Raw genomic sequence first — 69,497 nt, forward strand, 5'->3', positions numbered from 1 at the left:
TGGAACTCTACCCCAGGGCTAGCTGCAGCTCCCACCCACCTGCTGTGTGACCTCAGGCAAAGTACTGACCTCTCTGATCTTCCCTCTCGGCATCTGAAATGCTGCAAAGATAACAGTGCCTCGCTTATGGGGGGGCTGGCGGGGCTCACGAAGCAATGTTTGCAAGGCCCCAGCCTGACACAGGGTTTAGACATCTGGGCTCTGGAAGCTGGAGTGACTTTTCCCTTTTCCTTCTTCCAAGGAACCTGTCAGCCATGGGGACCCTGGACTGGGCGTGCGGGGCATCCCAGCCCATGGCCACAGACACACCCTCATCCTCCTCATGCCAGCCTCCCCTCGTCAGGCCCCTGAGCCGCCCTTCGGAGGCTCGGATTCCTCTCAGATGTTGACCAGCGAACGGGCGGGGGCCGGCAGGCAGCCAGACGGGCAGGGGCTACCTGGCCGGGGCCACAGGCTCCACCCGCCTGCCGGGGCCAGGGCCAGCTTCCCCACAGCCGGAGCCTCACCAGCACGGAATCCAGACAGACGCTGGAACCCACCAGCCAAGGCCTCTCTTCCCCAGGGCTCCGTGGAAACACGAGATTTTGCAATAATAAAGGTGGCTTTGCGAGGCCAAGCCAAACAATTTACAACATTCAGAGAGGCCGCTGAGCAGAATCAAAGAAGCCTAGAATTCTGACCCCAGCCTCGGGGCCTGAGCTGTCAAAGCCCAGACAACCTGCCTCCCCAGGCCTGGGCTGAACCCACAAGAAGCCAGCACTGGGCTGAGCCTGCCAGCGCCTTACACAGTCTGAAGTGGAGGGGCCCAGCCAGAGCAGGTGGGGGAACCGAGGCCTGGGAGGCAGAGCCAGGATGTGCTCCAGTTCCAGGGAGGGCAAGAGCCTGGGCCCAGGGCAGGAGCAGACGCAGGTTCAAATCCAAGCTCTGCCACTTCCCAGCTGTGTGACCCTGGGCAAGTCACTTGACCTCCGTGGGCCAGTTTTGTCAGAGCGATGCATGGAAGCAACTCCCAGGGTGGTTGTGAGGTTCAGGAAGCCCATCCAAGTGACACGGTGAGGCCCAGAATACCCAGTCAGTGGAGACCCCGCCTTGCTCCAGTTAAATAGACTTTTACTGAGCAGGTACTACACGCTCGGCCCAGGCAGCGGAGACAGAGGAGGCTCACTTCCTGCCCCCGGTAGCTGTTAAATTAATTCAAGAGAAAAGGTAGGTGTTCACTCAGAGGTCAGGTGACTTGTCCAGGGCCCTGCAGCGGCCACGGTGAGACTCCTGCTCTGGCCTAGGCAGCCTTGCCCTGGGGATTTAAAACAACCAGCCTTTAGAGCAAAACCGCCACCCCAGTCCCCTGAGACAGAGGCACCTGAGAAGGGGCTGCCAGGGCAGTCAGAAGAGCCCTCTCCGAGAGTCCCCAGACTTCTGCCCCTGCCTGCCTCTCCGGAGTGGCCGTGACCTCTCTGGGCCCCCTCCCTGCAGCTCTGAGCCGAGGGCAGCTCCCCGCACCCCCAGCCCCCCACGTTTTTCCCAGGCGTTCGCAGGTGTGGAGGGCGCAGGACTGAAGGGGCGGAGCATGCCGATTATCTAGGTTACCGTCATTGCTGTTATTACGCTGGGCCTGCCGTGGGGAGCGCTGGGCGGTGTGGAAATGCGACCTCTGGCTTGGGGTGCCCGGCTCAACCCGCCAATCTGCATCACATTAATGCTCATCATCTGCGCGCTGGGTGGGAGACGCAGCTGTGACGGGCCACGAGCCTGCGAGGACCGCCAGCTGCAGCGGGATCCTAACCCGGATCGGCACGGGGCAGGGCTGCTGTCACCGCCCCGATAAGCCGATGCCAGGAGGTCCGCGTTGGGGGTGAGGGCCCCAGGGGCAGACCCAGCTGGGGGTCCGAGGTGTGGGTGGGGGTCTCCCCCTAACAGAATCTGTCTGCCTTCCCTCAAGCTGCGACTCTGGTGAGCTCGAGGTGGAAGCCTCCGGAGGAGAGAACCACCTTGCCCAAGGCCACCAGCTGGCACATGGGAGCCAAAGTTCAAGCCTAGGGCACGTGGTGGCGAAGCCGGGGCTCCCTCCTTCAGCAGGTCTTCCCACAGCCCTGGGGCTGGGGATGCGGTGTGTCCCCTCCCTTCACGCTGTCTCACCTGTGGAGCCTGTAACGACAGCCTGGGGAAGAGTGCCTGCCTCCTAGGCTGTCCTAACTTCATACACACACGCGCTGAGACATGGACTCCAGAGTCCGGCGTGACCGGAGAGGACGTAGTACCAGTGCCAGCGGAAAGAGGAGGAAACTGAGGCTCAAGGAGGCCAAGGATGCACTGAGTCCCTGGGGACTTGGTTTTTCAGCTTTGGGAAGTACAGGTGGGTGTCCCCCTGACCCCTCCTGGTTCCCGCTGCGCCTTTGAGGCAGACAGTGCCCCACCCCGCCACAGGGGTTCCTGACGCATGGACAGCAGCAGACTCTGAGCCTCAGGGCCAGGACAGGCAGGGCTGCCGGGGTGGCCTCCCGGAGCCCCCAAGTCTCCCTGTCTGCCCGGGAGCCGTGCCTGTGGCTAGAATCAGCTGCCCAAGCATGTAGCAGGGTCCTGCTGCTAGCTTTCTCCAGGCTGACGGAGCCTGTGTCACATGGCGGCATGTCCCCGATACCCACACAAGTCGCTCTAGCAGGTGTATCCCAAGAAGGAGAAACACCCAAGGGCATGCAGACCGCGAGGACCCATCGCTTGTGTCTGACGAGGGACCTGCTCCCTGAACACACCGCCCACGGCCTCTGTGGGCGGGGCCAACCGTGGGGGTGGGGGTGGGGAAGCAGGCATCAGCCCCCGGAGGGCCTTGAATGCCAAACCAGCATCTCCGACTTCTTCTGAAGGCATGACCGTGGCAGGCATGCAGGCAGCAGGGTGGCCAGGGCAGGGCTGTGCTGTGCAAAGACCACGTGGGGCTCTGCTCGGGAGGGATGGGCTGCAAGGATCTTCACATCCTAAAACAGTAAGTGACTGGCATGAGCATGTTGGTTTTCTGTTGTTACATGAGTAAGCAGCTTAGAGCAGTGGCCATTCGTTACGACCGTTCTGTAGGTCAGAAGTCTGGGGGCTCGGCGGGTCCTCTGGCAGCAGCCAAACTGGGCTTCGGGGCCTCTCTGGAGCCTTAAGGGTCGCAGCGTGCAGTTTCTGGTGGTTGCAGGACTGGGGTCCCCATCTCGTGCTGGGTGTTGGTCGGGGGCTGCTGTCACCTCCTTGCCCTGTGACCCGCCCCCCCCCCCCCTGCTGCCACCTGGAGAGAACGCTCTGCTTTTAAAGGTCTCCTGTGACCAGGTTAGGGGCGAAGGATAATCCCTCTTAGGGTCGACTGATTAATAATCCTAATTACATCCACAGAACCCCTTCTGCCACTCACCGTAATCCCCAGGGGGCACCGCGGGGAGGGGCGGGGTCTGCACGTGCCCTTCTGAAGCCCTTCTGAAGCCCTGTCCCCTCTCGGCTCCAAGGGCCGTCCCTGGCCCTGCCGGGCCTCCTGCCAGGGCCAGAATAGAAACCGTGTTCACACCTTGTGGCCCCAGGGAGGTGGGCCGGGGAGGGGGATGCTCTGTGAAGGCCCCGGGCTCTGCATCTGGCCCCGGGAGAGGCTTCCTGGACCCAGCGACCCGCTCATCACGTCTCACCTCCCAACCCTCCAGAACTGACTGAAAATCCGTGACCACAGCAGGGGCTTCGGCGTCCTGAGCAGCTGCTACGTGCCTGGCGCCGGGCATGATGACCCGCAGCTTGGAGGGGGGCAGACAGGCTGTGAGCACCGCCCGGGCCGCCGCGGGGTCAGGGTGCAAGCTCAGTGCTCTGGCCCAGAGCCAGAGTCCCCAGTCACTGACTGCCCTGCCCCCCACGTGGCCTGTCCCTGGGAGGTAGGACTTCACTGTGACCTGCGGCTCAGGCGGGGGAGAGATGTGGTGGTGCCCTCGTGGGCCTCACACCTGGGAGGGGTCGGGCTGCTGGCCAGCTCCTGTCGCCCTCCAGGGGCCCTCGGTGCCGTCTCCCCAGCTCAGGGCCTCTCTCCCTGGGGTGAACAAAGGGCCGGAGTGGCGGCTGCAGTGCAGGCACTTCATCCCCTTTGGGTTGGGAAGGAAACAGGCTCCAGAGGTGAGCGGTGCGCCCACCACCCACCCGCTCCCTAGGAGTGACCAGCTGGCCGGCGGTCAGGCCGCAGGCCCTTGGGCCACGTCCTCAGTGGGTGCCTTTGGTGGGGATTTTCAAAACCTCTCCAAGCCTGGTTCCTTCTGTCTTGAATTTGGGAATAAGGGCTCAGAGTTGGAACCCTAAGATCTTAAAGAGGGAGGAGGTGGGACTTGAGGGTCCTTGGGAGGGTGGGTGGCCCCCTGAAGACGGGGAAGGGGAGACAGTGACGTGGTGGCTGGAGGTCAGCTGTGTGACCCCCTGCCCTTTGCCCACCCCAGGGTCCCAGCCTTTCAGCGCCTCCCTCCCTCCCTCCCTCAGAGGCCCTGGGGCCTGGACGGCCATGGAACGCCTCGAGCCCCCACCTTCTAATTAAACGGCAGTGATTTTGACGTGGCAGGTGATCTTCTCGGGAAGCCTGGCTTTAAATTTAGCTCCCTCCCCAGACAGCCCTTTGAAAAGGCTGCTCTTCACCGACAGCGAGAGCGTCTGAGTCATCGGCCAGGCTGCCCGCCCGCCTCCCAACGGGGGGAGCCGCGCTGATCGCGGGGGCGCAGTCCGCCCGAAGGCAGAGAGATAGTAAATAGGGGAGGATTAGAGGCGACGGTGGACGGGGAGCCGAGCATGGTAATGGTTCTCACGGCGGTCCGCGTAATTACCCACGCCCCTATCACCGCCCCCTCTCCTCGGGCCCAGCCCGGCGTGGAGACAACAAACGTGTGCTGACGGCCCCAGCGCCGCCCTGTCCTGTCCACAGACGCGCCCAGCGTGGGGGGCTGAGGATGCTCCCCACCCCGAGCCACCCCCTGTCCTGCTCTCTGGAACCTGGGGATGTTTCCTGTACGGCAAGAAAACAAAAGGAGCTTTGCGGGTTGATGAAGCCAAGGCTCTCCAGCTGGGAGAATTCCCTGGATTATCCGAGGTGCCCTCAATGCGTCACAGCTGTCCCCCTGAGAGGGAGCAGATGGGACAGAGAGACTGGAAGGTGCTGGCCTTGAAGGCTGGAGTGACACGGCCACAAGCCAAGGACGCCTGCGCCACCAGGACCTGGAGGAATTCTCCCCTCAAACCCCCGAGGAGGGGGCCCTGCTGGCATGTGACCTCAGTCCGGGGAAAATGATTTGGGGGGACTCTGTAAGGCGATGCATGTGTGTCTTAAGCCACTGTGTCCCTTTGTGCACAGGGGGTGGGAGCGGCAAATGAACCTGCCCACGGTCACAGCTGGCAAGGGGCCCGGCCGCGGTTAAACCCCGAAGCCCATGCTTTCTCCTGCCCACCCCCCCGAAAGAACAGAGAGAACCGAAGGGAACCCGGTGCCGATCAAATACCTACTAAGTGCCAGGCGTGCATTTAGTTCGGGATAATCGGCAGGACAGTTCCCCATTTGATACAGTCTCTCATCTAATCCTGGCGGTGGCCCTTGGAGGCAGGTGGAATCGTTCCCATTTTGCAGACGAGGAGACACAAAGCAGCTGTGTCCAGGTGCGGGGCGGACTGCAGGGCGGGTGCAGGTGCGGGCAGCCGGCCCGGCACACAGCAGGTGCATAACGGAGGGCCGGGGAGCCCGTGAGGGGCCACCCGCTGCCGAACGGGCTTGAGGCTGGGGCTCGGGGCACCTGGCTGCAGAGGCGGCTGGGAAGGCAGGCTGGGCGGGGTGCGGGCGATTGTGTTTCAGCCCGTAGGCAATGGGTGTTGGTGGAGGTTTAACACCCCACCTGTCACCCACCCAGGCAGCAATCTCCCGTCTCATCTCTGGGTGTCCAGGGCTACAGCCGAGTCCAGGACAGACACAGAGCCCTGCTCAGTGATGTGAGGGGGGCAGGGGGTGTGGGGCTCTCCTGAGGGACGAGGCTTTTAACACACCCTGAATGCACACACACAGGCTCACAGATTTCTCACACATGGGGACACACACCCATACCATTTATACACATGTGCGTGTGTGCCCCCCACAACATACCACATATACACACGTGTGCATGTGCCACACACATACCATTTGTACACATGTGCGTGTGTGCCCACACACAATATACAATATATACACAAGTGTGCATGTGCCACAAACACGCATATCATATATACAAGCACCGCACACACCTGCACCTTATATACACATGTGCACATGTGCACCACACACCCACACTGTATATACACACATGTGCATTGCCACACCATGCACACACATGTGCACCACAGTACATATGTGTGTACTGCATGCGCGCATCTCACATGCCACATATACACAATGCATGTGTGCGTTGCACATACCCATACCTTGTATACACATGTGCCGCATGTACCCATACCATATATACAAATGTGCATGTGCCACACACACTGCACACACTACACAGACTTGTGAATGACCCCAGAACCAGCCTCTGTCAGCAGGGAGCTCAGAGGACGGTGGCCTCTCAACCCAAGCCCCACCCCCTAGAGCACAAGGACCTCTGTCCTCTGTCTTAACCTCTCTGATCCTCTGGTCCCACCATAACATGGGATGATCATGTATGGCCCCCACCTGGGGATGGTACGCAGGTGCTGGGACAGGTGCTTCACATGACCTGTTTCATTTAAGTCCTGGCGACAGCCAGTGAGGAAGGCGCTGCTGTGACCTTCATGTTAGGGAAGAACACTGGCACTTGGGGAGGTCTGGGCCACGCTGAAGGCCACATGGCTAGTTGGGGACAAAGTACCGCCTTGCTCCAAAATCCACAACCCCAGCTACTGGACACCACAGCTGCAGCCTGGACCTCACTCTGCTAAGGGGCCCATGGGCCCCTCTGCCCCTGGTTGAAGATGGTTCCCACGGTGCCCAGGTCTGGTCCCTCAGGGTAGACTCGATGTCCCGCCAGAGCACCTGTTCAAACCACTCCCATTGCAGGAGGAGCAGCGTGGATCCCTGGGTTGCAGGTGCAGGCTTCTGCAGAGGGCACCCTGGCACTGTTTCACCCCACCCTCCAGTTGGGTGTCTCAGGCACCCATCTGGACCCCAGAGCCGTCAGCGTTGGGATCTTGAAGGTGAAAGGTCCGTCCTGGAAGGCTCGTCTGGGTGGGGATGAAGGTGGCCCAGCAAAGGGCTGGGGTCTGGGGGTGAGTCCCAGGCCGGAAAGCCAGGGGGACCTGAGCTGGAGTCCTGGTTCTGCTCCTCACCGGCCGGGTGGCTCAGGGCAGGTGCCCTCACCTCACTGCGCCCCAGTCACCCCCTCTGTAAAGTGGGGAGACCCCACCCAGTGCTGTGGCGAGAAATAAATAAAATAAAGTGTATAAAGGGCTGAGCCCAGCTCCTGGTGAAATGAAGCCCGGTCCAACGCAGGGAGAGATCCATGGAATCCGGGGTGGGGGGAGGGGGAGGGGGGCGGATCTGACCTGCCTCCAGGGCATTCAATCCTACTCTCCCTCCCCAAACACCCACCCCTCTGTGGGGTCCTTGAAGACTGCAATGTGCCCCCCATGACCTTTACCACTGGACGTCACTGGGCCAGGGCCAGAAGGTGGGGAAACAAGCTAACTGGGGCTGGCTCACTGGCGTGAGGCCACACAGTCTTGTTCTGCAGGTGAGGGGTGAAATGAGGGCCCCACGGAATAGGGGGCTCCTGGGAGGAAAAGTGAAGAGGAGGCCCAAGCAGTGGTCTCCACTGCTGTCCGAGGAGATGCGCTTTTCCCTAGGAAAGGGGACAGAGGGCCTTGCCTGATGAGGATTCTCCCACCCCAGGCTGACCCTGACATTGACCTTTGCAGGGACCGGCTGGCTAGGAGTTGGTGGGTTAACCACCCTGGGGGGCGGGGTTGGGGAGGCGCGCTGCGCCGAGAGAGGGCGGTTTGTCCCGGGGCAGGATGCAGGGCGGCAGGGAGAGCCCCGGGGGCCAGCCTGGCCCAGGGCTGGGAAGCAGTCAGGAGGGAGGCAGGTGAGCGGTGGTGGGCCCGGGGGACAGAGAAACAGAGGCGGTGCGGGGAGAGGAGGAGAGAGAGAAGGAAGGGAAGGAGGGAGCGAGGTAGGAAGAAGGAACAAAGGAGAGGGGAAGGAACGGCAAAGGGGGGAAAAGAGGGAGGAGAGGAGGAAAAGTAGGAAGGACGGCGTGAGAGAGGCCAGGCCGGCGGGGAAGACGCGGAGAAGGGTGAACGGCGGCGGGAGCGAGGGGCGAGATGGCTCAGCAAACACGGAGAGAAGCACAAAGCGGGAGACGCGCGCGAGGGGAAGAGGAGAGATTGCGAAAGGAAAAACTGAGAGGAGGAGGGGGAGAGGGGGAGAGGGGGAGAGAGAGAGGCAGAGGCAGAGGCAGAGGGGGAGAGAGAGACCGCCGCGGGCGCAGGAGAGGGGGAGCGCGGCGCGGCCGGCGGGAGCCACGAGCTCAGAGAGGGGGCAGCAGAGAGGGCGCGAGCGAGCGGGCGACCAGCGGCAAAGAGTGAAGTGGCGGCGGCGGCGGCGAGCGCAGGGCCCCGCGAGCATGAACGCGGCGGCGGCGGGCGCAGCGCGGGGCGCGGGGCCGGCGCGGGCCGCCCAGTAGCCGCGGGCGGGCGAAGGGGCACGTGGCCGGCGGCCGGACCACCAGCCGGAGCCCCAGCCCCGCGCCGTGCCCCGCGAGCCTAGGAGCGGGCACCTTCCCCGAGCCGGCCCGGAGCCCCCGAGTCCCCGGGTCCCCGCAGCCCCCGGAGTCCGGACAACTGTTGCGGCAGAGGCGGCACCGCGGGGGCGTGGGCGGCCCGGACCCCAGCAGGCGGCTCAGCCCCGCAGGCGCGGCTCCCGGCTGCGGAGCGACGAGCGAGGCGGCGGGCACGAGGTGAGCCGCGCCCCGGGCTTGCTGGGCGGGGGCGCGCCGGGCCGGGGTCCCCGAGCTCCGGGGAAGCGGCCGGGGGGCGGAGCTCCTGGCGGAGGAGGGTCCCGGCGAGTTGGGGGCGGCGTTTTCGGCGCCTCGGCTCCTGAGAAGGGGTGCGGACGCCCGGGGCGGGCGGGGTGGGCGCACTCGGGGAGGCCGGTTCGGTGCGTTGGAGGTCCGGGGTGCTTTGAAAAGGGGCCGGGGACGCCCAGAGGGAGAAGCTGGGGGCAGGAGCCGTGTCGGGAAGACGATGCCCTGGCATTGGGGTCCGCACCAGGGATCACTGGGGTCGAAGTCGCTGAACCCTGAAAAGGACGGGGCCCGGGTTGGAGGAGCAGTCCCGGGCGCATTGTGTCAGGACGCGGCTGCCGGGGCTGGAATTCGCGTCCCAGGCGGGACCGGAGTCCGAGGACCGAGTCAGAGAGCGCAGCAAGCTGGGAGACCCGTGCGCGCCGGGAGCCCCGAGCGCACCGGACAGGGCTCCGGAGCCACGCTGGAGACCCGGCCGGTTCCGGGGGTCCCAGCTGGGCGGCGCGGGCGACCAGGAAGGCCCCTCCAAGTGCGTGCCCCTCGCTCCACGCCCGCCGTGTGGTCCCAGCGGAGCCGCCGCCGCCGTCTCCCGGGGCCGACTCAATATTGATCCCTCGCCTGGGGCCGGGTGGCGGGGAGGCGGCCTCGGAAGCTCATTAGCACCAGCGGTTGCCATGGTAACGAGACCCCAAGCGTCTTCAGGTTATATTCTAATTATTATTATCGTTATTAGTATTAGTGTTTGTTACTTAGCCAGAGGACGCAAGAAAGGAGGGAAAAAAGCCAGCGCGTCCTGGCGCCTCTGTCATGTCTTCGGAAAGAGCCAGTGCCAGTTGCTCGGCCGCCGGGCCTTGGGGGGGGGGGGGGAGGTCGGGTTCTCGGTGTGGGCTGCCCCGCGGCACCCCTGGGGCGGTGGGGCCGGGAAGGGGAGTTATATAATCTGCCGTGGGAGTGTGTCTGTGAGCCTCTGTTCTGCCCTGCCGCTCTCGGCCTCTCTGATCCCTTGGCTTAGTGATGGCTTCTGCCCAAGAAAGCCCAGACAGGGATGCGAAGAGCAGCCAGTGCCTTCTCTCCCCTGGCTGTGTGACCTTGAACAAGGAGCTGGACCTCTCTGAGCCTCTGCTGCCCCGTCTGTAAAGTAGCGTGGGCTCCATGCCCACTTCAGGAGGGCGCCGCGAGGTCACTCTGAGGAAGCCCTGTAAGGTCCATGTGCTGCTGGCTGGGTGACCCCCGCAGCTGCCTGCCCTTCTCTGGGCCTCAGTTTCCTCAGTCACTGGTGTCCTGTGACTTTTACTCTGGCCGTGACTGACATACTGTGCAGCCAGCCAGCTGGGCTTGGTTCAGACCCAGGCGAGGGGAGTTCCTCCGTCTTCCCTTGTCCCTGCACCTGTCCGATGGCCAGAGTACAGCCAGGAAGCAGGCAGCCCGGCAGGAACCCCAGGCCGTTCACCTGTGGGTAGGCTGTGTGGTTTGGTTGGAAATGTCACTCAAAACCAGTCAGAATAACCCTTGAGTCCTGGTGTCAGGCCAGGATGGCCCCACGATGGTCAGGGGTGCCCAGACTTGGGGGGTGCCCCCCACGCCCCCGGATGTGTGAATGCTCAGGACAAGCACCTCTCCGGAAGCAGCCCACCTCTCCAAAGCGGAGTATGGAGCAAGAGGTGGCCAGAAAGTTCCATGCCACTGGGCTGGGCAGCGCTGCCCCTCGCGGCTCAGGCTGAGTCCCAGGTGGGGGCTCTGCACGATCCTTTCATGTCACCAGTGTCCTGAGCGGCTGGCTCTGTCTCAGGCATCTGGGAGGAACTGCCATGCCTTCCTGGGAAGCTGAGGGGAAGCCGTTTGTCTCGGAGCCGTGTGTGTGTTGGAGTGTGAGGATGTCTGGTGTGTTTGTGTGTGAACATGTGTGTGCCCCCCTCCCACCCTCTCAGGCCACACAGCCCGGAGCTCCTTAGGCAACTGGACAGGACAAGAGGGTGCGAGTGGGGCCCGTGCTGATCAGACCTCTGTGAGTGAGAGAGAACGGGCGTGAGGCCTGCCCAGGGACATCAGGAGACTGTCGAGAGCCACCGCCTCCGTCACCCACTCTCCATCCGTCCGTCTGTCCGTCCACGCTTCCATCCGTTCCTTCACTCCCCTTCCGCCAGCTCGGCAGGCCCCCATGTCTGCCGCCGAAGGCATTATTAGCTCTGCCCATGGCAGCTCTTGAGAAAACTGCCCCCAACAAGTCTGTGCGGTTGGAGCTATGTCTGGGGCGGCCAAGGTGGTGGGGTGTAGGTGGGCAGCGTCTGCCCCCGAAAGCCTGAGGAGGGTGGGCATGAACCCACCAGATGGGAGGGACCAGGGGTGCTCACAGCGGAGACCCTGTGGGCAAAGATGCAAATATGCTGGGTGGACGGAGGGAGAGAGGGACCTGGGGGAAGTGGGTGTGGCAGGGCTGGGGAGCAGTGCCAGGGCGAGGGAGCTGGAGGCCTCCACCATGGGGCGCGGCGGGGGGCGGGGTGCTCAGACAGCAGAGACGGCCTGGAGGGCAGGTGGATGGTCAGGGTTGGAGCTGGGACGCTTACCCCACCTTGGGGTGGGGGGTGCGCAGAGCCCGTGGGTGGGGTCGTTTGGACTGAAGGAATCTGGTTTCCAACTCTAGGACCAGCAGTCAAACCCCAGCCAGCCTCCCTCCCTTCCTGCCACACTGTGGGCGGGGCCTGCCTCAGGGCCTGGTCCTTGGCTTCTGGTGGTGGTGGTGGGGGGAGGCAGCAAGGGGACACAGATCCGGGTGCTTTGTCGTCTGTGTCTATTAGGTCCCGTCCCTGACATGTGCACAAGGTCACACCTGCATGGCCACAGGATTGCACCTGCCGGTGAAAGCCCATTCCCACCTGCTCCCCGCCCTCACCACCCCCCGTGTGCCAGGCATGGTGCTGAACAAGCGCTGAGCCCCCTCATCTCGTGGGTCCTCACGCCACCCCTGTAAGTTGGTGATCATTGATTCTGTTGTACAGATGAGAATATAGGCTCAGGGAGGTTAAGAACCACCCCGCTAGGGCCTCGCTCCTAACCACTGTCCCGCACTGCCTGGAGCCCGGCCAGCACCTGATGGCTCTCGTGCTGGTTCTTTAGACACAGGGCAGGGAGCTGCGACAGGTCAGGATCTCCGAGGCTCGCATGCTAGTCCGTGTTCTGTCTGTGAACTCTGGACGGGGCCAGAGTATGGCCCGTCTACACTCAGATGCGATGGCCCCTCTTCTCCGGATGCCCACCCCCTCTGTTAATTCAGCCTCTGTTGCTCTTGCTCCTGCCCAGCCGAGTCCCCCAGAAGAGTTGTATTGATTTGAGAATCAACCCAGAACCCATCCCCAGAGAGGCTTTTCCCAGCCTAGCTGCTCTTTCTAGAAGTCACTGAAATGATAGCCAGCCCCTTGGAGCCACGGGCCTGCTTCCTAAACATGCTTCTGCGCGGTGGGGCCCTGACACTGTAGAACCAGGGAACGTGAGCAGGGTGACCTGAGGCCCTGCCCCCACCCAACCCACGGGGACACCATGTGGCCCTCACTGTTGCCGTGGCTGTCACCCTGCACAGGCCTGGCAGGGAGCAAGTCCGTCTCCTCCCTCTCTCCTTCCTTCTTCCAGCGCTTGTGTTCCTTGACCTCTTCGCCCCGTGTGAGCCCCTTGGGGAGATAAAGGAGACCCCAAGGCCCCTCAGACCTTGCCTGGACATGACGAGGACTTGGCATATGTTTGTTTGATGGCTGACGGGGCGCCTTGGCCCTGTTATTGTCCCCCCTCCCACACGCCAGCTTGGCCCTTTTGGGATAAGCCCCTCCCTCCTCTTCTCCTTGGCTCTGGCCAGATTGGACACTTGCAGCTGGGGGTGGCGGGTGGCCGTGGGGGGCTTCTCTCAGCTTCCTGACTTCGCCACTCATTGACAAAGAACTTGCCCTCTGGGCCTGGGGTTCCCTGGTCAGCAGCACGGGGACATGAGCACTGTGGTGAGGAAGCCATTGGCAGGGTCTTGGGCATGGGAGTCCTCACTCTGCATAGCTTATAGTCGGGGGGCGGGGGGTGGCAGTCAAGACAAGGGTGCCCGCATGTCGGAGGCCGTGTGCTGTGCTGTGATGGAGGGAAGCCCAGACTGGCTGCTGCATGGCCCGCAAGGGAGCTTGAAGCTTGTCTGCTCGCCTGTGGACAGATGGGGACACTGAGGCCCAGAGCACGCTGGTGACGTGCTCGAGGTCACAGTGAACAGGGCGCCCTGGAAGGATGTTCACAACAGGATGCAGACCTGACAGGTCTGGTCCAGAGGCCTCTGAGGCCACAGCCTAGAGTAGGGACAGGGCTGCAAACATTCCTTGGATGATGGCATTTTCACTAAAAGCCCCAAGGCTCTCCCTTCAGAAACAAGCCTTCAGAATCTCCCTTCCCTTGAGCCTCCAAGTGGAAAAGCAGAAGCCAGATGAAATGCAAATGCCTCGCGTCCACATTTCCCCCGTCAGATATGAATGGAGTGGTCCCTGGGCACATCCCGACGGCCGCCCCCTCCTCCCGCCTGGGGCGCGCTCTGCCCTCACCGCCCATCTGCCCGCACGCACGGCCACCTCCGCAGATGCACACGAATGTGCCTCCAGAAATTAAGAAATAATGCACGAGTTTCCCAAATTACACTCATTTAACACTGAATTAAGTTCTGGAAGCTCTAACAGAGCGCTGGGAGGGGAAAAGAAATTTTTTTTTTTTTTGGTTCACACGTCCCTGGAAAATGAGACGAACCGTGATCTTTTAAAACCCAGTACGTAATCTGATTATTCCTCGTTGGCAAGCCCCGGCGGCATACCCGCGGAGACAGCGCTCCGGCTCTCCTGGGCTGTGGGATTTGCATGGGGAAATCAGGCTGGGAAAGTTTGTCTCCTGCGCCAGAGCCCAAGCTCCTGGTCGCATAATGGGCTCAGAATAAAGTGCCTCTTTCTTAGATATTGGCACAAATTAAAAATAAAAGCAAATTTCTTCCATTCTCAGTGCGAGCATTTCCTCCCCGGCTCCCTGAGCGGGTTGCAGAAACCACGGTGATTTGCTTTCACTTTGGGCTCCTTCCGTTCCTCCGGAGAACCTTCTGTGTGCAGCTGGATTGACAGAGGCACGGAAAAATGCATCTAGCTTTCATCCACATTTCCAGAGCACCTACCCTGTGCCCGACACAGTGCTGGGTCCAGGAGAGATGATTAAAAGAGGACCCCCCCCCCCGCCCCAACACACACACACAGTGGGGCTTGCAGTGTATTTATTACAGGCAGGAGCACAGAAGGAAACCAGACGTCTGTGAGACCCCACCCTGCCTGAATGGTCCGGGAGGGCTTCCTGGAGGAGGTAACTTTTGACTTGGGTCCTGAAGGGTGGGTAGCAGTATGCCAGGCAGAAGGGGCAGAGGACACTTTAAGAACAGGAGCAACTTGAGCAAAATCTTGAACTGGGTTTCAGACAGGCATGGCCTCCCAGTGGCATTTTCCAATGTTATTGTTTGCAGTTTTCTTTGTTCCAAAACCCTTTCATATCCATTACCTTCCACACCCTCAGGCAACCCCAGGGGAAAGCGAGGTGGCCAGGCCACAACCAAACAGGGCTCTGGATCACAGCCTAAGGGTGAGGGGCAAGTGCTAAGCTATTATATGGACGTTCTGAAAAACAAAGCACAACCCTGACACCCTGGTCCACAGTGCTCCCTTCCTCCTTCCTTCTGAGCTTTTCTCCTCCTCCTTGGGTGCTAACTCTGAGCCTTGGCCTCTGCATCCAGGAAGTGGGAGGATGGAGCCTCTCTGCCCATTTGCGGGAACCCTAGTGTCATCCCAGAGCCGCAGAGGCCCGGCCAGTGGCCGTCAGCCTTCAGCCAAGTGAGTCCAGCAGGACTCCCGCCCCCCCAGGCTCGCTTCGGAGGGACTTCGTTGTTTAGATTCTGCAGGGAGCAGGTCATCTGGGTGTAACTGTCCACAATCTGATCCCTGGGACCAAGAGGCCTTTGGGGAACGAGCAGAACCTCTGCGCTGAGGCCTATCGTCAGGGCAACGGGCCGGGCTGGAGGCGGGCTCCTGGCACCAGTCCCCAGAGCGCAGCCTGGAATCGGCCAGGCGGTGCTCGGGGCTCCATGCGGGAAAGTCTCCCCTCTGCTCGTTCCTGACTCTGAGACCCTGGGCAAGTCACATAACCTCTGAGCCTCAGTTTCCTCATCTGCCAAACGGGTTATTGTGCGGACCAGGCGAGATGCACTTGCTGAAGACGCTTAGTTAGCCCACAATGGGCATTCAAAACCACATTGGTGATGTATATCCCCGCTTTATCACCGTTAACAGCAACTTCGGGCTTACTCCCTTAACATCGTTCCTGCCCCTCTGGGAGGCAGCCAGGCGGGACCCGAGCCCGACCCTCCCAAACCCCAGAGCAGGGTGGCTGTTGACTGAATGAGGAAATGAAGTGAGTGAGCCACAGACCGCGCAGGGCGGGGGGGGGGGGCCCTGCTCAGCAAGGGGCGGCCTGGGACCTGGTGCGAGGGGAGTCCGCCGCAGCGCAACCTCCCCTGCCCGGGCTTCACGTCCCTGCTCCGCCTCCTGCCTGTGGCCACGGTTGGGCGGCTCATTTGACTCTCAGCTCCAGTGTCCTCATTTTCGAAATAGGGCTGATAAGGCTGATGTTAAAGTGACGGACAAGGGTGATGGTGAGGATTAGCCATAAGGCATGTAGCATTCCAGGCTTCTGGGTCAGTTACAGTGACACCCACCCTTTATGACCCCTGAGTTCTGGAGGGACTGTCAGGGTTTGAATCCCAGCCTCCACCACTCATAGCTGTGTTACCTTGGGCAAGTTACTTCACCTCTCTGAGCCTCAGTTTCTTTACTTAAAAACGGGGATAGCACCCACCTCACAGGGGTCTTACGAGAGTTAAATGAGCTGTTCTAGGAAGGTGCTTGGTGCAGGGACTGGCACACCGTCCGTGCTCAGTAAATGTTACCGATGCAATGATCACCACGGCTACACTGAATAACACGCACCCAGGAGACCGGAAGCCGTGGGGCATCTCTCTGTCCCTGAAGCGAGGAGGCCGCCTCATTCCTGATTTAGCTGTGCAGCCAGCACCTAGCCCCGGTGTCTGTGGACACGTCTGTGAATGAAGGGATGGACAGAGGGATGGGTGGGTGGGTGGGTGGATGGTTAGGTGGATGGTAGATGGACGAGCGAGTGAACGGATGATTTTGTGAAGAAATGTCACACGTCTAAGATCAGGGCAGCTCAGGAAGGAAGCAGGGGACCGCGGCAGAGGCTTGCCTTTCAGGGCCCTGAGCAGTGAGGCAGAAGAGTCTTGTAGCCAGATACAATCTCTCTCCTCTGAAGGAACATGTGTTGCCCCCATTTAAGGGGACTGGAGATGGTGGCTTGAGTCTGGGGGCCCAGGCCACTTGCTGTCCTCGACAGTTCTGTTCTGCAGCTGGGCAGAGCTGTGGCTTCTTCTGTGTGCCTCTGAACCGCGGGTTTCTCCGTAACGGGGACAATGCGGTCTCCCTCTGCGGGCTGCCGGGATGTGCCAAGCAAATGCATTGGGGTCTCGTCGCTCATTTGGAAAGCTACAGGAGTCTCCCTTTGCCTGGATTTCACTCTGTGGTTTCTGTTCCCGTAGTCAACCACAATCCGAAATATTAAATGGGACGTTCCAGAAATAAGCAGTTTATGAGTTTTAAACTGTGTGCCTTCTGAGGAGCAAGATAGGATCTCCGTCCCCCCGGGCGGTGAGTCGTCCCTTTGTCCGGTGTGAGCACGCTGCGGATGCTCCGCGCCCGTGAGTCCTGCGGCCGCCTCTCCATTGTCCGGTGGGCTGCCGTGGGGTGGCCGTGCGTGTGTCCACGTCGCCCTTGGTCCCCTGTTACGACTGCCCTGTCTTGCTGGCAGTCGGCGGTGTTACTCTCTTACTCAGCCTAATCTGTGAGTGAACATCACCATGGGCACGTATGTGGGAAAAAGCACAGTATGTACGGGGGTCAGTGCCATCTGCGGCCCCAGGCGTGCACAGGGGATCTTGGAATGCGTCCCCTGAGGATAGGGGCCGTGACCGTACTGTCACAGTCTGGGCAGGTGTTTGGGTTCCGCAGGGTGGGTGACCGCTTGCACAGGGTTGTGGGGCGGGCAGCCTGTTGACTATCTGATTCCGGCCTGGGGGCCCGAGGCAAGGGGTCAGGGAAGGGTGGGAAGGAGGGACCACCCGCCGGTGGGTGGGCTCAGGCCCGCTAGAGCCACAGAGCAGCCCCAGGGACGGGAGCTGTGTGCCCAGGACCCCCAGGAACCGGACTGCTGGGGAGACCCCCACCCTGCCCTTGCTGGAGCTCTGTCCTGGGTGCTAGCAGACGCGCTGGCTCACTCCCCGGAGCTCGCCGTGAGCAGGGGCACGTCCCCTTCCAACGGAGGCTCCGAGAAGGGGTGTGGCTTCCCCGCAGCACCCAGCTACTAGACAGCAGAGCCAGGGAGGAACTGCCGTGGGATTGCCCCTGCATTGTCTGCGCCCAGAGGTCAAGGGCAGCCAGGTCTTGTACATCCAAAGTCTGGGTTCTCTGCTGCTCCTCAGAAGGGGCCCAGTGTAAGACAGGAGTGGGTAAGCCACTTTAGGGGTGCATGTCATGTGATTACTCACCCCTGAGACGGCCCCCAAGGCCCGCAGCAGCAAGCCCGCCGTCTGTGGGAAGAGGGGGCTCAGCATCCTTTGCTGCCCTAGGTGGGAGTCCTGCGCGGGGGACTATGTATGTGTGGGTTGTAACGAGGGCAGGGGAGCCCTTCTGCCCGGGGTGAAGGGCTGGGGCATCAGGGAGGCCTTTCCAGAGAGGGTGGCACCCAGGAGGTGGAGGCTGAGTTGGCCGGGTGGACGAGGAAGGGATGGGGCCACTGAGGCACAGGGAATGAGACAATGGAGCCCAGAGGAAGGAGTGTGTGGGAAAGGTCTGGCACCTTGGCACGGCTGTCCCCGGCATCTGTGGAAAGCTGAGCCGGCGGGGCTGTAGAGCCGGCCCTGGACAGATCCCCAAGGTCTCCAGGGAGTCAGGGAGTCTGCACTTCCCTCTGCAGACCACGGGTGGCAGGTATGTGGCGTGAGGGCCGGGACTGGCCGCTGCTGGGTCGGGGGCGGACGTCGCTCATCAATCCATCACCGCACACGTGGCCGGGTGCCCTGGCCCAGCCGCCCCAGGCAGCCCCAAGCAGTCAGTCCTGCAGGTGCGCGAGATGACACCCGTTTGCCCCGCTGCTGGGGTCCACAGGGACAATGGCGGTCCTCTGTGACCATCGAGGGTGCATGGCTCAGCCCGGCAAGCAGAGCACTTTTCTGATGGGAGAGGAAGGCAGGCTGCAGCCTCTACCCACTCAGGCTGCAGGTTCCCGTGTGGCCCAGGGCCCAGCACCGGGCGAGTTCGTCCCTCAAGGGACAGCAAAGCCTTCTCTTTCAGAGAAGCGCCGCCTGGGAATGCAGACCTCACACCCCGGCCCCTCCTGCGGCGAGTCCCTGTCTGTCTCCTGCAGGTCCCCGTGTGCAGCTAGGGCCTGGCCGAAGAGCGGGGTCCCTGGGTCGGGCCAGAGCCTGGCAGAATTCTGGGCAGGACTCGAGAGAGACTAGGAGACTTTTCTCCTGAAATTCAAACAATTGGACAATCTGTTCTGGATCGATTTAGAAGCGGTGAAGTGAAGGAAAAAAAACCCCAGCAAATACAGTGTGAAAGCTATTTTCTCTCCCTCGCAGCTGGGAAGAGGGATGAGCTGGAGTTTATTTACAGACTGCCCAAGGCCGTGGCCGGGGCTCTCACCTTCTTGCTGCCCTAATGCACTCAGCCTTCCAGTCCTGCCCCTCCTCCTCCTCCTCCTCCATGCCCAATGCTGGGCCAGCAGCCTGGGACCTCAGAGGGGCATGGGCCTGGCCCCCCACCCCCACCCCCCGAGAGAGCCACCAGCCTGCAGAGGCCTCAGATGGGGACGGAGCCAAGGTAGCCATCCTGAGGGAGGTCTCTCCTCTTCAGACTGGGGGGGTAGGAGACATGGTGGACCGTCCTTCTCTCCATGCCAAGGACAAGTGTATTTGTCTAGTTCTGTCTTATGCCCTCGGTGTCTAGAATTGGGACTGGCATGTATTAGGTCAGCCAAGAAGTTTGTTTATTTTTTTCCGTACGATGGCTCCAGTAGTGCTTAGTCGTCTTTAACTTCATTTGACACAATTTTATTAGATTGTGTGGAGACCACGGTCACGTCAGCGTGCATTTAAGAAGCCTTATCAAGGTAGGTAAGTTTTTGTGCCGTCACGTTACTGTTGAAGATGGAAGAAGATACACAAGATTTTCAGCGTATTCTGCTTTATTACTTCAAGAAAGTTAAAAATGCAACTGAAAGGCAAAAAAGAATTCGTGCTGTGTACAGAGAAGGTGCTGGGGCTGATCAAACGTGTCAGAGTGGTTTGCGGAGTTTCTTGGTCCTATGGACATTTTGGCCAAATAATTCTTGGCTGTGGGGCTGTCTTATGCACTGGAAGATGGTTAGCAGCAGCCCTGGCCTCTGCCCACTAGAGGCCAATAGTGGGCGACAGCTGACATACTCAAAGTATCCAATCAATCAAGTTATTGGTGAAAATAAAAATACATCTTATTTTATGGAAAAAAACCTAAACAGGCTTTTTGGCCAGCCCAATAGCAGGGCTCAGGAAATGTTTCCTGCTGAATGGAGGGTGAGCGGTGGAGAGGAAGGGAGGTCGGGGCAGGAAGGAGACTCTGAGGCTTTGAGTGAGGCGACTGCTCATGGTCACACGTCTGTTAGTGGTGGCGGTGGGGCTGGGACCAGATCTGCCACCCCAAGACTGGACATCCCCCGCTGCACCTGTCACTGCGGCCCGGCGTCCACTTGAGACATGCAGGGGCCGCCCACGCCCACGACCCCGCTCTCCTTCCTCGGTGCAGCCCAGCCCACTCGTCCTGACACAGCGCCTACATTTGGTTTTTCATGACTTGAGCCAAATGCTGATAATTTAAAATAAGCATGGTCCGTGTGAGGCCTGAGCGGTACAGGGGGAGGCTCAGGGGTGCAGATCCGCCCCCCACCCCGCCCGCCCGCCCCAGCTTTCCACCATGTGACCTTTCCCCAGGGGGAAGGGGCTTGGGTCAGGGAGGCTGCCGTGATTTGAGTTCCCACAGCCAAGGGCACGAACTGCCAGACCCCCTGAGTGTGGGGGAGAGGTGAGAATGGGGGTCAGCCAACTGCAAAGAAATGTCTCTTCTTTCTCCCCGCCGGACACTGGGAGAGGGCGCATGCCAACCGGATTAGTTGGGGGAAGTGGCAGCTCCCCCCTCCCACCACCTCCTCCCCAAATGCCCAACGCCAAGCGCCCGAGGCCCAGAAAGAGCCTGGACTTGGACAGCAGACCAGCTTGGGCCCAGGTTCCATAGCTCAGCAGCTGTGTGACCTTGGGCAGGTGACGTACCTCTCTGAGCCTCATTTCCTCAGTCTGCAAACTGAGAACAGTGGCCCGTCTTCTTCTGAAAACGGAAGGAGACAGTCCTCATCAGATGCCCAGCCCGGGGCTGGCATGGGTGGCCCACAGGTCACCCTCTTGCCCCTGTTTCTCCAGCATGGAAGGCCTGTGACTACGTCCGGTTTGGGTGCTGCCTCTGCAGGCTGGAGCCTGTGGGCTCCCGTTCAGGGCAGGCCCCCCAGCTGACCGCCTGCAGCCCAGCATGTCCCAGGGCTCACCCTCAGCCACGCTGGAGGGTGTGGATGACACAGGGCGTGGGCGGCGTGCCATATGGAGGGGACCCTGCAGTAAGAATCGAGAGACCTGTGTGCCAGCATGTGAGTGGTGTGGCCCCAGACACGACAGCCTCTCTGAGCCTCCGCCCTCCGCTGAGGGCCTCTCCTCGGGGTCACCGCGACTCATCTGGGGGAACCCCGGCCACGTGGCCTAGCCTCTCAGGGCCTCGCCCTGGAGCGCAGGGGCCCACCCAGCCTCACATGGATGCTGTGAGGATTACGTGAGACGACCCACGGGAAACCCGGGGCCGTGCTGGGTGGGCGGTAGGTGGCCGGCACACGGGGCTTCCCGCTCCTCGCCCAACCCAGCCCGGCGGTGGCCCTGTGCTGGGCACGGGTCTTGCCCTGTCCCCTCGCTGAATTGGCCCTCTGCATCCCAGTTCTGATGGGGCTTCCGGTAGGGCTCTCATAAATGCCCTGTGATGTTCCCTCCGCTCCCCAGGAAATGTTGCGCCCACATTCTCTAAAGCAGCCCGCTAATTAGACCTCCGTAATGCCATTCATCTGGGAGGCGGCCCGTGCTGTGAGATCAAGCAGTTTCTCCCCGTGATAAGCGCGGTACATCTTCAAAGAGCTGAGAGCCTGACACGGAGGGCGGGGGACTCGCGCTCGGCCCTCCCAGCGCCAGGCTCGTCCTGAGTGACCAAGGCCAGGTGGACCTCCCTGTCTGCGGGCGGGGTCTGCGTTCTGCCCCCGGCTCCTGTTTCCCCGAGCGTCTCCACCAGGACGGCTGCAGAGCCCACCTGAAAGCGGGCATCAGTGGACAGGCAAACACATTTATTAGCGAGTCTTTTCTTTCCAGGGCGCAAACTCAGAATCAGAAGGGGTCTCCAATGTGGTGCGGCAGAAGTGGGGTTAGACAGAGGAGGGGCTTGCTGGGGCTGGCTGTGCTGGGGAGGAGCCCCCAGGCTGGGAAGAAGGGGAGCAGACACGAAGGGAAGGGCTGGGGGCGCGGCTGACGCCAGAGCCCAGCTCTTAGCTGTGGCCTTGGGCTTGAGGGCTGCACCTCCCTTGGGTCTCTGGGACTGGACTGAGGGCTCAGAGAGTGTTTCTGAAGGGGCCTGTGTGACAGAGGGTCTCTCTCTCCTGGCCTCGCCCCTCACACCCACCAGGCAGCTGAACATTCACTCACTCTTCCTTGGAGTGCGGCCGCACTTGGCAGCAAAGCCAAATGGGGGACCCCAGGCTGGGGACAGCTGAGAAGTTCAGTTTGGGATGCAACAAATTTGGGGTGCTGGGGGCCTCAGAAGGGGAGATGAGCAGGATGAAGCTGCTGTCTGCCCAGGCCTGGGCCCTGTGAGCTGGTGGGGGTGAGCAAGGGTTTGCAGGTGCTCGGGAGATGGCCTGGAGCCCCTTCCTGCCACCTTTGGAATTGTCCCGTTTCCCTTGCCGTCCAGCCACCACCACCAGGGAGCCCTCTTAGGTGCGCAGCGCCTGGCGCACTGCAGGCCCGTGGGGCCACCCCGCAGGGCGGCTGACACATTTGAGACGGGCGTCTGGCCCTGGCCTGGCCCTCGGCAGTTGCTGGCCTACCTCCCACTCAGCAGCTTTGGCGCCAATGATGGAGAGTGTGGGCGGGAGGCTCATGAACCCCCAGAAGTGGAGCTGGGTCCAGGAGTGACGCGTGAACGAGGGCCCTCCAGGCCAGCTGTGGGGCTGAACACTGTGTAGTGGTGTCGGCGCGGCCTCCAGGCAGGCAGGGCTGCGTTGGGATTCCAGCCTTTGTCACAGGTGGATAAAGGGATTCCCATGCACAGGCTAACCACACGGAGAGAAAACATAGCTGCGCTGTTACAGGTCATGCGTGCTCAAGGTATGGCCCACAGGAGGCTCACTTCTGAAGAGTAGCTTAAAAACGGGGAGGCAGCCCCGGCTCAGAGAGGCAAAGGCACTTGCCCTGGGCCACACAGCCAAGAAGTGGCAGAGCCAGGACTGGAGCCGGAGAGGTCAGGCTGCAGGCTCAGAGCCCTGGCCTCCGGGTCTGTGCAGGCCCCAGGCAGGAGGGGACGCCCGTGTGCTGCAGGACAGCCTGTCCCATATGGGTGGCACTGCCTGCACCCTGCCCTCGCTTTGTGTCTCTTGGTCCCTCTGCCGGGAGCACCCCGCCTTCCTTCAGGAGTCCAAGGCCAGCCCCTGGTGTGGGTTCGGTCCTAGTCCCCCCACAGACTGGCTGGGTGACCCGGGACAAGTGACTTCTACTCTGGGCCTCCGATTCCTCGTGAGGCTAGAGAAGGGGCACCCTGGCCTGGCGCCTCAGTGCTCCGTGTGCCGCAGGCAGAACATGCGTGTCTTCTAGGGACCAGAGGGCGGTCTGTCTCCGGCCCAGCTCAGGGCAGGCCGGTGTTCAGCGATGGGAAGGAGGCAGAGGGAGCCGACTCCCTGGGGCCTGGCTTTAAATGCCGCCCGTGGTGGGCGTGACAGAGGGACTGAGACACACGCAGGCCCGGGTGAGGGACAGGGCGGCAGGCCGGGGGTGGGCGCCCAGGACACGGGAGGTGTGGCTGCAGAGGCCGGCGGGCCCCTGGCCCTGTCCAGATGGTCGCAGACGCCACCGGTGTGTTTCTAAGTGGCCACTGGAAGGGGCAGCCCTCCCGGGCAGAGGTCCCCTGCTGCTGGGTGCGGATGGCCCCAAGGGGGCCTGGGGGGACAGGCAGGAGGGCCAGCCCCGCTGTGGAGTCAGGCGGACACTGCCGTCCCCCCATCCTGGGCTCCCTGTGTCTCGGTCCCCTCCCTCAGGGGGCTGATGTGGGACCGAAGGAGCTCGGGGCCTGGCACGGAGGAGGCTCACGCGGGGGGCGGCGCTGGCCCACACTTGGCCCCCAAGCGGAGGACCCCGGGAGGAAGCCACCCACATACAGAAGCTTTAGCCCAGGCGTGGCTCCCAGGCTCCAACTCAGCCCCTCCCGCGCTGTGCGTGCTCACGGGAAGCGGCCTCGGTTTGCTTACCTGTGAAACGGGGCTCTTCATGGGGCGCGGAGGTGCTTTGACGGGAACCCAGCTGAGCCTCAGGCCCCGGGCCGAGCTGGGCTCCCCCCCCCCGCCCCCCGCCCCAACACAGGGCCTGGCTCTGTCGAGCACTCCAGCCCCCTCCCCGCCCCAGAGAAACAAGCTGAGGTCCTTTCAGCACAGGCTTCCGCCACGGAGAACCCCTTTGCCTCTACGAGGCCCACCTGAGCCTCCCTCCGCTCATCGGGGTTTAGGGCTGGAGCGGTGCCGGCAGCCACAGGTGGGCAGGGCGCAGTGCCCCCTGGAAGTTCCCCGATTCGCACCATGACGGGCACGCGTTCCTTCCGGAGCAAACCCTCAGAGCCCGGCCATGAGCCCAGCTCCCTGCCCTGGTCGAGCGCCCGCTCTGGGAAGGAGCCAGGCAGCGCCACGGGGTGGCCCTTGGCCACCGAAGACGGGGAGAGCCCCAGGGAAGGCGGTGCCAGAGGAGGGGGAGAGCGGGCTCCGGGCGGAGAGGCTGTGAGCCCCGGGGGCGCAGAGATGCTGGCGCTGGGCCACCCGCTCGAGTCCCTGCGCCACCACTTACTGCTGTGTGACTCCGGGCCACTTACTGAGCGTCTCTGTGCCTCAGTCACCTCCTGTCACAGAGGGTGAGTGGGGATAGGTCAGATCCTTGGGACAAGCTCTGTGCTTCATGGACAACCCAGGAGGGAGGCCAGGGCCTGGGGGGAGGAGCGTGAGGGCCCCCCTAGACCAGCGCCAGCTCCCCTCTGCCCCCGCCCCTCCTACGGTCCCCTGCAAGCTCCTCGCCAGTTAAGCCACCCTGCCCTGGTGACCGCTGCCGTGGCCACTGCCCCGTGGCCCCTCCCTTCCAGCTTTCGGGGTGGCCGTCTCATCTTGTGGGCACCCCCGGCTGGCCAGGCAGAGGGCAGGGCGGACAGACCCCTCCTAGCTCTGTCTCCCCTTTGCTTTTGCATGGGCTGGGCTCAATGGGGGCCTGCTCCTGCCCCCCGCAACCAGGCCCCCACACCCCTGGTCTTGATGCGGCCTGCTCACCTGTCAGTTCTCAGCTTCCTCAGGGGCACTGCCACCCAGACCAGGATGCCCGGAGTCACGGCACACGGGTACTTGATTGGCCTCAGGAGGGTGGGACGGTCTCTCAGCCCGCCAGTGAGAAGTCCTCAGTCCCCAGTCGGCGTGGAATGAATGAATGAGGGAATGAATGAATGCCTCCCTCCCCTCCTGGGCCCCTGCCAGCACCCCTTCCAGGTGGGTGTCTTCCCCCGTGTACCGGTGGGAAGCGGGCTCAGCGCTCTCCCCTGGGAAGGAGGGTCCCGGGCCGGGGCCCCTCACACGGAGGGGCAGGAATAGAGGCCCGCGGGCCGGCCGGGGCCGGGCCCCTGCAGCAGGCCCCTGCCTGTCTGTCTCTGGGTTGATTCATTCTTCATGTGGGGTTTTTGCGTTTCTCCTGGGGAAAGGTGCCGCTGGGACTTCCAGGCTTGTTTCGTCTCCACGGTGCAGCCACATAGCTCGGGAGGGCGGAGCGAGGCAGAGGGGCCACTGAGTGCTGGTGCAGCTCCTACTCTTGGGGCAGCATTTATTCAGCACCTACTGTGTGCAGAGCATGGTGGGGGGAAGGACACAGAGGCCCAGAGTCACCCCCTTGAGGGGCTTGTTCCAGACAGAGAGGCAGCTAACAGCGGGGGGACAGAAAGCCTGGGCATGGCAGGAAAGGAGCGCCGGCGCAGGCAGCCGAGGGGTCCACACGTGGCGTCACTCGCTATGGGCGCAGAGGGGCCTCTCGGGTCCCTCACTGGTCAGCAGCAGGCAGCTCCGGGGAAGCGTCGTTCAGGGAGCACAGGCCGCACTTCTGGTCCTTCCCATCCTCCTTCAGTTCCCCAGCAAGGTGGGGGCCTGGTTCCCATGTCACAGATGAGGAAACCGAGGCCCGTGCGCTTGTGTGCCCATGTCACCCCGCTAGTGAGCGGCAGAGCTTGGGTGCCAGGCTGGGCCCGGATGGGTCTCACGCCCTGACGCCACTGCCTAGAAAGGCTTCATCGTCTTTGAACAAAGGGTGCTCTGCATTTTTCATTTCGCTTCCGACGCTGCAAATGACGCCACCAGTCCTCAGTCCAAGCTTTTTCCAGTTTACAGGGGACAGACGCTGCCCAGAGAGGCCCCGTGCCGAGCGTGCAATGCTAAACCGGACACAGGGAAGGTGGACGGGCAGGGACCCCAGCTGCGTGCAGGGTCAGGGAAGGCCTCTTGGGGGACACAGGCTCTGGGAGATGTGTCTGAATCTGCCAGGTGAAGAAGGGACGGCACAGCACGGGGCGGGTGGCGGGGGGGGGGGATGTCACGGGGAAGGGGCTGGAGGGTGGCCAGTGTGGCCAGAGGGGCCAGGACCCTCGCAGGAGTCTGGTCTGCACCCCGATGCCCCATGGGAAGGCCTTGACGGGCTTTAACCAGGGGCTGATGCGAGGGGATTTGCCTTTTGAAAGCCTCCGTTTCAGGTGTGGGTGGGCTGCAGGGGACAGGAATCCAGGGAGACCCCAGGGAGCTTGACGGTTCCGGGAGGGGGAAATTGAGGCATCAGGAGGGGCAGGCCTGGCCTAAAGGCTGCAGGAATGGGGACAACATGGGACCTCAGGGCCTGCAGGAGGTACCGTGAGAGGACGTGGGGGAGGGGTTGACGCCAGCAGGGCTCTGTTCACGGTGGCCGTCACTGCCGGCCGGGCAGCCCAGAGCCCCGGCTGCCCATAATGGATGTGTCACTCTCCGGCCTGTGTCTGTCCTCTGTGCATGTGCTCGGCCACCTTGGGGGACAGTGACAGTGCATCCTGCCTTCCTGCCACCTCCGCTTCCTCCTGCAGGCTGGTGGGGTCAGGAGGACACACTCTGGTCTTGCCTCACGCAGGTGTTCTGCCTCTGAAGTGTCTATTCCTGGACTTCAGGTTTCAGAGGGAGATTTTATAACCGCTAAGTGGATGCTGTCCTGAAAACAGACGGGCACAGACTGGGGATGAGGCCTGCACCGCCGGGGAAGGGCCCTGGGAACTGGGGACCATGCTGGAGGTTAAACCTCGCCACTGCTACTGTGTGCACTCACACACGTGTGCACGTATGTACGCTCATCCGTCAGTGTCTAGCGGCACAGGCGCAGGGCACGTGGTTTGAACCCTGGCTCTGCCCCTCACCCTCCACCCGCACCCTGGGGAGGTGATCGTGCAGCCTGGGGTTTGGGGAGAGGTGAGGGGCTGGGCCTGGGGGGAGGGGCGCCCCACAGCCAAGAGCTGCTGTCTCCCCACTGCTGGTCTCGGTACCTGTCTGTGGGGCACCAGCTGCCCGCAGGCCTGTGTGTGAGGCCCCGGAGGGCCCCGCCCTCGCTCATTCCTAATTCACATACCCACGCTACTGCCTGCGATCAGGAGAAGAAGGCCCAAGCCTGCGAGGGGAGGCTGTCCCGAGCAGGGTGTCCAAACAGCGGGTCCCGCAGGGCTGAGCTAGAGGAGCAAAGCGAACAGCGGCAGCCGGGGGGCGCTCTGGAGTGCGTGTGGACTTGAACTCGGAGCCACCCAGACTCCTAAAGAGGCAGACGGGTGGTCAGAAAGCTGGCCCTGAGGAGCACCTGGGACCTGGATTGGGCAGAGACAGCACTCGCCACGGGCACCCACCGGGCGCCAGCCTGTCCCGAGCGCTTTGATACATTACTTCATTCCATGGTCCCGGTGAATTAGATACTATTTTTGTCCCCATTTTAGCCAAGGACACTGAGGGGACTTGTCCCAGGTCACACGGGATGTGGTTCCAAAAGGTGGAGCCAGGACTTGGGCCCATCCTCCAGGGCAGAGGCGCTGTGCTTGGCCACACCCAGGGTTGGGGGGGCGGGTATGGTGGGCTGAGGAGGTGTGGGCCCCATGCTGAGAATCTCCAGGTGCTGGGCCAGGGGCCAGACTTCAGGCCTGGGTGTCCATGGTGCCCCCTCCTGCACCACAACACCCCCCACCCCTCGCCCTGCCCCGGCCGCTGTCCGTCCCCCGCCTAGCCAGCCGGACCAAAACAGATCTGTCGTTCCCGCTGGGATTTAATTCATCTTCCCCAGCTCTGCGTCTCTTCATATGCCCTCCTTCCTCTCCTCTCTGGCCTCGCCAAATGCGGTGTTTAAAAATAATCCTCAAATCTGGGAACAGCAGTCCCCGGCTGACCCCGGGCCTGACCGCAGAGATGCGTGCCCGACTCGTGATTGTGGATCAGTCAGAGTCCCCCTCGTCCAGAACATTCCTACAGCTCTTTGAGTTTTATTGCTGGCCACGGGCGAACATCATGGGCCGTTGACCAATTTCCAAAGAAATAGAACCTGGACGATAAATCTAATCTGTCTGTGGTACACGTGCTTTCTCGTGGGCCTCGGGAGGCACTGCCAACTCCAGTGTGGGCGGGGAGAAGAGGTTTGGGGGCTGGGTCGGCCTTCTGCCCGGGCCGCTGGGTGGCGGTGTGACGTTGGGCAGGTCCCTTCACTTCTCTGAGCCTCAGTTTCCCTCTTCACAAGATGAGGGTCAATGATCCACCTCACTGGCTGATGGGGATTACCTGAGGTCACACGGTGAAAAGACAGAGTCCAGCATGCGTGAAGAGCTCAGCCAGCGAAAGCCAGACCCTGGACAGGGGCCCCTGAGGCTGTACGACCCAGCCTGCACACCCAGTGCTGCTGGAGTAGCTCCCTGCAGATGTCACCTATGGGTGTCCAAGTCCCAGAGCCCAGGTCCCCCTCTGCTGACCCACGGAAGGGCGGAGGTGATGGCTTTGGCCTTGTGAGTGTCAGCACCATTGATCACGTGATCGCTGAGGCCAGCGCTCTCCTGGAAATCTAACGGGATCCCAGTCACCGGCCACTGAGCCACGGAGTCTGTGACCCAGATAGGGATAGGGCACTGTTTTATGTAACTTTGCAGGGGGTGGGCTTTTCTTCCCTACAGACTCAGCCTCCAGTTCTGGTGCCAGAGCTGCTCTGGAGGCCTGGACATGTAGGACAGGACCCCCTGAACGCAGAGACTCCTCATTCCGACCTTGGCCAAGCAGCCCTAGGAGTGGCCAGGGAGACTGAGCAGACCACAAGGAGTGTGGTCAGGGGTCAGACGTAGCCACAGTGTGTCGTGGGGGGGCATACCTGCAGGGTGCAGGACCCGGACGCCCACAAGCCAGAGAAACCCTCACTACAGGTCCTGAGGCCACTGTTCAGTTCCTCGGACAGCCCCAAGGGCCAGGGCTGATGTCCCCTGGCTGGGATTCTCCCCCAGTCTGTGGGACTTTGCAGTCTGAGCCCTGTGACTATAATCCTCAGCTGGCCAGGCCCTGTCCCAGGACCCTCCTGGGCTGATAGAGTAGGGCATGGGAACCAGTCACTCAAGGTATTTACTGGTGGGCATCCTCACCCAGTGCACCACTCCTTCCAGTCCCTGGAGCCTGCTCAGACCCCTTTCAACTGTCACTGGTCAGTGAATAGATGTTGAGAGAATCAATGAACAAACACATGGATTAATACATTAATGTAAGAGATGGAATAGGATAGTTTTCAGTGGAGACACAAACTTCTTCCAGCTGATAGAATCAAGGCAAGCTTCCTGGAGGAGGTGGCATTGGAGCAGCTTCTAAGGTGGTGCAGGATATGGATTGATAGGAATGAGGGGAGGGCACCCCAGGTGTGAATGACAGCCCCCCCTCCCCCATATATTAAGGGCTTTGTAAGGAGTGGGAGCAGCAGGAGAGAGGGCTGGGCACATGGTATTTACTGAATCAACCTACCAGCTCTCGAACTTGAGCCTCAGCTCCAAAAGTGGGGCAGCCCCACCTGCAGGGGCCCGGAGACTCATCTCTGCCCCCAGCGGGCCTTGGCTCCCCACCTGTGGACTAAATGGGCCACGTGGCGGGGGGACCTCCCAGAGGGCCTGTCCCCTCCCCGCCCCCACAGCGCGGTTTCCAGGGCTGATCCCTAGGTTCCCCAGTAGAAATCCTCTCCTAAGCACTTTGAAACGCTTTAATCTCTTTCATCCTCCCCGAGGGCCCTGAGGGAGGCCAGGAGGACACCCCGGCTCAGAGCAATTAAGCATCTTGCAGCGGGTGGAGCAGAGCAGGCTCTGGTGGGAGCGGAGAGGCCCACAGGAGAGATGGGGGGGGTCCTTCCCCAGGGGGACACAGTGTCACTAGGAGCAAGCATCGTGGTAAGGCATTTCAGGTTTGTTCTTGGGTCTCGCCACCCTGTGTTTTAAAAATTCTGGCTCAGACTTCAGGAGAAGGGCTCCTGCTACCCTCGTGCCACCCCACTGCCCGCTGCCAGGGTGAGGAGACCCAGGACCCGGGAGCAGCGCCAGGGCCGATCCTGACCCTCCTGGGACTGGCCTTGAGCCTGGCCCTGTGCCCTTGCTGCGGAGTCTCCAGCCTCAGTCTGCTCGGTGGCTTCCTGCCCTGCAGCCCCTGAGAGGATGCGGAGCTGCCTGGGGCCTGGCTGGGGCCCCTGCCCTCTCCCTGCGCAGGCTGCTGGCATTGGGAGTGAGGACAGGCCAGCTTGTTGGTGGCCCCTGGAGCCCAGCCCTGGGCCCGGCTAGAGCTGGCGCCCCAGGACAGTCTGGGCAGTCAGTGGCCACTCATGGGCTGCGTGTGGCCCTGATCCGTGTCCTTTTCCAGAACCATGTTCTCTGGCAGCAAATTTCACTGTGTGTGCACATCTCTGGGACCTGGAGGGCCTCTCCTAGGGGGCACAGGGCAGCACCCACCTCAGGGCTGGGTGGAGGGGGTCAGGGAGCTCGCAGGAACCTGCTGGGCAGATGCAGGACCGCCTGGCCAGGAGGGCCCCAGGGTCTCCATCAAGGCGGATGCCGGCTCTCCAGGGGTCCACCATCTCCCGTCACTTCCTGCTCCCAGGTGAGTGGGTGAGAACGCTCCACCCTTCCTGGGGCGGCCGGAACAGAGCGCTGCTGGCTGGGGGCTCACGTGACAGAAATGTGCTCTCCCAGCCAGGAGGCCAGAATCCGAGGCCAAGGTATCCTCAGGGCCGGCTCCTTGCGGTGCTCGGGGGGAGACTGTCCAGGCCTCTCCCCTGGTTTCGGGTCTTCGTGGACATTCCTTGGGGTTCTCTGGCTTGTAGGCTCATCACCCCCCTCCGTCTCCCCCTTCGCATGGCTTCTCCCTGTGTGTGCATCTACGTCCATATTTCCTCTTTGTAAGGACACCTGTCCTGTTGGGTCAGAGCCCACCCTCCTCCAGTGTGACCTCGTCTTAGCTAATTCCACCTTCAGCAGCCGTCGTTCCAGTGAGGGCCCATTCTGAGTTACTGGGGTTAGGACTTCGGCATGGATTTTGGGAGAACAAAATTCATACACCATAACAAGGTGCCCTTAGGGCCTCATTTGGTCCAGAATCTGGCATATAGTAGGTGCTCAGCAAATTCATCCCATTCTGCCTCTCTACCCGCCCCCGACTGGCTTTCCAGTGCTTCTACCTCAGGGCCTTTGCGCAGCTGCAGCCTGGCCTGCAACTGTCTCCCAAAGAGCCACACGGCTGGTTCTGGCCTCGCTTACATCTGCTCAGCTGTCCCCTCCGCAGTGAGGCCGCCCAAACATCCCATGTTAGCGCTCTGCACCCCCACCCCAGCCCCCACGCACACACTTGGTTTATTTCCCCTCTTAGCTATTTTTACTGCGGTAGAATACACATAACATAAACGTTGCCATTTTAGCTCCTTTTAGGAGCCCAGTTCAGTGGCATTAAGTCCATTCACACTGCTGTGCAACCATCGTCCCCATCAACCCCGGAACGTCCCGTCTTCCCACCCAAATGGAGACGGTTCCCATCAAACATAAACTCCCCCTCCTGCAGCCCCAGCCCCTGGCAGCCCCCGTCCTACTTCCTGTGTCTCTGAAGCTGACTCCTCCAGGGACCTCCTGTAGGCGGAACCACACTGTGTCAGTCCTGTCGTGCCGGCTCATTTCACGTCCTCCGGGTTCCTCTGCTGCCACATGGGTCGGGATTTCCTTCCTTCTTAAGGCTGAGTAACATTCCATTGCATGAATGGGCCACATTTTCATCTTCCCGGTCACCCGTGCCCGGACACTGCACTGTTTCTACCTGTCAGTTCCTGTGACTCGGGCTGCCGTGAACACGGTGGACAAGTGTCCGTTCGAGTCCCTGCTTTCTGTTCTTCAGGGCGTATCCCCAGGGGCCTTGGAGCATTGTAAATAGTCATCTGTTTGGGAGCTGTCACCCGAGTGCCAGCCGGGGCAGGGACAGTTTCTGTTTCGTTCTCCTTGTGTCTGTTTAGTTCGCTGCTGGGTCCTTAGTGCCCGGAAGGGGCCCGGCCCCGACGCACACGGTGGAGGGTTAATGGCAGTCTCACTTCGTGACACAGCGGGGGACCTGGGGCCTTCGAGCCCGGAGGCGCAGGGAGGTGCAGGGACTCCGCGTGCGCATCCTGCCCACCAGCCTCGCCCGCCCCACGGCGCCTTCCACCACCTGCGCCATGCGTCCGTCCCCTGATTAAGTCTCATTTTGCCATGAAAAGAAGAGGAGGTGACAGGGTGACAGTTGACTAGTGGGGGAAGGTCATTTATTCCAGAAAGGAAATTGGATGGCGTGTTTCCATCCTCCGGGCCCAGCTCCTGCTCCCAGCAAACTCGCTTCCCTGCCGGCACCGCTGCGTCCCCCGCAGTGGGCAGCCCCGCCGTTGTCTGCCCCCGCCGCCCCCAGGCAGCCCACGCCGGCCTCTCCGGGTCTCGTTACACAGGCGGCTCTGGTCGGACCGATGCAAGCCGAATGATGACCAGTTGTGGCCAGCAGCCTTGGAACGTGCTCGCCGTCCTCTCGCTGCTGATTTCCGCAGGTAGGGCCTCCGCGGGGGCTCACCGGGGGGGGGGGGGGGGCAAGCTGTCCCTTCCCAGGCACGTGCCAGCCCAGCCGGGGCCCTGGGGGCTGACTGGGGGTGCTCCTAGTCCCCTGCCCCACTGGCAACCCCTCACGAGGCGCTGCTGTTCGGTGCTGCTCAAGAACAACCTACTGTGTGCCGCGCCTGCGCGCCTGCTCTGGGGAGCAGCTGAGACGCTTTCTCAGAGGCGGGGGGCTGAACGGTGGCTGCCAGCCAGCCTGGGAGAGGCCCTTACGCGAATTCCCTCCTGACGCCTGCAAGTCAAAGGCAGGTGAGGTCGCAGGCACCCCATTGTATGGATGAGGAGACTGAGGCTCGGGGAGGGAGCTGCCCAGCCTGAGACAATGCAGCTAGTGAGGGGCTGGGATTCGAACCCCGGCAGTGTGACGCCGGGGCCCCACCTCCTCGCACCAGCCTCTTAGGCCATCCTGTGACCCCAGCTGGGGCTACGGGTGGGCTCTCACTCTCCTGTTTATGAAGGTGGGCAGGAAACAAACCCTCAGCTTCTCCGAAGCAGCGCTGGCTGATGGGGGAAGGCGCCTGATCCCAGCAGCAAGGGCGGCCCCCGCAAGCCGGGCCCTGACCGGCGTGGTCCTGTCTGTCCCTCCCTCTCCGCTTCTCTCTCCCTCTGTCTCTCTGTCTCTCCATCTCTCTCCTCTGTCTCTCTCTCTGTCTCTCTGTCTCTCCCTCTGTCCCTCTGTCTCTCTGTCTCTCCATCTCTCTCCTCTGTCTCTCCATCTCTCTCCTCTGTCTCTCTGTCTCTCTCTCTCTGTCTGTCTCTCCCTCTGTCTCTTTCCCTCTCTTATCTCTTGGTACCCCACTCCCCTTGCTCACTTCCCACCTCCAGCACGTCGTCCCCCCAGGCCGGGCGCCCCAAGCCCACGCCCATCAGCAGGGTTTGTGCACACCCCCGCCCCCACCCAGCCCAGCGCCTCCGATTCAGAAAGCCCACGGAGAGGCCTGCGAACCTGCACCTCTGCCCAGGCCGCAGCGCATGCAGACGCGGCAGCTCACACCGCACTGGGCTCGGTGCTGCCCTCTGTACAAGGGGCGCGCACGGGACTCAGTGGGAAGGTGTGTCCTCCTGGGGCGTACGCAGTGGCCTCTGCGTCCCTGAGAGGCCTTCTGTTCCCCAGGGTGGAGGCTGAGCGGGCCCCGGAGCCCACTGACTCCTGAGATGCTGGGACCCTTCCCCGCGGTGCCCATGCTCACCTCCGCGGAAGAGGGTGCTGGCCTCGGGGCCCATGGCTTCCCCAGGCCGCTCAGGTGCCCACCTGCCAGCGCGGCCCAGCGGGGACGCCCCTGGGAGACCCGGGCAGACCCGGGAGCTGTGCGGGCTGCATTCTAACGGCCCCTCACGGAGACAGAGCTTTCAACCAGCCGAGGAGCCGGTGCCAAAGCTGCGCCTTTGTGGCTGGAGAAATGTATGCAGCCAACGAGGGCCCTTTCCAGCGACACAAATTGGATACAGTGATCCCTTTTATGAAGATGCTAATTAAGCCCGAGACAGCGGCTCTGGTTTTTTCCATTGTTATAATTGTTCGAGCTTTCTCTCCCGTTTATTATCCCCATCGGCACGGCTGGGAGCTGCCGTCCTGGCTTGGCAGCAGCAGCAGGGGCTGAATCGGGGCCTCCCTCAAGGCCAGGGCAGCTGTCACTGCTCCTGGGGACCCTCAGGCCCAGGGTCCTGCTTTAGTAGAAACCAGGGTGCGAAGGGGGTGCCCTTTCTTCACCAGGGGTCTGGGTCTTACACCCATGCTCCACCCCACGCCCGAGGCCAGCCTGGGCTGGTCAGCCTGCCCCCCAGACCCCACGGCGGCCGAGGTGGTTAAGGCCCGTGCTGGTGGCGTGGAGGGGGCTCCCGTACCTGGGCAGGCCTGGGCGGGTTCCCACTGCGCCACCACGTACCCGCTCAGGCAGGTCACGGCAGGCCTCCAAGCCTCAGTCTCTGCATCTGTGAAGTGGGGTCTCAGACCGGCCTGCCGGAGTGGCCAGGGGAGTACATGAGAGCGCTGGCCAGGGCCTAGTCAGTGCTCCCTAGGTGAGCGCCTGCCGCGTGAGTGCGGGGCTCCTGCAGAGGGTCCGTGGGAGGCCTCCGGGGCCGCCCCGCCCCCAGGAGCCTGAGGCTGGGGTCCCAGGGCTGCTGTCGGGGGGGTGGTGGCTCCTGGGGGACCCTCCTGGCACAGGCGAGGCTTGCGCTGGGGAGGTGAGAGCAGCGGGACCCCAGACAGATCCTTCACCCCCCAGCCCCACCCCCCACCCCCCGCTGTTCCCGGCAGCTTGGGGAGGGACCCCCACCAAGCCCGGGCACTCTGCTTTCCAGTCCTGTCCGCGCACTTCCGGGTCTGCGAGCCGTACACAGACCACAAAGGCCACTACCACTTCGGCTTCCACTGCCCGCGGCTCTCGGACAACAAGACCTTCACCTTGTGCTGCCACCGGAACAACACGGTGTTCAAGTACTGCTGCAACGAGACCGAGTTCCAGGCGGTGGTGCAGGCGAACCTCACGGCCGGCTCCGAGGGCTACATGCACAAGTAAGCGCCCCCCGGGGCCCCCTCGAGGCCGGCTGGCCGCCATCGCCCCCTCCCCGGGGGCGGCCGGGACGGGTGGGCCTGGAAGGAACCTGGAGGAGCGCAGGAGACCCGGCTTCCTGGCCTGTTCAGTCTTCGCACCTGAGAAATGGGCACACACTGCCTGCTCTCAGACCTGCTGCGAAATGACACGCGCTCCGGTTGGCGGAAGGCTTTTCGGCCAATAGCGCTTGGGCGTGGAGCCCCCGGGACCCGCGTTCCTTCCTTCCTTCGTTATTTGTTCAACAGATATTGACTGACACTCTTGGCCCAGGGATCAGTCCTTCCACAGCCTCCTTCCTTACGGTGATGGAACCACGTGAGGCCAGGGCCTGAGGAGGGGCCGGGCGTGTGTGGAGGATGAGGAGGGGCTTCCCAGCAGGAAAGCAGGGGGCCTATTGCTGAGATGGAACCAGCACGCATTTCTCTTTATTTTGCGTGAAACTGAGCACCCGTTCACGCGTTTGAGAGCCGTTCGTATTTCTTTTACCATGAGCTCGTTTGTTTACGTCATTTTTCCTGTGGCATTTTTGCCCATGTTCTTATTTATTTACAGGAACTCGTTCTATAGGAAGGACATGTGTATTAGGAATATTTTCTCGATGTGTCATTGACCTTGTGATGCTTTTCTCTCGTGCTTAATTTTTCATCGTTCTATAATGAAGTTCTATCTGATTTTGTTGTTTTGAAATGTCTTCTGGGTTTTGTCGTCCTAAGAAAGGCTTTCTCTACTCTGAATCATTAACTGCCCCCCTTCTTTTTTACTTCTTTTATTTTTTAACTTTTTGCCTTCAAATCTTGGGTGAATTTATTTGGATGAAAGCTTTGTGGTAGGAGTCAAAAAAATTTTTTTTCCCAAATGGATGGGCCGCTGTCCGAACACCATCTACTGAATCCATCTTTTTCCCACTGGTGAGAAATGCGAACTCCCCATACCCTATAATCTGCTAAGTCTGCGTATTAAAGTGTTAAGTACTGATCTTGAGTATGAATTGGATTCCTTGGCCTTTCTACGGCTGTGCCTTTAATACGCTTTAAAGTTTTGCTCTAGCGACTCTGGAATTAGCTTATGTCGTACCCCTGCCCACCCCAAAAACTCCAGTCAGTATTTTTTACTGAGAGCGTGTTGAACTCCTAGGTTGATTCCAGGAGAACTGACTTTTCACGACGCTGAATATTCCTGTCCAAGAACATAGTACGTCTTCCCGTTTGTTCAAATTGTCTTTCCTGGTAATTCGGAATTTTCTTCATATCGCTGTTCTACATATCTTTCCCGTTCATTTCTACGTATTTCTTTTTATGCTGCTATGAATAGGGTCTTTTCTTCCACTAGGTCTTCTAAACAACTGTTGTTTACATGATAACACCCAACGATTTCTCTGTCTGCACTTCATACTCGGCCAGCTGCTACAATCTCTTCTTTGTAACACTTCCTCAGCTGCCTCTCTCAGGTGTAATTTGCCATTTGCAAACAACGGGAACCACTTCCTGCTTCCCGGGTCTGTGTCTTCCTTCTTGTAGTCAGGCTGGCGAGTACGTCTAAAACAGTCTTTGAAATGGTCAGGCACTCTTATGCGCTTCCTCCCTGTAATGGGGCTGATTCTTCGGACGAACGTATCTTTTTCATGGCGAGGAAAGATCCGCTTGGAAGGAGCGTTTGTGGCGTGACTGTTGAGGGGGTTAGTGGCACCACGGGGAGGTGGGGGGTGGACGTCTGAGACCCGGCCTCCGTGCCTGACGTTGGGGCTTGCGTGCTCTGCCGCTCTGCCAAGCTCACTGGGGGACGTCACCGCTTCCCTTGGGTCAGGTGGGGGATTTGATGCGGACCCAGTCTCCCTTCCTCCTGGCACGGCCAGCTCCCCAGCCTCCCTTCCTCACATGCACGGGTGAATATCTTCCCATCTGCTCAGGCCTTAGAATAATTCTGTATGTGAGGTCGTTCAGCAAGGCCTGTCTGTTACCAGGGCTGGACTCAGGCCCAGAATCCAACCCACGCCTTTTATAAGGCCAACAGCTGATTCCCTGAGGGAAGAGCGTGGTGTTAGGACTGGGGTGAGAACCCCGAAGTATTGTATTGTAGTTGTCGACCAAAAGCCAGACAGAAGACAGGAGCTTGGCCAGACAGCCAGACTTCTCCAACACTCCGGCGACTGGTGTCTGGGACCCTCGTTTGGAAGCCCATAGGTTTCTGTAATTCACACATTTACACAGGACATCCCACGGAGCAGTTCACTGCTTCTTCCCAGGCAGCCCTGGCTGCGCTGATGAAGAGCTGAACCCCAAAACAGGGGCCTTCCCTTGGAGGACCAGAAATACTAAAGATCAGAAGTTTAGCTCAGTTTTTACTCTTGAAGTTCAGACGGCATTATGGAGCGTGCGGCATGGGACAGGCTCTGTGCTCCACTCCCCGCTCTGAAGTCACCCACCCTCAGCCCATGGGACACAGGAGGAAGAGGAGGCTTGGAGAGGCTGAGGAATGTGCCTGATCGAGGCAGCCGGTCAGTGGCAGAGCCAAGAGCCAGCCCAGGTGTGCAGGAGGCAAATTGGAGCAGGAGAGGCCAGAGCAGGGATCCCCACCGCAGTTCCATTGACCCCCCCACCCCGGGCCCCATCCTTCCTTGTGGGGACTGCTGTGCATTCCTGGCCCCACCCGGCATCCTGGCTGTGACAATCAGCCGTGTCTCCTGACGACACCAAGTGTGGGTGCAGGATCACCCCGTGGGGTGAGAGCTGACGCTCTGCAGGGATGCCTCCTTCCTCGTCCCCCAATGAGCCCCCCGCCACCTCCCTTGCCACAGCCATGGACAGAGGCCCAGGAGGAAGGCATGGGCTTGGGTCTGTGCACCCGAAAGTTTTTAAGAAGGTGGGAGCCACAGGACCCAAGGGGATGAGCATTTCCAGGCAGAGTTTCCGCTGCCTGAGTGTCAGGTGCGAGGAGAACTGTGGGGACAGGCAGCGGGGTCTGGGAGGGAGTGGGGTGGGCTCGGATGGGTGCTTGGACTTTCCTCTGAAGGTGACGAGGGGCCCTGAGGGCTTTAGGCTGGGCTTGTGCTCATGAGCGGTGCACAGGACAGGGACCTAGGGCACTGCAGGAGCTGTGATCCTGACTTGGGCGAGACTGGGGCCCTGCTGGGGGAGGGGGTCGCCCAGGAGATGAGCAATCCAGAAAGCCCGCACCCAGCTGCCTGCTCTTGGGGACTCTGGGGAGAAGGCCTGAGCCCGAGCTGGCCCGGGGCACCCGTGACCCCATCAGGGCTTTGTGAAGATGCACAGGGTCCATTAACGGCAGGGACTGCCTGGCGTCTGTCCACCCCGCCCGCCTGCTGATGAATCAGCCAGGCAGCGGGGCCAGGGCCAGGGACGGGGGAGCGCTGCTGGTGACTTACTTATTTGTGCTTTTCTGGAGGAACAGGATGGTTTGTGTAGGTTCTGGCTGCCTGGCAGAAAGGCAGGCCGAGCCGTGGAAGCAGCCACACTGCCGGGCGAGGGGACACTGCCATCGCCTGACAGAGGGACCCCTGGCATTCAGGACAGATGTGCAGGACACCTTCCCATGTGGGTCCCGGGCGGGAAGCGGTGGGAGCATCTGTCCTGGGCACAGGGCGGGATGGGGCGGGACGGGGCAGGAGGGGTCAGTGGCCAGCTCTCTGGGGGCTGGGGACGCCTCGCTGGCACTAGAGGCATGGCGTGGAGACCTGTGCGATACGTGGGTGCTCCTTCGCCCGGCAGACGGGCTTCGGGGGTGGGCTTCCAGGGCTACAGAGAATGCTCGGAGGCCTCGGAGGGGGAGGGGGAGGGGGACAAGGGGCCACTCTCTCTATCTGTACCTGACACCTGTTCCCCTGAAGCTGCCCTTTCCCGGTGCCCAGAGGTAGTCCAGCCACACTGAGGGCCTGGTGGCTGTTGGCCGGGCCTGAGGCGCTGAGACCGGGCGCTCTGGGCTGGTCCCGCGGGCCGGACGTCCCCATCCAGCCCACGTCGGGCCCTGAGCCCAGCCCCTGCGCGCGGTCAGAAGCTTCGGGGGATCTTGCCAGTTGCTCAGCGCCATCAAGGCCTGTTAGGCTTAAACCTACACACCCTGGCAGCTTCGTAAAGACCGAGGAGGTGCTGGAATCCATGCTTCCTGACCCGCACACACTCCCCCACGCCCGGGGACGGGAGGAGAGGGAACATTTACAGGCACTTGGGGTGACACGAGGGGCCTCCCACAGACGCCATTCAGGCACGTGCAGAGCTGGTATGGGCATCGGGCAGCCCCGGCCCGGGGCCAGAAATTAGGCGCGGGCTCGGGGGCTACACTGACCGCGGGCGGCCTCACAGTGGGCTCGGCGCTGGGTCTGGTCGCCGAGGCGGGCCGCGGCTGTTCCTCCCCGACCCGGCGGCTTCAGGGGCTCCCCTCCGCCGCCCTCCCTGGGACGCTGCGGGCGCTGACCCGGCCTCCGTCTGGTCTCAGCTGCTCCTCCTGCTGACCTACCTACCGCTCCTGTCCCCGGAAGGCGTTCCGTGCCAGGCCTCCATCAGGAAGGTTCCCCGTATTCCTTGGGAAACATCAAAAGAACGCGAACCAGTAAATGTCCCAAAATAGAACGAAGAGCGGGAGCTTGGGCGGCTTCACCTCTCGCCCCACGAAACAGCCTCTGTTTTCACGTCTGCCCTTTACACACACACTCAGAAAAGACCCCTGCATCTGGATGGAATTAGTTTCCAGATCATGTTTTTAAAATTAAATTTTAATTTTAAAAGATGCTCCCAGCCAGCCAACCACGGAGAGGGCCAGCCGTGGAAGGCAGGAGCGTTGTCGGGAGTGGTGCCCACGGCCTGGCTTCCCAGCTGGCTGCTCTGACCTCGAGATGCCAACAGTTCCGCAGAAGAGCAATGACAGCACAGGTGTTCTGGGAAGCCCAGTGGCTTTGGGAGCCCAGGGATGGCTTCCTGGAGGAGGTGATAGCTGTACCGAAACGTGGGGGAGGGGCCAGCTGGGTGAACAGTGGGTAGGGATTGAGTTCCAGGCAGAGGAGTGGCATAGACCAAGGACTGGAGGCAGCTTGTCTGCCCTGAGAACCTGGGTGGCCCCAGGCCAAGGCGGGACGGTGCAGTGGTTAGACATGTGTGCTCTGGAGCTAGACTGCTGGGTTCAAATCCTGGCTCTGCCTCTTAACGGCTGTGAGATCTTAGGCAAGGCTTTCAGCTGCTCCGAGCCCCCTACCCCACCTGTAACTGGGCTGATGGCAGTAGCCCTCCCTTCCGGTGCGAGTGTTGAATGGGCCAAGGTGGGTGAAGCGTTCAGAGCCAGGCGCCCCGCTGCTGCTTTCATTCCTGTTGTCCCTTCTCAGCCCTGGAGGTTCCAGGCCAGCCGTGGTCCCGCCACCACCCCCAGCTGGTGTCATGGACTCCGTCCCCGCGGGGCAGTATCTGCAGGCAGCTGCCCCTGCTCCTGCCTCCCCTCTCCCCTCCCTCTCCCTCCTCCAGCTGCCACGGGAACCCCACAGGAAAGCGCGATGCTTAGCGCATGTCTGTGGGGTCCCAGGGAGGCTGGAGAGGGGGTGCTGGCAAAGCCGCTGTCCTCTGTCCTCGTGGGTGTCCACCCCAGGGCGCCAGCTGCAGCACGCCAGACCAGCTGCCAGCCTCTGTCCCCTAGGAGGACTTCCATGTCCAGGTGTCTCCAGGGGAATGTAGCTTCCCCTTGAAATACGGCTGGCAATCATTCACACCTTAGCCTGAACAAGCCCTGAGACTCCCACAGGCCTCATGGAGGTGGGGGCTGGAGGTGGGGCCACAGGGGGCGGCTGTGATGGAAATTCTCTGGTGGCTCATTCCTCAGGTAGAGACTAAGCCCCGAGCCCCTGTCTGTGCCCGCTGCATGGAAGTGCTCAGGGCCTGCGGAGGCCTCTCCCCTGTGGGGCCGCCAGGGAGGGAAGGAAGGCATTCCAGGCAGAGGGCCCAGGTGAGCAAAAGCGAGCACCCCTGGCCCGGTGCAGCCCTGGTAGGTGCCGGAGGGGAGCTGCCCCCCCCCCCCCCCCCATCTCACTACTGAGGCCAAGGCTGGGCCAGGGCTGAACCAAGCCAGGAAGATAGATGTGGTGTCTGGAAACTGAGGCCAGGACGGCTTCCCCTCATCTCCTCCAGGCCCAGAGACATGCGGGGATTCTCCCAGGCCACTCAGCAAAGCCGGGCCAAGGAGGAACCAGAACCAGGCTCCCCGGCTCCAGACAGGGTCTAGAAGGACCTGCTGTGGGGACCTAGGACAAGGAGGGGCCTGTCTGGCGAGAACTGGGGCGGGTCCCTCTCTGTGGGATGTGGCACAGCAAGGTTCCCCTTCTCAGGGGCATGCCACCAGGGCACACCCACCTGGGCAGAGGCCAGCGCTCGAGTGACTGATCCACTGGTTCCTTTAAACAGCTGCAGTCCCTGGTGGGACTGCTTGGAGCAAAGCAGCCCCAGCTGCAGCGGCAAGCCCCCAAATGGGCCCCTCCTGGGCAGAGGGGGCAGGGGGGACCCTTGGACCTGGCCCGGGCAGGAAGATACACGCCAGGTGGCCCAGGCGGTGGGGGCTGGGCTTGAGGAAAGGGAGCCAGGACTCCTCACGGCCCCTCCTACCTGGGATGTGGAAAAGCGCCATGTTCTCCCATGACCCAGCTGATTAACCCTGGCCTGAGCGCATCGCTGTCCTCTCTCTCTCAGTCCCTGTCTCTCTGTGTTTCCCCAGCAATTACACCGCCTTGTTGGGAGTGTGGATCTATGGCTTTTTCGTGCTGATACTCTTGGTCCTGGATCTTCTGTATTACTCGGCCATGAACTACGACATTTGCAAAGTTTACCTGGCGCGGTGGGGCATCCACGGACGGTGGATGAAGCAGGACCCCCGGCGGTGGGGGAACCCTGCCCGGGGCCCCCGGCCAGGGCAGCCGGCCCCGCAGCCCCAGCCTCCGCCAGGCGCCCTGCCACAAGCCCCCCAGGCTGTGCACACGCTGCAGGGAGACACCCACAGCCCGCCGCTGGTGACCTTCCAGAGTTCGTCTGCCTGGTGAGTAGCTGCGCTCGGGCCCCAGGCTGCCCGAGTGAGCTTGGAAAAGACCAGATCATTATTGCCGCTGTGTCTGACTTGTCAGTTAGCTGATTGTTTGCCAAGAAAGATTGATGTTGCCCATTGTAACAACATGTGTCTGGACAGGAAAGTCAAAATGAGAGGTGGGAATGGAGCTTGGAAGCCTAGCTTGCAAGTTTATTGCACCTAGAGCCTGCTGTGGGAGTAACTGCCGCTGAGCGTAAAATGGAGTTGTGAGTTTCCTGGCTGCCAAGGCAAAAGGGGCAATTGGATGGCTTTCCAAGTTTTCACAGTCTGGTCAAAGGAAGCCAATCAGCCTGTGAGGGGCTGGGGGAGAAGGCTTTTCAGAATGAAGTCAGAAAATGAGCCTGTCAGTGGTTTCCATCGTGCACCTCTGCAGAGACACGGGAAGGCGTCCGAGGCCACGCAATGCAGGCAGGCTGCTCCGTGGGCCCCAGGAGAAGGGAGGGAAGCCAGTGAGGGAGGTGGGATCTCGGGGGACTGGCTGCCCAAGGAGTGTTCCAGTCTGACCTCCTCTGCTGTGACTCCCAGGTCTGCCCAGTCCTGGTCTGGTGGGCGCTGGGGAATAACCCAAACTGGGGGACCCTGAGAGCAGAGTAGGAAGGAGAGAGGAGGGTCTGTGCATTTTGGAGCAGGACCCCACGGTTCTGCTGGCAGGACGCAGCCCCTGCAGGCGCCAGGCTGAGTGCATCCGCTCCATTTAAGGGCTGGGGGAGGGGTTCTGATGCCCAGGGCTAGAGCACTGCCGAGCGGCAGCCACGGGCACATTATTATCCCAGGACATCACAATACCCAGCCCAGGCTGCAAGATTTAGGTGCAAAAACCTATGTCATAGTGGTCACTGCCAAGTCCGTGAGCTTTAAAAGCAACCCTACCCGGGTTCAAGTCCCAGCCCTGCCATTTACCAGCTCGTAACTTTAGGCAACTTACTTCATCCCCCCTTAACCTTCCAGTCCGTGTGAAGCGTGCACCTCCTTTTGCCCCGGGTTTGTCCTAAGGATTAAACACCCGGCACATAGTAGGTGCTCAGTTCACCACCTCTGTGTCGTCCCAGGCGATGCAGCCACACTAGTGAATGAACATTTAAACAACTAACGGGTAGTGACCTTTTCAATAATGAATGACTTAAATAATTAATAAGGTACACTTAAGTCAGCTGGGGCTTATCGATTGAATCATTGCCCCCATCAATCATGCAGGAGACAAAGACCTGGCCTTGCTCAGCAAAGTCTGAGGAGCAGGCCGGTCCTCTGGGTGGGGGTGGGGGGGCTCCTGGTGCTGTAGAGGTGATGGGGGATGGGAGGAGGGGGATGCACAGCCTGCCCACAGCTGCAGACAATGGACCATCTGTGGGCCTGGCCCCAATGGTGGGGTTTTCTCAAATGTGGGTACTTTATACAAAGACCCTGAGCTGTTTGTCACCAAGAGCGTGTCTGAGCCTGACAGTCACATCAGGAAGTGCCAGAGCGTGTGTGCAAGGCCGGGAGGCTCTGGAACGCTCATCAAACAACTGAACAGCTCCCATTCCGCTGTGTCCCTCCCAGCTGGCCGCTGCGCCCTGAGGGTCCCCCCCCTCTCCCTTTCTGCTCTCGCCTCCAGACCTGTCCAGCCTTGTGGCCTCTCTCTTTCTCCGCTCCTTGTGCCAGCTGTGTTATGGGGGCGAACCCAGCTTCCTCAGCTCCTGGAGGCCTGTCCACCCCGTTTCCCCTCACACAGGGGGCAGGAGCCCGAGGAAAGATGACAGTGACCCCTGAAGTCACATGACCTTTGCAGGTGTCACATGGCCTAAGGCAGAACCAGGCCCTGTGCCCTGGTGTTCAGGGCTCCCCTCAGCCTCCAGCTCTTTGCAGAACTCATGTGTGTGCCTCCCTGGTGGGTGCTCAAGTTCACCCCCACTGCACGACCTGCGTCCTGAGGAAGCTCGGGCATCACTTGCTTCCCGGCTCTGGGGCCGGGTCCTCAGTGTCTGGGTTCTGCTGGGAGGACACCAGCCAACAGCGGGAAAGTCCAGAGAATTAGCTGACAGAAAGGGATAGGACCACGTGTCTCCCCTCCTTGGCGTCACGCCCAATACCAAGGAGGCCTCCAGACTGGAATTGGAGTGTCCCGAGTAGGTTTCAAACCCTTGGGGCTTCCAGCTGGGTGGGCAATGCTGGGCCTGTCCCCTCCCATCCCGGACCTTCCACGCCTCCTCCACCCGGGCCTAGCTTACATGAAGGCCCACCCGCCCCCTCCACCTTGGCATCTGTTTGTTTGTGTCTTGTTCCTGCCGCTCTGGTGAAAACCCAGGAGGCTGTTGGCTCCTAATCGCTGTTCCATGACCGGCAGGTACCACGGGGCAGGGGCAACAGAAAGGCCCAGAAGCAGAGGCCTTCCCTGTTGTGTGTCCTCAGAGGCGCTGCTGTCCCTCTCTGAGTCTCAGCACCCTCCCTGGACAACGGTGATGAGAGGGGAAGGAGGGCCTGTGCTGGGCGCACAGTAGAGCTGAAGGGAACATTGACTTCTCCCAGGGGACCCCCCTTCGTCCCTCAACCAGCTGGCCTGACCCTGTTTCCCCCGGGAGGAGCCAGACTTCTCAGTGAAGAAGAGGTAGAGCCTTGGCCCGAAGGGGGGGATGCTTGGGTTTGGTGCCGGGGAGCAAATTAAAAATAACAGCCAACCCTCCCTGGCCACGTGGCTCAGTTGGTTGGCACATCGTCCCATACACAGAAACACTGCAGGTTCGATCCTCAGTTAAGGCACATGCGGGTTTGGTCCCCAGTCGGACGTGTATGGAGGGCAGCTGATCGATGTTTCTCTCTCTCCCCCTTCCTGTCACTCTAAAGTCAATAAGTATAAAAAATAAATAAATAACAGCCGGCCCTTGACCCCAGCGTGGGCATGCACCGTGCCGAGCAGCTGGGCAGGTGCCCTGTGTCCCCGCCCGAGCCCTGCTAGGACATAACAGTGAGGGTGTCACCTGCCTGGTTCGACTCCTCATCCCCAGCTGTCCAACACTTATTGCATGAGTCCCCATGTTACAGATGAGGAAACCGAAGCACAGAGAGGTTAGGTGACAGGTCTAGGGTCACCCAGCTGGTCAGCAGCAGACCCAGCATCTGAACACAGGCAGTCTGTTGTGGCCGCCTCGGAAGACTGATGGGCTGTGTCTGCCTCTGGCCTGGGCCCGGTAGTGACCCGAAACCCTCTGTAGGTCCCCGCCTGGCACTGGCTCCATGGCGGCCACCATGTGCGTGGGCTTGGGTTGCGTGGTTGGCTTGGTTTGGTGTTGGGTCATCATCCTTCCTCTTGTGCCACCTGTGAGGGTCTTTCCCAGCCCTGAGAATCTTTGTGGAACCCCGAGGACGAGCCATGCCGGCCACGTGGCCCGTCCTTCCACTGGGTAGGTGGCCATCTGCCTCTTCCTCTGGAAACTCCACTCCCTCTGAGGAGGACCCAGCAGGCAGCGCGAACAGTGAAAATGCGCCTCCCGGGCTATTTTAAATAGAATTCTACTTCAAAAATCTCACGACCAGGGCCCCGCAAACCTGCAGAGGTGACTGTGGGGTCTCGGGGTCAGAACGGGACTCAGCTCTCCCTGCCCTCGCTGGCCAGGAGCCCCGGGCAAACCACTTACCTGCTCGGAGCCTCAGTTTCCCCAGTGGGGCTCAGGACGGGGCCGGCACGGGACAGGTGCCTCAGGAAGCGCCGACCGTTGTTACCGCGGCTATTCGCGCAAGCGTCACGGAGAGGAGGAGGCCACGCAGCGCCCCGCACGCAGCTGCAGGCGTTTCCCGGGCCACAGGTTTTCCTCCTTCCTGGTAATGCCCCGAGGTAGGTCTGCGTTCTGGTTTTTCCCCTTAGCGTTAAGTTAGCCGTGATCCTGCCGTTTGACTTAATTTTTCTAAATACCGTTTTAGCAGCTACCCAGGCACCCAGATCCCACGTGCGAGCAGGAGGCTCCCCGCCAGGGATGCATTTTTACGGCGGGTAGTTTTCTTTTTTACAATGACACAGCTGTAGCAGGGCAGACACTAAGGGGTGGCAGCAAACACCTGGGCGTGTTGATGGCTTTTCTTCCTTGAATTACTGCCTCGGGAAAGATTTCTGGCTGGGAAGTTATGGCGTCGAGGGGAATCCTGACAGCTTTATGGTTCTGCCTGTCCGCCTCCTTCCCAAAGCGCCTGTCCCCAGCCGCCACACTGGGGGACACTCACGTCACAGCCCCGTCTCCAGCACCCGGCACCCTCGTTGGGACACGGTTTGCTGTTTCTTTGATTGTCGAACACCCTTCCTTTCCTTTCCTAATTAATTGTCTCTCCTCGCTCTGTGGGTCGCCCCTTTATTTTACGGTGCCCCCCAGACGGGTGATAATGGAACTCATTTCCGTAACGCCCCATGTATTTTCCAAGCCTCAGTTCCTAGCTGTCCCTCTTGTCTGCGTAACTCTCCCCGTCCTATTTACTTAATACATTTTTAATTGACTCTAAATCAAGTCGCTTTTTCTGAAAACTCCGACTTGCTTTAAGCAATCATATCTTTGGTGTAAGAGTTATACTTTCCCTGAGACGCATTAAAACCAACCCATGAACATATCCACCGTGCTCTGGGGCCGCAGGGCTGGGGGTTAGATTTCTCGGGAGTTTTGGGGGGGTCCATTGTTAAACACAGCCCCCGACAGAAATGATACAAACTTACAATCAAGCAAATTATATTAAACACAAAAGTAATAGGCCCTGGAAACTCTTCCCTTTCTGATTATTTTGCTACATTTGCCGCCCTCCGGCTCCCGAGGTTTTGCAGCTATTGTATCGGTACAGCAACAAACAACCTGTATCTGAGCGGCAGCCCCCCAGCCCCCCAAGCCCTTCCCAGCACGGAGCTCAGTGACCTCGTGCCGGCAGTAGTTATACCACAGAAATGGGCAGCAACTGCTAGAAATCAGGGCTCTTTCCCCGCCGGAGAACTACCTGATCGTTGAGGGCTTGCGGGCCTGCAGCTGCGCAGGGCGGCTCCGGCGATCACAGTCGGCACCTGGGATGACCCGCCTGGCCCCGTGCTCTGTGCCCCTTCCCGTGGAGACGGGCACGTGTTCCTGGGCACTTGAGCAAGCAGGAGCCCGTGTTCCCAGGGACACTGTCGGGCAGGGGTCGCTGGGACCAGAGGCGGGGGGGGGGGGGTCTGCAAGGGAGATTCACCCACCCTTTGCAGCTCCTGGTCCTTCCAAGCAGGGAAAGCAGGGGAGACGGGAAGCAGAAAGAGAGGTCAGGCCTTCCTGTCCCACATCTGCCCTGGGTCCCCGGAGGCGTCCCCAGAGGCGTCCCTGGAGGAGACGTCGCAGGCTATCAGCCCCTTTGCAGACTCTCCAACACCATCTTGCTTTTCTTTCTCAGAAACTGTCATGTGGGACAGGCCAGGTGCCATGAATCCACTCATTTCTTAAACAAGAACTCAGAGAGGGTCGCCAGTGCCCCGGGCAAAGTGCTGAGAAGAAAAGATAAGGAAAAAAAAAATCAGTGTATTCAGCCGCAGGAAGATAGGGTTTAGGGAAGGCACTGGACAAGTCCCCTGGAGGGTGCACTTCTAGAATCAGCTGGACGGAGCCGGCTATCCACAGCCCGTCTTCCAGTCGAGGGGCCGCCATGTCTGGGCTCAGTGGGGTGGGTGAGCGAGGGCCTTGGGTCTGGCCACCCGGATCCGCAGGCCCCGGGACCTAGGGTGAGCACCCACTCCTCCCAAGCCTCTTTGCCTGTCCATGAAAATGGGGGCACCAGGGGGACAGAGATGTGCCTGTTAGGAGCCTGGCACAGAGTAGGTGCGCAGCCACATAGCACCCCATTCCCAGGGACATGCTGCCAGGCACACCTCGTCCCAGAGGGGGCTCCTGCCTTGCTGCCCCGCAGAAGACCCCCATTGCCTGCCCACCCAGCGTGTGGAACCTGACTCAGACCCCTAACCCAGTGACTGCAGTCTAGGCCGGTAAACGATGCCAGCTCACCCCGGCCGTGAGCAGGGACCTTTCCACAAAGCCCTGGGTGGTTCAGGGGGCCTGTGGACTACCCGCCGCAAAGGAGGTGCTCCTCTGGGTCGATTCGGCACATGGTTGCGCTCTGGGCTGCAGCAAGGAGAGTGTGGGGAAAGCCAAGTCACCGGGACAGGAAACTCGTGGTTGGCCGGTGGCTGTTATGTCCCCCAAACCACTGAGTTCAGGAACTCTTAGAAGGCTAGCTCCTGGATCAGGCACGGCAGGGCAGAGCAGAAGGGGTCTGTCTCCATCCGTGTGGGGCAGGGAGGACCGCGGCATCTTCCCCCGTTATTCCCCCGCCGTGGGAGCTCTGGCCTGAGCCTGCTGAAATACTTGCTTCTAAGAATAGATGCTTGTGGACTCGGCAAATGTCTCCCATGGTGGGCTTTCAGTTCTTGTCAGGGTGACGGGAACCAGCGCACGCCCGAGGCCCGAGAGAGCACCCACGCCTCATAAACGGCCCCCAGAATGCTCCTCCTCTTGCTCCTAAGGCACCAGGGGGTGCAGGCAGGACTTGTTGCCAGACAGCTTTGGCCTTGGACAATGGGAGTGGCTCCGCCATGCCCGCCGCTGGACGCTGCAGCCTGGGCACAGCAACAAGGGCCCTGGGTCCCTTGGGCTGGGTCACCAGGCTCTGTGCTGCTCAGCTGTGTGTCTTTGGGCAAGTGGCTTCACCTCTCTGAGCTAGACATTGGTGGGGAGCAAATCGTACCCCCTGGCAGGGCAATCACGGGGGCGAGTCCAAGAGGACATGCAGGGACGTAGTCCAGCACCCACTCACAGGAAGGGCCCCCAAGTCCCCCTTTCCCTGTCTCCACTCTGTCAGTGGGACGGGGTCCCTGCCAAATGCCCCCCTGCCCCCCAAGTTTGAGGTGGCTAAGCACTTGCATCAGAACTCCTCCTCCTAGTCAAGGAAAGGAAGGTGGTGCTAGGTTGTCCAGCGGTCAGTTTGATTACCCCAGGGCCTTTGTGTCCCAGAACTACTTCCCTGATGAGGCCAGCAGGAGCCGTCCGAGATCCGGGAGGTGGATCCCCACAAGTTCCTACTCATCCATCAAAACCTTGCTCAGCCCTGGCTGGTGTGGTTCAGTGGATTGAGCACCGGCCTGTGAACCAAGGGGTCGCCGGTTTGATTCCCAGTCAGGGCACAGGCCTGGGTTGCAGGCTGGCTCCCTAGTTGGGGACATGCGAGAGGCAACCACATATTAATGTTTCTCTCCTTCTCTTTCTCCCTCCCTTCCCCTCTCTCTAAAAATAAATGAATAAAATCTTAAAAAAAAAAAAAAAAAACCTTGCTCAGGCTGCTCTCTCCTGCCCCAGGCCTCCCTCCCGCCTCTGGAGGACGCCTCTCCCTGCCCCCCCACCAGCAGGGCCTGTTGTCACATCTGTGCCCACTGAGTGACTGAGGGCAGGGACAGTCTGAGCCCCGTGGACATCCCAGTGCTGGAGCTCAGGGAAGGGAGGAGATGCTTCTATAGGCCCTTTCACCCTAAAACCGCTCTGCACATTTGTCTGCCTGATGGAGAAGCTGATCAGGGGCAAGAATGGATGTGGGAAGTGCTTTGAAAAATTCACAGCAGCTGCAGGGTGACAGCCCTTCTGCGCAGACAGAGGAGGGGAATGGACAGAAGCTGGGATGAAAAGACATCGTCTTGCACACTTTGGGCCATTTAACATCAAGCTCAGGTCTCCTGGAAAGGCAAGGGCATCAAATATTTACCGAAGCGGCATTAAAAATTAACCTTTAGGCTGTAGCTGTTTAAAGCCCTGAGCTCCTGAGCAGTGGCCGGAAGTCAGGAGGCCGAGGGAGTGGAAGGCAGGCGTCGGGCATGAAGCCCCCAGAGCCAGGGACCGCTCCCCACGGAGCCCCCGCCCCTGCCATGGGCAGCGCCACCTCAGCCCTGCATCTGCAGAGGCACCTGGTCAGCCCCCCTTGGCTGCCAGCCCTTCCTGACGCCCCCGCAGCCCTGCGCCCTGCTTTACAGCACGCTGCCACACTGCCCACCGGCCGACATGCCATCTCTGTCATTTGAGGTCTGTCCGCTTTCCCGCCTGCGGTGCGATCCTCGAGGGCAGGGCTTCCGTGTGGGCTGCTGCTGCTCTGTCTCAGCCCTGAGAACTTAGGGGACATGCACCCTTCTCCGACTCTGACCCTCCTGACACCCTCTTTTAAGGACCCTTGTGATTACACTAGGCCCACCTGGGTAAGCCAGGCAATGTCCCCACCTCAAGGCCCTCCCTCTGTTCACACCAGCAGAATCTCTTAGGCCACGCGAGGCTGCTCCGTTCACAGGTCTGGGGAGGAGGATGGGGAGCCCAGGCCTCTATAAAGGGTCCCAGAACGGGCTGATGGTCAGCTTAGAGGTGTCCTGCCCACCAGTTTCCACAGTGGCCAGACTGAGAGTTCCTGTGGCCCCAATACCTCCCCAGCATGGGGTGTGGTCTGTCCTTTTCATCTTAGCCAGTTCAGGGGGCCTAGTGGGAGCAGCTCATTGTTGTTTTATGTGGCATTTACCCAACGAGTGCGTTTCACATCCAACATCAATACCCAAGCACACCTCCTCCATGCAGTCTCCCAGGACCACACCTTCTGTCGCTAAGAGATCTGTCTGCAGGATGCGATCCCATCTCCACAGGATTGCCATCTTCTCCCCACGGTTTACGCACCTCTGCACCGCCTGTTGCTTTGTCAGGTGTGGGGAACATCGTCTCCACCTCCCAGTGTTGCTGTGGGAATGTGACAGATAACGTACTCCTCGCCCCATGCCTTGCACAGAGTAAACAGCACTCAGCAGCTGCCAGCGCTTAGCTGGGGGCTGCTTGTCTGAGTTCACCTGGCCAGGAGGCCTGCTGTGCCTCGTGACTCCTCCTCGTGTGCCCCCAGTCACAGGCTCTCGGCGTCTGGAAGCCTTCATCGCTATGCAAATTGCCAGGTGCTGTCTTAGCTTCCCAGTTAGGGGGTAGGTGCAGCCAGTGTCAGGGGCCCCGCTGCCAGTTCTGGGCCCTGCGCCTCCCTCCGCCTCCGCCTCAGTCAGCAGGAGCACATGGCCTCAGCCCAGCCAGCCTCCCCGTCGCGCCCCTCCCCCCACGCCAGGTCGGGGCTGGAATCCCGGCCCCACCACTAACTGGATGCTGCGTATGACCCTGGGACAGGGACATTCCCTCCCTGAGCCTCAGCTTCCTCATCCGTAAATGGGGGAGCAGGGACTCTGGAGCGCTAAGTGAGCCCACGGACGGAAGGAACACCCAGTCCATGTCAGCCCTAACTGCCTTTGGCAGAATCAGGAGGGACCCTCCGTGCCGGCTCCCAAGACCCTGGGACCAGCCAAAGGTCCTCGCCTGGCGGCTGAAGCGCTCGGTGGCAGCTGCCTCTCCAGACTCACCCCTGCCAGGAGCACCCGGTGTCACCCACTGGGACCCTCTGAATGGCCCTGGCTCGGCCTGGGCCCTCCCCCTGGGGTGCCTCCCCATCTTCCTGACTGACTGTGCTCAGGCCCTGCTTGGCATCAGCCCCAGAGAGTTTTTCCTGACCGCCGCTGGACTTGGGTGTGCGAGGCCGGAGTCAGGGACAGCTCTGCGTCCTTCAGCCTGAGCTGCTGGGAGGCCGGGGCCGCTGAGGTAGGAGGAGCCCAGGGGGTTCAGAAGGAAGCTCAGGAGTTCTGTTTCGGACACGGGAAGAATGGGGTGCCCGTTAGGCATCCCGGGGGTCTCCCGGAGGCTGTTGGAATTCGAGCCCAAAGCCCAGGGGAGAGGCCATCCTGACGACAGCCCTCCAGGATGGCGACCCCAGAGCGGGGGTGTTTGAGGATGGCCCCCCGAGGCGGCGACAGACAGGCCTCCTGGACAGCTGCCCGGCCCTCTGCTGCCTGCCGCGTTCTCCATGGAGTGGGGAGCCAGGGCACCCCGGATGCGCATGTCGCTGATCCTGATCCTCCACCTTTACCCACGTGGCTGTGAAACGTAAGCCTGCACCTCGTGCGTGTGTGCCCGGGTGAGCCCATCTGTAAGCCCGCCGTGAGGTGGAGTTGCCGGCACGGAGGGCGTCTGCATATGTGGCTTTGCTGCCTGTCACACTGCCTTGCCCAGAAGGCCCCCCGGTGTCCCTCCTGCCAGCAGCACAGCAGAGGCCTCTCCCCGCAAACCAGCCGGCACGGGGCGCACCGCCTTCTCCATCTCTGCCGCCGTCATGCGTGGGAGCCGCCCGAGTCCCTCTTCACTGTGGCTTTCATGTGCGTTTCTCGGATTTCTGGCTCTGATTTGGCAATTTGCCCGTTTCTCTCTTTCTTCTTGGCAGTTGGTCTGTGTAGGTTCTCTCTTCTTGGATCCCTTGGGGAATTTCCGTTTTCCTGGAAGTCCACCCATTTCACCGAGGCCTTCTGACTCGGGTGGCCGGCGTGGAGGGAGCGGTAGGCTCCTGGGTTCTTCCCCATCAGCCGTCGGTCCCCCTTGCCTTCCTGCGCGTCTGCTCTGCCCTGGCACTGCTCCCGGCCCTGAGGGTGCAGCCGCGGTCCCACACCCATGAAAAGCACTGCCGTTGTGAAGCCTACAAATGATTTTTTAAAATACACGTGTAAATACATGGCTGTTAGATGGCGCTACGTGCTGGGCAGGAGGACAGGGTGAGGCCGCAGGGGTCTCGGATGGGAAGCCTTATGAACGGGGCCGTCCGAGAGGGTCTCGGGACAGGTGACTTGAAGGAGACCAGGGAAGAGCTATGTGTTCACCTGGGGGAAGGGACAGGCACCTACGGGTGCAGGCCGCGGATCAGTCTGGCTTCTCCAGAGAACCAGAACCAGGAAGATCCATGCCCGTGCAGAGAGCCGGTGAGGAGCTGGCTCCTGCAGGGATGGAGGCAGGGAGGGGCCAAGGTCTGCAGCTGGCAAGCTGGAGCCCCAGGAGAGCAGGTGCTGTAAGCTCTGGTCGGGGTGGAAGGCCTGAGAACCAGGGGAACCGGCGGTGTGAGTTCCAGCCCAAGTCCAAACGTGAGGGCAGGAGAGACCAAAGTCGGGGTCAGAGGCAGTCACGTGAGCGCACGCTCCCGTCCCTGCCTGCCTGCCCTGTTCCATCCGCCCTCAGCGGACTGCCGGGAGCACCCCACATCGGACTGGAAAGATGGAGTTGTATTCGCTGAGGTCAGGAAAATTCGCAGGAAAGCCGGTTCGGGGAGAACAATCTGGATTTAGTGTGTTGTGTATTAAGTTTAGATGTCTATTAAATATCCGGTTGGTGATGTCACATAGTCCGTTTGGAGACAGGCTGAGAGTCCTCAGTGTACAGCGTGGAAACCCCTGGGAGGACAGGAAATTCTCAGGAACGAGGAGCGATGGGGAGGAGGGAAGGAGGCTGGGAAGGTGGGGAGGGGCCTGCGGGCGAGCCTGAGAAGCAGGAAGACCACTCAAGAGCGGCTGGCATGTCCCGGAAGCAGGAGGAGTGAGACCCTGTGTCGGTCCTGCCAGGAGGACAAGCAAAAGGGGCACCGAGAAAATGACCCCTGGGTGGAGCCACATGGAGACCTTCGGTGACCTTGACCAGGGCAAATTCTGCAGCACAGTCGGGACAAAAGCCTGCCTGGAGAGGTTAAGGGACAGAGGAGAATGGACTGTGGGGCAGCAGTAAGATAACGTCCAGGTGGTCTTTACCAGACTCACCAACAGTTATCATGTTTCATTGTTAAAAAAAAAAACCCCACAGAGATTGGATGTATATATTCTTTCCTTCCTTTTATTGTTTTTAACTTCATTTCAGTCTTAATTTATCAATGGCTATGAGATGTCTTCCTTGGGTTTATCTTGCCTTTCTTTTCTAACTTTTTGGATGCGATGGTTAATTCCTGTTTTCTTGTTTATTATTATCAATACTTTACAGCTATGACTTTTCCTCTGAGCATTGCCTTGGCTGCATCTCACAAGTTCCGTACCTGATTATTTTTATTTTAATAATAGTCTAGATATCCTTCGGGTTTTTTTTTTTCCCCCTCTCTTTGACTCAAGAGTTATTTTAAAGGGTTTTTAAACTGAGTGATAGAGTTTGTTTTGTTTTGTGGTTTTGTTGTTGATATTTTCATATTCTAGTATGTTGTGATCAGAGAATTTTATCTTAATTCTGCTTTTTGGAATTTACTTTCTTTGTGGCCCAACAGTCATTTTGTGTGCGTGTATTTTCAGGAGTGTTTGAACAGAAGGTGGATCCTGTTTCACACACATGTGTGTGTGCATGCACACACACACAACGTTTTTAATGTGATGATTTGATTCCATACATCCTTATTAATGTTTTTGCCACTTTCATCTGAATGGACCGAGAGAGGGGAATTAAAAGGCACTGATACTAGAACAGTGTCTTGTTCTTCCCACGTTCCCCGCAGTTCTAGCTGATGAATGTTGAAGCTGTGTTACTCGGTGCATAGATGCTCATTACTTTAGATGCGGTGAGTCTCATCCTTGATCCCCACGCAGTACCCTTTTGCCTTCGGGGTTTGTCACCCCATCTTCAGCTCTATCTAATTTTCAGATAAAGACCCCTGGTTTCTCTTGGATTGCATTAGTTTGCTATGTTTCTGTCCATCCTATTTTTTAATTTGATAAAACCCATAACATTGATCATTTTAACCATCTTAAGTGTACTGCTCAGTGGCATTAAGTACATTTATATTGTGGGGCAACTGTCACCAGAACGTTTTTGTCATCTGTCCATTCTTTTATATTAAACCTTTCTGAATCATCCACCTTCAGTGCATTTTGTTTGTAATCCAGTCTGAGAGTCTTTTTCCTTTTAAGCAATGTGTATGGCTTATTAGCATTTACTGGTATGGCAGATACAGTTGGTCTTAGTTCTGTAGTTATAGTTTATGATATGCTTTCTGCTTTTATAGCTTTTGTGGGGGTTGTGAATTTTCACCATATGGTCTCTGTTTTTTGTTTTATTTTTTGTGTCTGTGTCTTTGACAATTTGGAAAGCTGTGTTTTTGATTCCATGGTTATCTTTATAATTATACTATAATTATAAGGATATGATGCTCTTAATCATTTATTTAAATAAATGTTTATAGTCTCCCTATTCTGCACAATGTCTAAACCGAAATATTTCTATGTTCCCTCTCTTTCTCCAAGATTTTAATTTATTACATTTTATTATTTTTTTCTATTTACCTTTGTAACTCTAATGTTACTTACACCTCTAATGGATTCTTTAGACCTCCATCTATAAATGAACAAGGCATATTGATCTCCTTCTCACCTCTACATTTCTTATTTTTATTTATATCAGCTCTCCGTTTGCTCTTTTGTTCTTTCCTGTGATGGTCACGGTCCTCAGATTTGTTTCAGACAGAGCCCCACGGTCAAACAGATTCTCACTGCAGGTGCCCTCGCCCGAGTTACTCCCTCAGCTCCGAGTGTGTCCCCTCGTGACTTATGTATGAAGGGCTCATGGGAACTAGCATTTAAAAATATGTTCACAAACTTTTTGTTGACTTTATACTTCAAAATGGCTCATCTGGGCTTTAAATTCTTGGTTCACCCATTGGTTCATTCAACAAGTATTTATTAAGCCCCCACTGTATGTCAGTCCCTGTTCTGCACCCTGGCGCTACAGAAATAAACACAACACACAAACACCTTGGACTTCCCGTAGCTGGTCAGGGGGAGGCAAACAACAAAGTAGACCAGTAAATAAAATGTGGTATATGCGGAACAGTGTGCTGTGGAGGAGGATCAAGCAGGTCACGGGGACCGGGGCCTGGCTTGGTTCTGTGAAGCAGCGGAGAAGGCTCCATGGAATCTGCCACCCTGAATCCGTCCACGTTCCCAGCGATGCGGAGTGGGGGGTTGGCTCAGCCCCTTGAAGTATCACCCCCTCCGGAAAGACGGGCTGGGCTGGCTTTGCCGCAGGCCCTCGCTGCTCCTCCTCTTGCTCCTGATAACACGCACTGCCGCTTGGTTGTGGAGCGTGTATCGGTTAAGAGCTGCAATAAGGTCCAAGTAGCAGAAACCCGGCTGCCCTGTGCGGAGGTGGGCGGTCGGGGGCCACCGCCGGAGCCAGGTTTCTCCCTGCACAAGTGAGAGTCCTTTGTTCTTGGGCTCCTGCTGGATCTGTGTCCCCTTCCCAGTAGAATTCCACTGACGTGGCAATGCCCAGGCCGAGCCATGTGATCACCCCTCTCTGCAAGGGAGTCTGGGAAGGGGAGAATTTGTGGCGGGGTGATTGCCCTGCCAATGGGTAGAGGACAGGGGATGCACAGTGCCTGCCACAGATGCAGTTTGTGTTTCTGTCCTCGTTGCCCTTGTCTGGAGGTGATGTTGAGAGGAGAAAGGACTAAAGCAGCTCAGCTCCGCCCATCAACGCTGTAAATACCCGTCCCTATGCCAGGAGCGACGTGGTCTCCTCTCCAGGGCTTTGTATGATGGGGTCATACCCACTGGTGTGAGTCCAAGATTCATAACGGGTTTTATTATACTTATGAATCATATCAGGATATGTTCTTAATCATTTTTAACTTGTCATAGCAAGGGTGCCCATGCAGTTTATCATCAAAATCAGAAAAATTTTGAGTGTGGAAGGGGAACAATATTAAAAATGATGTCAGAACAACAGGGCTTGTCCCAAAACACACTGTCGAGATAAACGAACCCTGTTGATTTTGTAAGTTGATGTGATGCCTCCCAGATTGAAAGTTATATCTTTATATCTGTGTTCTGTGTCCTAATAATTAGCCTGTTGATTCTCTTGGATTTCCTACGTGTGTTCTCTGCCAATAGCTGTTATTTGGGATGTTCTCCTCTACCCTGGACACGCTATGCCCTTTTCTTGTCTTATTGCATGGGGCGAGAGTGCAAGCACGCTATGGAACTGTAGGGCCAACGGGCTTGCTTGTCTGGCTTCCAGTCTTAAAGTCACACAGTTCTCAACGTGCAGAAGACACAGGCCAGTCACGGGCTTAGAGAAAACTGGCTTCTCCGGACACTGAGGCCTGAGAGACGTGTCCTCAGTGCGTCCCCATGGAGGAGACACCATGTGATATTTTGTTTCCTTCTGCTTCTCCAGAAAACCCTTTTGCCGTGCCTCAGGATGGGGGAGGGGAAGCCCGGAGCACCCAGCGCAGCCTCCAAGAAGAACAACTTCAACAGAGATGCCAGGGGAGCCGAGGCGGCTGCAGTGGTGGCAGAGGAGGAACTGCCGCCGGTGCCCCCAACCCCCTTCTGTGGACTTCTAAGATGAGGGGCAAACTCAGGGGCGGGAGCCCAGAGGGGCCGGGGAGGGGGTCTGAGCCACCTGTCCGCAAGCAATAGTCCCATTTTGGGCTGGTGGCTTCTGAGAGGTGACGCCATTGTGGACTCAAGATGACCAACACAGAGCTGCTCCGGCCACTTCGCGCCAGAAGGACTTAGGCCTGCGCGTCGCCTCCCTCCCCTCCAGTAGCGGCTTGCGGGCCCGTGCGTGTCAGAGTATTGAATGTGAGTGTGTGTGTGTGCACATGTGTGATTTGGGTGTTCTTTTTGTTGTTCGTTTGATGGGCTATTATTGGGTCTCTCCACGGCCCCTGACGGGCACGTGTCACCGTGTGCTGGGGGTCCTCGCCAGCGTCCTGGGGGCCAGCTCTCTGCAGGCACTGGAGCTGCAAACCGGGCAGAGTCAGCATGCCCGGGGCTTGGCCCTGCTGAGTCTGGGGGGCCCTGGGGGTTTGAAAACTCCAGCGACCGTTCATTGTCACGGAAGTCGTTCCCATAACAACAGTAATAATGAGGAGCATGTCTCTGACCGTCCCTGGGGCGGGCACACCTTTCCTCACGGGGGTGGGGGTGGGGGGGTGGCGAACCCCTACAGAAACAGCTCTGAGTGAGGAAGGTGTCCAGGGTCACACAGTGAGTAGGGGACCAGCCCCTCAGTCAGGGGTGTAGGAACCCCACGTCCAAGCTCCCAGCCCAGAACACCCCCAGCACAGCCCCAGGGCACCTCCTGGTCGCTTCCCAGTGGATGGGACATCACCCCAAGTTCTCCACCGTCAGTGCCCTGGACCCCAATTCACACAGCGCATCCTGCTTGAGCATCTGCTGTGTGCCAGGCCCCGTGCTGGACGGTGGTGGGGACAGAGGTGAGTCAGGCAGGCCTCATCCCTGCCCAGGGAGTCGCCATCTGTGGATGGAAACCCGGAGGGGAAGGTTCTAGAAACCCTTCCGTTTTAACGTGGGACTTTCACCACCGAGCTCACCAGGGCCGCTGCCGACCCCCTGCCCCGGGCACACAAGGAAGGGCAATTCCACTAATGCCAGTGATACCGAAGCAGCCCCCAGCTCTCAGCTCGGTGGGCCCCTGCTCGTAAACACGTGTCCCCTCGGGTCGCGTGTCCTCACTTAGCCAGACTCTGCCTGTCAGACGCAGCAGTGAGCAGGCAGGCCCCGCTACTGCGCAAGGGGCTGGCTTTTTGGCAGGGGAGAGGGGGTGAGAAGAAGCGGGTGGTGAGTAAGGGAGACAGCAATCGCGGGGAGCGCTGTGCTGAGAATTAAGTCACAACATGTGAGGGTGGGTCGTGCTGGGCTCGGGCCGTCCCAGGAGGCCTTTCTAAGCAGGTGACAGTTGGGCCCAGATCTGAATGATAAGCAAGAGCCAGCCCAGGAGAGGGGAAAGACATTCCAGGAAGAGGAGACAGCTAGTGCAAAGGCCCTGGGGCAGCCACAGACTCATTGGGTTCAAGGAATCAGAAGAAATCCAGAGCAGCTGGGACCCCGAGGGCATGCGTGCTGAACGCGATGGGGGGAGGGAGCCCAGACACAGGGGTTCACTGTGAGTCGGGCCCCTCCCCTGATAAAGCAGAAAGAACTTTCCAGGGTGTGCAGTGTTTTCCATACAGCCTGGCTCTTCGTCCTCTCCACAGCCCCATAAAGAAGGGACTCTCCCCATTTTATAGACCAGGAAGCAGACTCGGATGGGTCAGATGGCCTGCCCCACGTCCTACCGGCAGGCAGGCTGTGGAAGACCCGGGCCCGTGGTTCAGGGCCCCGGGGGTCAGCTTGGGAGAGGCCACGTGGGAGAACCTTTGCTTGGGGTCTTGATGAGGGACGGGCATGGCTTCCTTTCCCTCGGACACGCGTCACCCCAGGACACGTGTTAGGCCTTGTCCATGTGGAGAAGCAGTTGCCTCCGGCCCAGCTGGATCAGCCCACACCTGCCTTCCAGGTGCACTGCCTCAGAAGTCCCAGGAACCTGACCCTGTGTGCTTAGCGGGGAGGGGACACAAGACCCAGGTTCTGACATCAGCTCTGCACTGTGGTCAGTGCGACCGTGGGCCAGGCCCTGCCCTCGCTGCCCTAAATTTTCCAGTGAGTAAGAGGGAGGAGTCAGACCAGGCATGTAGGCAGCTGCGTGTCCAGTTTCCTGTGGTTCTCGGGCCCTTTCTCTGCCGAAAAGGAGCTGGGGGCTTGCCTCCTGCCTCGGAGCCCTGGAGCCAGGGGTCAGTCACAGCGACCCGCTGGGGCTAGGATTCACCTGTTCTGCAGCCCGGAGACTGACAATGTACCGGACGCAGATCAGATTCAGAGCAGCTGGTGGTAACCGCAGGCAGGCGCTGAGCGCAGAGGCCACGGCGGCGTCTCCTCCCAGCCAGGCGGCCTTGGGCCACCCCTTTCCTGCCTGAGCCTCAGGGTGGGGACCAGCAGTGCTCGCTGCCTCGCGCTGCGGGGAGGGCAGAGGGCAGTGCACGCAGGCGTGAGGTCCCTCCCAACGGCCATTCAGTCCCTCCCAATGGCAAGAGCTCCCCAAAACGCATTGGGACCCTGAGTCTACCCCTCAAAACCTGTCCCCCTCCTCCAGTGGCGGACTGACATGCCGATCGGTAGTGTCCCTGAGAATAAGGCGCAGGGTAGTGACAAGTTCGAGTAGAGACATCTAGAGTTAGTGCGTTTTCGTGACTCCCACGCCTGAGTTGTCGAGCTGACCCCGTTTACTTTCTGCTGTGAGCTTCTGGCTAGCACCATGTAACCTGCACAGATAACAACAACAGGAGTAACCCCACAAGAACGGACGAGGCCCACGCAGCTCCGAGGAGCTGGCGCTGGATGCTGCCGTGTGCACCTCACCCCGTATTTGTCAGGACTCTTCCCCACTGGGAACGGCATGGTATTAACGAGCAGTTTTATGCTTCTTTTTCTCGTCCGGGTGCGCTTTGGAGGCCATTCGGGTGCCGCCCTCACCTTAACCTCTGAGACCGCCCCGCGCCCCGAGGAGCGGCCTGCTCGGGCGGACGCCTGACGCTGACCAGGACCAATGTGAAACAGGCCTTAATTGAAAACACATGCACACACGCACGCACACGTGCCCACACGTGAGCCTGCAGGGAGTCCCGTCTCTCTTGCTGTCTCTGTTGCTTGAGAAAAACAGCAGGTAGGCAGCTGGCTGGGGTGGGCGGCCTCGCCCATTATTTGAAACATGCTTCAGGCACATTTGGGCCCCAGGACTGGAAAGAAGGGCTTGGGGGAGGGGCTGTGGGGCAAAACATGGCCGGAAATGGAGGTACAGACTTCTGCAGAGAGACACTTCCTGGCTCACCAGCCAGTCCAAAGATTCCCTTAGGTCATGTCAGTGACAACGAGACTGGGGGGAGGGGCGTGCCCAGCACTGGCCCCCGCGCTCCCAGCAGAGGCCACAGACCCCTGTCCATGCCAGGGAGGGCTCCCGACCGTCGCCACGGCTCCAGCCCACGGCCCCTGCCCTGGCTCTGTTCCCTGGCCCAGCTGACCCCCCCGTTCACCGTGTCTACAAGTGGTAGTGCTGTCAGACAAGTTCCCAGGGTCACAGACTTTTAAAACACTGTCACTGGTTTCTTTCAATTTTTTTCACCCTGGCTGATCGGTGCCCCAGGAGGGAGAGTCACGCCACAGGTGGCCTTCCACGTGGATTTGCAGAGGACTCACGTGAGAGCTCCCAGTGGGGCCATGGGGACCCTTTCTTGTCAACGTTGGGAGGCAGTCAGGCCACAGAGAGACGTCCGTGTGGGGCCTCTCGTCTGCCCGGCAGGTCAGTGGGAACAGTAAAGGTGACTCTTGGGGACTCTTGGTCTTACTGCTCACCTGGCCCCCACAGACCATCTGTAAGGTCAGAGGGGCAGCCAGCCACGCAATGAGCATGTGACACTGTGGTCACTGTCATCGGCAACTCTGAAACACGTCACCAGGCTAGGTGACACCCGTACCCTCCAGACAACAAACGCTGCACAGCTGCAGAAGCCACGTGGGGCCCCAGCCCCTCCTTGTGGCGCAGATGCAACAGCAGCAGGTGGCAGTTGGGTGACTGGATGCCACTTTGGGGTCAGAGGCCTGAAAAACTCAAAAGATGGCGTTGGGCAGCCAGGCGAGAGAAGGCCCTAAAAACTCCACCTGTGCACGCACGCACTCATGCCTCTCTCCACAGGCATTTGCCCGGCTCCAAACCCAGTGCCCGCCCGGGAGCCAGTCGCTCCTGCCGCGGACGGAGACGCAAGAAGCGCCGTGTTCCCGGGAGAGGCTGGGGTCGCCTGTGCAGTGACTAGTTGCCCCTCCCAGTTAGGAATGCTGAGTCACAAAGCGAACAGGGAACACTTACCTCCCCCCCACCCCCAAGTTTCCAGCCCCAGACCCTGCCAGACAGCTGGTGCTAGACAGATGCTTGGTGAGGGAACAGCTGTGAACGTCGGTCCCACTGTACCCCAAACTGCCACCTCCGTGCCAAAGCCCTGACCTGCTGGCCCTTGACTGACTGGAACGTAGGGCTGCTGCGTGCTCACCTCCAGGGGCCACTGCTCATAGCGCTGTCACATAAAGGGTAGGGCACCCAGGGCTCCATCCCTACAGACCGCGCTGTGAACAGTCTCTTCCCCCGTGTTCCATGTTAAAGCTAGTGGGATACGTCACAGTCCACCGACCGAACAGGCAGAGCCTGGTGCCGTGCACGCCACGGGTGGGGGCTCAGTCACCCTAACTAGGCAGGACCCACGGGCTGTCCTCCCCAGGGTCAGCGGGACAAGGGGGTGCAGCTACAGATGGACCAGAAATGTCTTCTCTCTCCTGTAACCCCGACTTCACGTGGACAGGCGTGGGGTCTCTCTGAGGGTTGATAACCGGGAAAACCAAAAACCAATAATGTTCCTAATATTAATAATAATAATATAATGTATTAATAATGATGTGTTTTACACTGACCGCTGTTGCACTGCTTTTGTCTTTATATACAGTAGTTTTTATAAAGATGTCCTTAGGTTTTAATAAAGGAGCGTCCTGTCAACTGTTCCCAGTTTGCTTCCTTGTTTCAAAATGTACTGCGTGCCTGTTCTTGGTCACTCTCTGTCAGGGAGGGTGGAGGAGCTGTCGAAGGTGGCATTGGGGGCAGCTGGTCACATGAGACCATCCTGAAGACCTCAGAGGGCCCAACGCCAAGGGCACCCCCCCCCCCAAGGGGCATGAGCAGGTCAGAGAGGAGACAGAGCCGTGAGGGACACTGGCCCACGAGGCAGGGACGGCTGCTGCGGATGGAGCTGTTGTCAGCGGCCCCTGCTACTCTGCGATCTCCTGTCACCCTCGCAGCCTGAGCTGGCGCCGTGGGAGAGTGGCTCTGCCTGGGTGGGTGGGTCTTACTTAGTACAGGGCTCAGATGACGCCTACATGCCACCTCCAGCCAAGGGGTTTGCAGAGAGGGACCAGCTCTCCGGCCCTCAAGGAGGAACAGACATGCTTATTGGGCAAACAGGGGTTTTGTGCCTCCAACAACTGCCACCCCCAGGGGCCACACTGGACCCACTTTCCACCCGGGTCTCCGCCTCATCAACGGTTTGGCCAGAGCTGTACCGCTCCGACAGCCAAGGGACCGTGTCTGGCTCAGTTCAGTTTCAGTATCAAGTGCTAGTCAGGCCTCTTCCTCCCACCCCGATGGACTTGAGTCCCATGTGGTGGTCGAGGGGGTGGGGGGTTGGTTCTCAGCACACCCTCCTTTTCATCGACCCAATTGGCTTCAGGACTGGGAGAGCAGAAAAGGACCAGGGAAAGGATGAGGTTGGGGGCCAATTGCTGTCGCTGTTCTGCCGCTGCGGGCATCTTCTTGGAAAAAATCGAGATTTCTTTGAAGACCCCATGGGGGTCTTCTCATGCCTCTATAAAACATATATTCATACAAAAACCTGTACCCCCAAACTGGAAAGTATTCAAATGCCCTTCAGCTGGTGAACAGTTAAACAAACTCTACTTCCTTGATGGGTACTACTCGGCCACAGAGAGGAAGGGACAGCTCATTGGCACGTCCAACAATCTGTCTGAAGCTCCTGAAAATCCCGCAGCAGGCACAGAGTCAGTCCCGAAGGGTTCCGTCTGTCTGATTCTGTTTCTACAACATTCCTGAAATGGCACCATTACAGAAATGGAGGACAGATTAGTGGCTGTCAGAGATTAAGGAGGGGAGGGGCAGGAGGGAATTGGGTGTAGCTATAATTAGGGGCACAGGAGGAATCCTTGTGATAACGAAAGTGTTATATATCTTGACAGTACCAATGCCAACACCCGAGATATGCTGTTGTGCCCTACAGCTTTTACAAGGTGTTACCATGGGGGAAATGGGGGGGAGGGATCTCTCGGCACTCCTTCTTACAACTTCTTATAATCGTACGTTCACAGTGTAAGAATTGTATGTGAGCATACAACTATCTCAAAAGGAAGAGATTTAATTTTGAAAATCAGATTAGACACAACTGAAGAAAGAATTAATGAACCTGAAGATATGTTGAAAGAAAATACACAGAATGATGACCAGAGAGACAGAGGATGAAAAGTACTCAGTCACAGGAAATGTGTAACTGACAGGAAACTGTGGTTCCAAACGGAGGAGTGAAAGAATGAAGAGACAAAAGGCTGAGAAATTTTTACAGATGATTCAAGACATAAAGCCACAGATTCAAGAATCTTTGCTTCTGAACATTTGCATCACCCCAAGGCTCCCTCATGTTGCCCTTTTAGAGCTGCATCCACATCCTTCCTGCCCACCCCTCCCTAATCCCTGACAGTCACTGATCTGTCCTCCTTTTCTAGAACTCTGTCATTTCAAGAAGTTTATATGAATGGAATCGTACAGGATGTAACCTTTTGGCATTGAAGTCGGGCCGCGTCAAGCAAGTAGAGCCCCTTCAGGAAGCAAAAGGCAAAGGGAAGACCTTAAATCAGCTAGAAAAAGGGCAGACATGACCAAGCAATACCCCAGAAAAGTCCCCTCTGTAAAGTGACTCGGGAATCCAACTGCTTTCATCTTGTGTCTCCACAATATTCAACGCAGAGCTTCCCCATGGTCAATGCCACTAAAAGGGAAGTAAAGAGAGAAAAGAGGTACTCTTAGCACCTTGCCCCAGAAAGAGCGTTAAATATTGTCCTCCTAAAATCCCCAAATGAAAACATACTCTAAACACATTATGATCAAATCAATACGCTGTTGGCCTAAGACACACTGATCAGGCTGCAGAGATATATGTGAGGACGTATGATAACTTACTATAACAAAAGCAGTGTTTCAGTACAGTGGGGAATTGTTAACTAATACATAATTAGTATTATTGTTTCACTGATATTTACAAAGGATGCTGTCATGACTGGCTACCCATCCAGGAGAAAATAAAACTGAACCCCTATTTTAGCCGTAAGTGAAAATAAACTTTATAGTAAAGATCTAAATCAAACAACAAAAATTCAGCCAGAAGTTCTAAAAGGTTATATGAACACTTCAGTGTAGAGAAACGTTCTTAATCAAGACCAGACACCCAGGAGCTAGAGAAGAAATAGTAAAGATTTGGCGATATTACAACCAATTTTTGTATGACAGAAGATCATACAAATGTGAGCGAGAGATTTAAACTCGGCGAATACAAATGAGGCTTATGTTTAATTCACAGAGTGCGTGAGCACATCGACAGAAAAGGAAGAAACAACCCAACCTCTAGAAAAAGAAAAAGGAACTTCAAGAGGCAATTCACAGAATGAATCTCTATGATGACAAACACTTGGAAAGATTTCCAAATGCTCTGGTACGGAGGGGAACAAAGTAAAATAACAAGATACCAATTTACACCCATCAGACTGGCAAAACGGAAATCTAGAAATCCACCGTCTGCCGCTCTGTGAGGAAAGGGTGCTCCCAGGCCCTGCTCCTAGAAACGAGAATTATTATAACCTTTGTGGAAAGCAACCTGAAAATATCTATCACAATTGAAAATACATACAGCCTTCAACCCAGCATGGCTGGCGTGGAACGGACCCCCGTGTTGGCATGGAAACCATGATGCTGAGCAGCAGAGAACAGTTGAGCAAGCTGCGCTCTGGAAACAAGTGTGTGCCTGTGTGCACACACCTGCATTGATTATCAAACGTGTTAACGTAAAGGATGCGTGGCCGGAGGTTTACAAAGAATAGCAAAGTACGTAATACTCTTTGTTGTAAGTTTTATGTGGTCAGCTGACCCTCACGGAAGGTTTATTGTGACCAGTCAGCAGCCAAGTGTAGGGCCAGCGTGAACGCTCTTGGACAGTTCCATTGTTGTTGACGAGGGCGGGGACAGCGAAGCAAAGAAGGCGCGTGGAAACGCCACTCGTCCGCAGAGGCAGGAGAGTCCTCTTGGTTGGACTGGATCACAGGTTTTCAGTCCTGGGAGAGCCGTTCCTCAATTCTGTGCGCTCTTCGCAACGCCATCGCGGCCGGCGTGACGCGGTTTTAAGTCGCGATTTGCATGATTAATGCTAACGTTTCTGAAGTCTAGACAGCCAACAAAACACGGAACCGAGCCCTGATGTGTCACAGGTGCCAATTTCCACGGCGTGTACGCTTCTGCCACCACTTTTAAACTGCCCTGTGACATCTCCGCTCACAGACTTGGGGAGAGCCGTCCCATAGCGCGCCAGAGTATTTATTACCTCTGTTTTTAATGCATTTAATTATAAGTTCATAGAATTTAAATTTTTACTGGCTGCATTTAATACTGGCTCGCAAAATTAACAACAGGCTGTCACGAGCCCGGGCGCCCCGCCTCCAGCGCACCCCTGGGATGTCTGACTGATGTGGAAAGGCCACACTGTGGAAATTGAGGCAACTATTCAAAAGAAAGAACTGGAATGCTACAGGTGATTTGGAGGGACTGTCAAATCAGAAAAGCAAAGTATCGACAAGAGAATATAATATCGATCGTGTTTTTGTGACGTCAGCCCCCCCCAACAGAACCCCTCCGTGTGTCTATCTGTATTATCCACGACAGCGTGAGTGTTCAAAGCAATAAGGCAGCGTGATCTGGGCACCTAGGTTGCATGTGTGGGAAGGAGAAGCGGGAGCCAGGCAAAACAGGAAAGTGAACACAAGCACGCCAACGGAGCAAGCCGCGCCTGTGCTAACACGGCGCGCTGCTCGTGTATAAACACGTGCATGTGTGTCTTTGTGTCATCAACATGCACTTCAAAACCAGGTCCTCAGTTGGGCAGTTGTTGAGGTTATTTATGGTTGCAGAACAAACCACTCCAAAAGGTGGTAGCTCAAACCACCCGCCGCCATTTGCTATGACAGTGCTGTGGGGTGAGCGCGTGGTGCGCGCTGGGGCGCGGGGACGGCTGGGGGTTTCAGCAGGACCGGCCTCTTACGGCTGGTGGTGGCGCCGGCAACAAGCTGGGAGCTCAGTTCTCCCCCGTGGGCCTCTCCAGAGGGTATAAGAGGCACATTAAACGGACCTTAGAGACCCCTGGCAGGGCCTTGACTGGTATCTCAAGAGAAACATGGGAGCCTTTACCAGGCTGTGAGCAGAGGGGAATAACATGCTCTGGCTTAATGCTTTTAAAGGCTCCATAGACGGCTGGGCGGAGAGCAGAGGAGGGGCGAGGGGGGAGGTGGCTTGAACCCAGGGGAAAGCAGTGGGGTGGTGAGACCCGGTCCGGTGCTGGAGCCATTCCGGAGGTGGAGCCAGCAGAACTTCCTGACAGCTCCTGGGGTGAGGGTGAGAGGAAGACCCGAAGCACAGGTGAGTGCCAGGCCCCTGGCCCGGGCAAGTGAAGACGGGGCTGTCGCCAGACCGAGGTGGGGGGGCTCGGAGGTGGTCGGGAGTTCAGGGGTGGCCGTGCGGAGCCTCAGAGGAGGTGGCTCTGACACTCAGTGGGACGTCCCGGAGGTCGTCGGGAACCTGGCTGGAGGTCAGAACGGAGGCCCAGGCTGCAGGGGTAGCGCGGCCGTCCCCGGCTCTCAGTGGTGTGTACAGCCACCAGGTGGGACCACTAAGGGAGCGAGAGGGTCAGGTGAGGAGCCACAGTCCGAGGGCTGAGTTCCGGGACACACCGGCATGTTCAGGGCCACGGACAAGAAGAACCAGCGAGGGAGCAAGGCGGCGCCGGCAGCCGTGCGCGGGGGTCCTGGAGCCAGCGAGCAGAGGGCCGCCCCGGGACCCAGCTGACCCTCTGAAAGGTCGGGAAGCTGAGGTCTGGCCCACGACCACGGACTTCAGGGTGGGGCTCCGCGACTTCACTGAGAGCAGTTTCAGGGAATCCACGGGACAGAGAGCCTGCTTGGGGGACCGGGGAGGGGTCCCAAAAGAGGGGGAGGAGTTTTGCTCTTTCAAGGAGCTTTGATATCAAGGGGGAAAGGAGACAGAGCAGGCGGGCAGGAGAAGCGGGAGACGAAGACTTTTATGAAGAAGGGAGAATAGCTGGATGCCTGAGTGCCGATGCCAAGAGCTGGTGGCGGGGCAGTGGGCTGAGCACTATCCGGAGCCTGAGCCCGGACCGATGGGCGGGGCGGGGCCTGTGCCGATGGGCGGGGCCAGACACCGGTGGGCGGGGCCAGGCGCACAGGAGGGGCCAAAACAGACCAACAGACGTGCCCTGCCCCAAGCAGCCTTGGCCTTGATGGACCTTTCCACTCAGAGGGCACCGTACCCGTACCCACCTTTCCCTGGCTCTGCCCTGTACCCTCTAACTCCAAAAGGGGGGCTCGCCCCGGAACCGCGCAGAGGCTCAGCGCTCAGATGGGTCCTTGACCAGAGCAGCCTGCGTCCTTTGAAAAGAGCGTCGTGACTGCTGTCGGGCGCCCCCCTTTATATTAATTGCCTCTGAAAAAAACGAGTCGCTGGCAAATATTCAAGCCAAACCCCAGCGGGGGAAGCAGCAAGACGTGACTTCACGCGGAATCTGCAGCCCGAGCTGGCTCGGCTCCGTCAGGAATGTCTATTTGCGGCTCCCAGTCTAGTTTCTGAATGTGACGGTGAATAAATATCGGTCTTTCCTTCTGCAGCCTTTTCCATCGGGGTGGTTCAACCAAATAGATGTTGCCACCTCTTGTTTTCTAGAACTGTGGAGAGACTGGGGCCCAGAAAGGAGAAAGACATCACCCAGCATTTCACAGAAAGGTGGTGGCAGGACAGGGAGGGGAGCACTGGAAGGTCAAAGCCCCGTGGAGGGGAGCTGAGGTTGTCCTAAGCTTGCATTCTACCTCCTGCTTTTGTTCCTCCCATGCATCTGACAAGTGCTCATCCACCTACTGCTTGCATACCACTAATGATGGGGAGCTCACCACTAGTAAACAGGTCATTCCATTGTTATATGGTTTAGAAGGTTAGATCAGGATGAGAGTGATGGGGATGGGGGTGTTGGTGTTGGTGAGGGTGATGATGATGGTGATGATGGTGATAGCGGTATTGGCGACAGTGACAGTGGTGAGGATGATGATGGTGATGTCATCTAACAGTATTGAACTCAGTGTGCCCAGCAATGTCTCAAGCTCTTAGGTGCATTCTTTCTTGGCTTTTGTAATAATCCTACAAAGCGTAGATTCCCACTGCTTCCATTTGATCAAGAAGGAAACTGAGGCTCAGCAAGGCAAGTGACTGACCCAGGGTCACACAGCAAGTAGAGGATGCACACGGGATTCACGCCCCAGATTCACGCTCAAGCACTGCATCACACTGTGTTCTCCGCTGGGGCTGTGAGCGCCATCAGCACCGAGGCTGCACCTGAGCCACTTGCACATCCTCAGCTCCAAGCCTGGGACCTGCACACAGTGGGTGCTCAGGGAAGGTCTGTGAGGAATGGCTTGTGCACAAGGCTTTGTGGGGACGTAAGAACTCACCCATGTATCGACGCCTTTATAGGCAGGAAGCGTATCGATTGATTTGAACCGTTCGTAGATAAATGAATTCACACAATTGTTGGTCCCCAGGTCACTT

General features: G+C 59.1%; 1 protein-coding gene across 1 annotated transcript; it reads left to right on the forward strand.

Annotated features, from left to right (window-relative positions):
• The first annotated feature begins 32,532 nt into the window (after positions 1-32,532).
• SHISAL1 (shisa like 1) lies at positions 32,533-58,091 on the forward strand. The gene is made up of 4 exons (XM_090272281.1): positions 32,533-32,625; positions 34,991-35,204; positions 41,947-42,264; positions 57,354-58,091. Coding segments are annotated over exons 1-4 (600 nt in total). The 5' UTR covers positions 32,533-32,558; the 3' UTR covers positions 57,355-58,091.
• Positions 58,092-69,497: the final 11,406 nt, after the last annotated feature.

This window comes from Furipterus horrens, unplaced genomic scaffold (assembly GCF_987537825.1).
Source record: "Furipterus horrens unplaced genomic scaffold, mFurHor1.1.pri manual_scaffold_4, whole genome shotgun sequence".
NCBI classification, from domain to species: domain Eukaryota; kingdom Metazoa; phylum Chordata; class Mammalia; order Chiroptera; family Furipteridae; genus Furipterus; species Furipterus horrens.

Bases quoted from the DNA above. Each gene is read 5' to 3' on its own strand.
- SHISAL1 (XM_090272281.1), top strand. From the start codon at position 32,559: ATGATGACCAGTTGTGGCCAGCAGCCTTGGAACGTGCTCGCCGTCCTC. The intron at 32,626-34,990 runs GTAGGGCCTCCG...TCTGCTTTCCAG, and splicing joins CTCGCTGCTGATTTCCGCAG to TCCTGTCCGCGCACTTCCGG. The intron at 35,205-41,946 runs GTAAGCGCCCCC...GTGTTTCCCCAG, and splicing joins TCCGAGGGCTACATGCACAA to CAATTACACCGCCTTGTTGG.